This window comes from Oncorhynchus kisutch, linkage group LG14, assembly GCF_002021735.2.
Source record: "Oncorhynchus kisutch isolate 150728-3 linkage group LG14, Okis_V2, whole genome shotgun sequence".
NCBI lineage: Eukaryota > Metazoa > Chordata > Actinopteri > Salmoniformes > Salmonidae > Oncorhynchus > Oncorhynchus kisutch.
In genome coordinates, this window is record NC_034187.2 from 58,848,699 (window position 1) to 58,920,787 (window position 72,089).

General features: G+C 42.9%; 1 protein-coding gene across 1 annotated transcript; it reads right to left on the reverse strand.

Annotated features, from left to right (window-relative positions):
- Positions 1-5,456: 5,456 nt before the first annotated feature.
- LOC109903568 (teashirt homolog 1) lies at positions 5,457-38,434 on the reverse strand. The gene is made up of 2 exons (XM_020500350.2): positions 37,325-38,434; positions 5,457-9,959 (listed from the first exon to the last, which is right to left on the reverse strand). Exons 1-2 carry the CDS (start codon positions 37,362-37,364, stop codon positions 6,571-6,573), a joined length of 3,429 nt encoding a protein of 1,142 aa, XP_020355939.1. The 5' UTR covers positions 37,365-38,434; the 3' UTR covers positions 5,457-6,570.
- Between the last annotated feature and the right edge of the window lie 33,655 nt (positions 38,435-72,089).

Consider the following 72,089-nt stretch of genomic DNA (forward strand, 5'->3'; position numbering starts at 1 on the left):
AATGACTATATCCACGGAACCTTTGCCACAGGAAATGTGTGTGACCGGACCTTCTCAAATGGTAGTTGAGTACCCCTGGGATAGATGATGGAAGTTAGCGACTAATCGTCTGCAGTATGATTGGATCATAGCAGCAATGCAGAGTACAGTTTAGGACATCCCTACTCCCTATGACATACAGTAAGTCCCTACTGAGATATAGGTGAAGTGCATGTCGTTCAAGGATTGTAATTCTTATGTACTTTTACTTGCACTCTTGCAGGTGTCTTGAGTGGAACAGAGAAATATAAGATGAGTGACACGGGGTTGTTTATATTATTTCCACAGTTTCCCTTTGTATTCATTTTGTGAGGAGGAAATTAACGTACAACAATATGTCTGCCACAAGTCGCAAGACTTTACATTCACTGACCATGTTTCCAGCCACAGTTTTTATGCAAGTAAAGGAATGCCATGTAAAGAAAATCAACAGCTGTGATGGAAACCGGATGTTTCAGTACAACTTTATAAATCCCTACAGATCATTTGTTCGTTCGACACATTGGTGGGACCTTTCATGTGTCTGTAAAATTCATAATGCGAGATATTACGGTGGAAATGCCTTTATGCGCAAATATTGATATAATAACCATCATATCGATGACATGGTGTGTGGTCCTCCGACTAGGACCTGGAAAACCATACAGTTTGTGATGGTTTGCAGTTTGATGAGTTTGATGTTCCTTTACAATAAGTATTGAGGGTCTTATTCTGGTGACATAATGATCGATGCTTGACTGCAGTTTGACAAATACAAATATTCTTATCCATAATAATCTCATCATGTAGACTAGCCTACCCGCACAGTCTACCTGCACTGTAGGGTATCTGCGAGCTGTTGGTTAGAGCACATGTACTAAGAACAGAGGAGGCACATTTGCTATTTAAAGCAACAGTTTTTGTGACAAAACTATCGGTAGAGTCGATAATGCAATGGAAACATATTTCACTTTTTATTTTGTATTCGATACATGAAAACTGAAAGGAAAATCTTTCTGTTTTGTGTGCACTACTTCATCATCACACTCTACTGGTGGGAAATTGCGCATATTTTCTTGATGCATATTTTTATTCGCATGAAAATCTGTCACCAATTGGATGGAAACATGGCTACTTTCTCCAATTGTCTGGCCACCAATACATCATGGAATGATATTTTCAAAAATTTGCAGTACACTGCAACACTCTGACTCAGGGCTTTTCCTTTCGATTATTATAAATCGTAAACAAATAGAATTCATCATGAGGCCTTTTGTTGTAAACACCCTTTTGCTTAACATCATATGTATGCCACTGCCTGTGTGTGTGTGTGTTTTGTCAGGTACTATTGGTGACATCTAGCCAATAAATTTTTCTGGTTATCTTTAAAGCAAAGAAAGAGGAATCGCAAGAGAACAAACAAAACATTGGCTGACTGATTGAGGGGCTGTGTTTTTGTGATGACAGCTCCTTTACAAAACGGGCAAATGAAATCCAGAAAAACATATATTCATATTTCCCGTGGTTGAAAGCAATGCTGGTCCATGTTAAAACTTAATTCTGTGATTGGGCTTTTCTATCACGTGTAATGCCTTCAGAAGGTATTCACACCCCTTGACTTTTACCACATTCATTTAAAATGGATTAAATGTAGATTGTGTGTCAATGGCCTACACACAATACCCCTATAAGGTCAATGTGGAATTAGGTTTTCAGAAAATGTTTACAAATGTGCTTAACAAGTCACATAAGTTGCATGGACTCACCCTGTGCAATAAAAGCGTTCAACACTTTTTTTTTAATGACTACCTCATCTCTATACGCCACACATGCAATTATCTTGTAACGTCGGCTTCCAGCTCACACCCTCAAACATGTTGGTCCCAATCATGTCCAGATCCCAATCACCTGAATTCTAATCACCTGTTCACACACCTGTATGTCATTATCACACTATTTAGTTCAATTCTTTGCACCGGCATCACTGTGAGGTATTGTTTGTTTTGTGACACACGTCTTTCTGAGCCCCCCCCCCCCTTGATTTTACTCCTCCCGTGTATGATAGTTTTTGCCTGCCTCGCTAATGATGCCTTTAGCCTATTGGATTTCCGGTTATCTACCCATTGCCTGGACTACGTTACTAGCCTTTTCCCTGCCTGTACTGTTGTCCTTTTGGACCCTCTGTGTATGACCAACTGCCTGCTCCTAGACCCAGCTACCTGCCTCCTCCTGTTGTCCTTTGCAATAAACACCTGCTGCGCCATGCACATGAAACCAGCTCTCTGTCTCCCCTTGTGTTCATTACATATCTGTAAGGTCCCTCAGTCGAACAGTGAATTTAAAACACAGATTTAACCACAAAGACCAGGGAGGTTTTCCAATGTCTTGCAAATAAGGGCACCTATTGGTAGATGGCTAAAAAAAACAAAGCACATATTGAATATCCTTTTGAGCATGGTGAAGTTATTTATTACACTTTGGATGGTGTATCAATACACCCAGTCATCCTACCTAACTCTTTTGCTGGAGAGGAAGGAAACTGCTTTGGGATTTGATGAGGTCAATGGTGTCTTTAAAACAGTTACAGAGTTGAATGGTTGTTATAAGAGAAAACTGAGAATAGATCAACAACATTGTAGTTACTCCACAATACTAACCTAATTGACAGTGTGAAAAGAAGGACGCCTGTACAGAATAAAAATATTCCTAAACATGCAACCTGTTTGTAAAAAGGCACTAAAGTAACTGCAAAAAATGTGGCAAAGAAATTAACTTCATGTTCTGAATACAAAGTGTTATGTTTGTGGCAAATTCAACACAACACATCACTGAGTACTACTATTCATATTTTCAAGCTGGTGGTGGCAGCATCATGTTATGGGCATGCTTGTCATCGGCAAGGACTAGGACGTTTTTTGGGATAAAAATAAACGGAATAGAGCTAAGCACAGGCAACATCCTAGAGGAAATCCTCATTCAGTCGGCTTTCCAGCAGTTACTGGAAGACAAATTCAACTTTCAGCAGAACAATAACCTTAAACACAAGGCCAAATATACACTGTAGTTGTTCCTGAGTGGTCTAGTTAGTTTTGACTTAAATCACCTTGATAATATAGGGCAAGACCTTCAAATGGCTGTTTAGCAATGACCAACCAACTTGACAGAGCTGGAATAGTTAAATAAATAATGTGCGAATATTGTACAACCCAGGTGTGCAAAGCTCTTAGAGACTTACCCAGAAGGACTCACGGCTGTAATCACTGACAATGGTATTAGTTCTAACATGTATTGACTCAGGGGTGTGAATATTTGTGTAAATTAGATATTTCTGCATTTCATTTTCAATACATTTGCTAATATTTCAAAAGACAAAAATCACTTTCTCATTATGGGATATTGTGTGTAGATGGGTGAATCAGTTAATCCATTTTGAATTCAGGCTGTAACACAACAAAACAAAATGTGGAATAAATCAAGGGGTAGTATCTGAAGGAACGGTGCAGCATGTGATACCAGACCATGAGTTCAAATGGCCTTGAGTGTTTGCTGGAGCCAGCCTTTAGTACCAGATGGTTTGCACATTTGGGACTGTTCCATTGTGCCAAGCAAGCTCAATCAAGCCCAGGTAAAGCATTTTTTAATTAAATTCCAGTAGATAGCAGACTATACCACTAAACCAGCAACTTCTTTACACAAAGGGAACTTGGTAAGTGGACCCCACGTCTACCCAATCAGTGACTAAACATAAGCCGATACATAATTTCATAAGATACTGTACCTGAACTTCTCCCAATAAATGTTTTCCATTTAAGAATATTTCCACCTGTTTGTACCAACTGAACAAACCCCATATATTCGTATTTCAAAGCAGTGTTTACCCCCAATGTTTATGTCCCATGTCGACTCAACTTTTCTCTGTGACTTAAATCCCTTAGAATGTGTTTTTTTCCTTTTATGACTTCCAGGTACTGACTTCCCCGGCTCCTTATTGTTTCTCTCTAAAGTGCCTCAGGCGAGTGTAAAAGAGATGTGTTGGGTGGCAGTACTGTGTCATCTTAAATACCTTCCGGAAGAAACCTGCCATGCCCCCTTTATCGAGTTCCCAGGTGCCTCAGAGAAATTGGAGGCTTAATTCTATAATACATCTGAAACTGTTAAGTCCCTCACAAATCCTGATTTTAATGACAATGTCCTTTATTCTCTATATTTTGGCAAGAGAAGTGACTAAGCCTACTGTATATACCCATGTCCCATGGTAACTTAAATTTGAAGCTATTCCTACTGGGATTAAATGTGCTGAGCGTCAATTCTTTGAGTTCTGTTTTTTCTAATAGTCAGATGCCATTGACTACTGATCTTTGAACTTGTGGAGGACAATTGCTCTGGCCTATCTGTGATGGCATAGAAACTCACTGTAATATACAATGTGTATGTTACATTATCTAATGAAATCATTGGATTGGGCAGAGGATATTAGATTTTGCTAGCATCAAAACAATAAATTGAGTTCTCTACCGGTCACACTGGTGTACCTATGATACTATTTAACCAATGATTTATGGCACATGACATATGCAACACTTACGACTATACTATGACACCTGTCATTACCAATCCATGACATTCAAGAGATTCATAATATTATTTGATTGACTGATGTGTACAGTTTTGGGAAACTATTTGTCTGTTCAAGTAAAAGAGAGTTTGAGATTATATATTCTCTCTCATACCCCGTATAGATTTTTTTTCTCTGTGGCCCCCTGTGTCCACAACACATAACCGTCCCGTAATTGAGTTGAAAGGAGTAAACGTTTGATTCCTGAGGTCCAACGAATCCCCCCTGGAATCCAGTGTGTTGTGTTCGAGGCAAAGCTATGCAAATCTGCTTAACTGTGCCTCCCGATGTTGTCGTCTGCTCTGCAGGTAGTTGCATTGTGGCCTTATGATTACAGCGATTGACATAGTCTAAGCGCTAGGGCCGCTCTAAGATCATTAACCAAAGGGGAAGGCCGTCACCAGAAACAAACTGCTATGAGAAGACAGAGAAGCTTAACAGACGCTGTTGTGCCAAACCCACAAGATTCTCCACTACTTTGTCACGTGAATCTCTTCAAAGTGCAGCTTGTTGTTTGTGGGTCCCCGTGACACATTACCTGGTTTCTGTGACTTCATTAATGCTCATTGGTGTGTGTCATCAAGAGGCTGACAGACAAAACACACAATTTGACAGTCAATAGGAGTGTCTCTAAATCAGTGATAGATAAACTACATATGAAAGGTCATGTCTTGACCACTTAAAACAAACATTTTTTCTGAGGGTCAGGTTATCTTGAAGTCGAGAATTTACATATCCACTACGAATAAATAAAAGGTATGTTTTCCTCCATGATGCTACATAGCCTTATTGGAAGAAAAAAATCAAATTTAACAAACCAGAATCCAGGTTTAGAGTTTATTTTACAATTGCAGAAAAAAAACAATACTTTCATGATTTAGAGGATAGAATTCTCAACAGTATTAATGATAAAACATTGAAATGTATAATTTATTGTGCATTGCATGTTTATTGTAACATACAGTACCATGCATCAGAAGAGATGGCCCATGTAGTTATATTTAATCATGTAAACCACAACGAAGGACTTACTTTTCATTGAAAAAGGACATGTTCTGGCTCTACAGTATATATATATACTGTATATATTTATACCTATATACAGTACATAGTTATTTATTTTTTCCATATTTTCTATAAAGTGACAATAGAAAAATGCACACAGTACAAAGAATGTTGAGCGTCTGCAAATAGCAAGATATGATTACATACATTTACACATACTTGCTGATCATTTATATATTTATCAGTTTTAAAACCTCATTTACAAGTTGAAACTGAAGCGGCACACAATAATAAAAATACAACTGGTATCAAAGCAAAAATAATACTTGATTAGTGAAACAAATATGCAGAGAAAAGCTGAACATATTCATGAGTATTCTGTTCTTTCTGCAGTTTGTCATTAGGCCTACATATCATCCTTTAACATGTTCTACCCCATATGCAATTTGGAGGTGATCAGGAGAAGTGAGAATCTAAACGTTGAAATATCAGTGCCATTTGAGTTTATTTTAACAATCCTAATGTGTACCTCTTCATAGTAGCCCAAGTGCAGAAATCCTTCTTACTTTTTCTCTTAAAATGCATTTCCAACATGATTAGTTGAAAACAACAAAAAACCTTCATATCAATCATATATTTTCAGAATTTGTGTGTTTGCGTCAATATTTTGGTTTTGTTTAAACGTTGGTTAAATCTTAATTCACTGAAAAACATGCACAGACAAAAGATCCTCAAGATCATAGAAACGATCCGCTAAATGTGTGTTGAAAAATAAAAAGACAACTGAAATCCAAAAACAGAACATGGCCCAGTTCTATGACAGCAGTTACTTCGGACTGATTCCACAAAGTCTCAGTTGAGATGCAGTGCAGTATTGAGATATAGTGCAACGGTTCAGTAATCAGTCATGCCATCAGCTTCGTCCACCCCATCTAGGCTTTATCAAACTTTTCTAGTTCAGTGACAAAGACGAGGTGGTCCTCCGGCGACTTGCCGTGCGTTTTGCTAAGGTGAAGCTTGACCGCGTGCTTGCTGACAAAGGTCCGATTGCAAAGCGTGCACTGAAATACAGAGCCCGAGTCTTCCTCGGTAAGTCCCAGGGAACTGAAAGTCTTCTCTGTTATCATTCTGGTAACTGCCTGCTGCTCCCTAATGTGATCTATTGAAAGCTTGGAGAGGTCCTTCATGCTAAAGCCTAAGTGGGACTCCAAATGATTTATGTAAGAGGAAGGAGTCCTAAACTGAGAGGCACAGTCACTGCACAGAAACAGGGGCTGGCCCGAGTCAATGTTCTTCAGGAATTTTGTCCCGCCTGTCCGCCTCAGCTGGTACTTGACGTTGGCCAGCCAATGGGAGATAGTGGTCAAGGAGAGACCGGTGAACTTGCAGATGTGGACCCGCTCCTGGGGGCCTAGGTCAGTCATGACGAACTTGCCGTCAGACGTCTCCCGGAGACAGGAGGTAAACTGGGCCTGAAGGATGAGGAGGTGCTGAGGATTCCAGTTGGACTGCCGGCCTTTCCTTTTCTGGACTGCAGAGAGCTCCTCCAAGCCATCCTCGAAGGCGCTGTTGTCCGCATCAGATTTCTCCGAGATGGAGGACGGAGTGGAGGATTTGGGCGTCAGACGGCCAGTCAGGTTCTTGACCATGTCGGAGATGTCCATCAAAGCATTTTGGGACGACAGAGATTCAGACAAGCTTGAGAGGATGGGTCTGTTGCTGTTATTGGTATTACAGTTGGGAGTGCTGTTTAGTGTAGTGAAGGTGCTGTTTGCAGTTAGTCCGTTAGTGACTTTGGATTTCGTCAAGTCCATGGGCTGGTCATTGTTGTCATAGAATGGATTGATTGACTGAACCGGTTTGACCTGAGTGGAGATGTTCATGGGCTTCTCCACCATGTTGTTACTGATCTTGTACAGCTTCGACAGAGGGTCTAGATAGGGGGTGGCCGTCTTTGAGGCCTTTCCCAAGTGATTGTTCATGATGGACTGCAACGCACTGAGGGGGTTGACAAAAGGCTGCTCCGGTGAGTGATCAGTGATGATTCCCAAGCTGTTACAGCTGTTTCCAACTGCCGTTTTTGGCACGTCTGTTCCGTTCTTCGTTGACAAATCTGCTTTGTTGTCTTTTGCCTCTCCCTCTCTGCTTCTAGGCTCACTCTGATCCTCTACAGCAATGTGTTTCACTGGCTTGTTGAGGCTATCCACCTTGGGTGAGCCCCTCCTCTCCTTGGACAGTGGAGAGGGTGACTTGGCAGATCTCGCTTTGAATTTATTTTCGGAAGTCTTTTCCTCCTTCTCCTTCTTCACAGTGACCTTCCCTGTGACTTTTTCCACCAGCTCTTCCATGGCCAACACATTGTTCTTGTGGCTTGGAGGTGGGGAAGGGCTGCTCGGAGAGTGGATCAGATTGCTGGAGTCAGAGGACATCATCTTCAAGCTGCTAGTGCTGAACAAGGGTTGAACCACCTGGACACTCTGCATGGAGGACTTCAAAGACCCATGGAGCTGGTAGGCAGCGTGGATGCTAGGGTAGCCAGCACCACCCCAAGTGGGCGTGCCAGTCTGGGCCTTGCTGATTGCACTTGACACAGTGAACTCTAAGGACTTCAGGATATCCAGACCTCCTTTGGGAGTCTCCTCCAGGTCTTCCTCTGTGAGATACTTGTAATGTCCAGCCTTGCCAGGTTTCTCGCATTTCTCAGTCGGATCCTCTTTCTCCTCTTTGATCTTCTTCTCTGGTTCACTCATCACCATGTTCTCCTCATGCTCCTCCCTTTTCTCTTCAGTGGAGGAGGAGTGCAAGGGAGGAGAATCCGGCTGTGACTTCACATTGGACACCGGGAGTCGTGTAGAGGTCGGAGGGAGAGGAATGGACTGTATATTTTCCTCAACCACGGGGTCAAACACCAACTGCTTCCCCTTTTTGGACGCCGAGTTGGTCACTTTCAGAAAGTGTCCTGTGACCATCATGTGGGCTGTCAGTTGTTGCAGGGTGTCGTGGGAACTCCCGCACTCCATGCATTTGAGGATCTGGGCCTTACGTGCCTCAAACTGCCAGGTGTAACTGGCGCCATTTTGGTAGCCGTAGCGGTTATTTGCTGTGACATAGGGGTTAACGACTTTCTGGTCTTTTGAGGTCTCTCCCAGGTGTACACCAGGTGTGTTGTGGACAGACTCTGGTGAGCATGGGGACATCAAGTCCTGAAATGCTCTTTTTCTGGTAGGGGGCACCAGCTTTGAGACGAGGGCTGACATGGGTTCTTTTAGAGGCACTTTCTGGTAGTGTTTTGTTTTGATCATGTGGACGCTGAGGTCCTGCAGGGATTCAAAGGAGTGTCCGCAGTACATGCACTTGAGCACCTTTTGAGCGTCCTCCTTGCCTTCCATCTCCATGAGGGAGCGCTTACGGGGCTTGGACCACCTCTTTCCCCGCTCCTCCTCCTTGTCTTTGTTGTCATCACGGTAGTGGCCCGACTCACTCATGTGCACCGTGAGCCCCACCAGTGTGTCATAGGCTCCGCTGCAATCCTTGCATCGGAACTTGCTGGCACCGGTGAACACCGGGCCGTAGAGCTTGTTGTTCTGCCGGTACAGCTGCACAGTGCTGAAGAGGCTTGGCTCGGGGAGGAGATTGTATGGTGTATGCTGAAGAGTTTTGGCCAAAGCAGCTTGGTGCCAGTCGTAGGCCACTCCACCGGTGCTGCCAGTGTTGGTAGTATTAGCGGTGCTTGTAGCGCTAGTGTTGCTGGTAGTGTTGGCAGGGGCAGAGGTGCCACTGCTGCTGTTGCTGTTGGTGTGGTTATTATTGTTCACAAGGCTGTTAGCATGACTGTTAAGGATAACGTTGCTCCCCTTGTGGCTGCTTCCATTGCTGTTGCTGATCACACTGCTGACCTTGTTGCTGTTACTTCTCAGCATGTCCATAGTGATGCTGGACCAAGAGGCTTCAGAGATCAGGTTAGCATATACGGCTTTCATCTGAGCCAGGCTGTCCTGCAGAGACAGGCCGTTGGGGACCTTCAGGTGTTCTACTTCGCCTCTGACTGCCTCCTCCTCCTCCTTATCAAGTCCGTCCTTGGAGGGAGTACTCTGGAAGTCAATAAGCTGGTCGCTGGTATCACTGAGTGGAGAGGCATAGCCGGCGTCCGGGTTGGTCCCATTGCTGAGCGGGGAGTTCTGGAAGCTGAATCGGTCCCCGGCGTCGTCATCCTCATTGCAGAGGTACTCGCCGTCATGGCCGTCTAAGGAGAGGCCGTCGTCCTGCAGGTGCTCCTCATCGATCTTGTCATCAGCCTTAAATTCCTCCTCGTCCCCGTAAGCTGAAAAACACAAGATGAGAGGAAAAAGGGACATCAGCCAACTCATCGGGGCAAAACATCCCATCAGATGTGTATAGAGATTCTTGATGTGTTTATCCCGTAATGCGTGTCTGTGTTTAACGTGTGTATACCCTGCATGTCTGTGTCTCGGAGTGTGTAAGAGTGGGTGGGTGCAATGATTCTTAAGATATTTCAGTCAATAGTCCTGGCGGAGGATGCTGCTTTGCAATTATAAAAGTGGCAAACGTCCATATCTTGACGATGATAGATAGTCCCCTACACTGTGCAGCCTAACGAAGGCATCAAACAGTATGGCTCAGCAAGGGTAAAGGAGAACAAAGATGAGCAAGAGGAATATTTCCCCTTGAGTTCAAAAACTAGGGACACAAGCACAATTCTACATGATGGAAAACCGGTTCCCAAAGCAGCAGATGCATATTAATCAACAGCGAGAGTCCACTGCGTTTGACAAAAAAGGTCAGTAGCCTACATTCAGTATGTTAGAACTCTCGTGTTTGTTGCTTTGTCGTGCTTTTACGTTTCAACTGCACGCTGTCATACACTCTATATGGATGTATACTGTTGAATGCAAAGATAAAGGAAAGTTGACTGTCTTAAATCCTATCCATTTCAAATATCCAAATGATTAGACTGCCCAGGAAAAAAAGGTGACCAACAGTCACAAGCCAGTTCATGTACTAAAATGGCTGCCTCTCTTCTAGATGGAGGGCACGGACTCTCTCTGACTTTGAACCAGTCTCTAATGCCACTGTGCCACTCACACCCTGCTCCGTGACGTGTGACATAGCGATAGCGGGTGAGCGTGCCAGGCCCTCGGCTGGGATGGCACAGAGTTGGCATTGGCAGTGGAAGTCCTCACAGTATGACTCGTGGAAATTGCCGGTGGACATGACATGCCATGTTGTCACCGTCCATGCTGTACTAGTTCTCAGGGAGTCAAGTGTGCCGGCTTGCGGGGGAGAAGGGAAACAGTGTTACCCACAGAGGATGGGGGGGGGGGGCGTGAGTTCTGAGTAGGTTTTCTCCACACAGAATGACTGTCAAGGTTATATCAAGGTTCCTCTACATTTAATCATAGTACTTTTTAGTATTTTTTTCAAATCAGAATTGAGGAAAAACTACACATTTGACCTATATGTTTATAAAAAATACATGTTTTCTTCAATACCAAAAAGATGATGTAGTCCTTATGTGGTAGTTCATCAGATAAAGGACGATTAAATGTTTTAATGAGTAACAACAGCATGGCTATGGTATGTGGCTAATGAAATAGCATTTTCCTCTGGGTTTGACACTTTTTAAGTGTTGCCAACCTCGAAAAGAGAATAATGGAACTCTTTGTCGGGGCACAAGATGAGAGAAAAATACTCCATCCATACCATTTACTTAATGACCATTATGGAACAGGACCGAGCACTTGACAAGGCACTGCCTGTGTTGATCAGCTGCCTGAGTGGATATCTTTAATGGCAGACAAACAACATGTGATTCCAACCCCTGTAGCTATGCAGGAATTATGGCAGAAATGTTACTTTGAGAATAAGCCTATAGACAGTGTCAACCGTCTCTCAAGTATAATTACAGGCCCTCTGGACTCCGAGACAATGTCAGACATCAACTTTCTCTAAACTGCACTAAGTAGCAAATTAAGAGTTGTAGAGGAACGTATTTCCAACTGTCAAACCTGTTCGAATTTTGCAATATTATGTCATGTTTCATTCGATATGACAATGTGCTGCATGGTAATCGTGAAGGAGAAATACATCGAGAAAAGGACAGAGAGAGGGAGCGAGAGAGTGAAAGAGAGACAGAGACAGACAGATGGAGACAGAGCTCGGGCAGTTCACCTTATCCTCTCCCATAAGATGCTTGTCCAAGGTGCCAGTATCAGTCTCTAGCGAGGAGGCAGATGTGCTGTCAGCCCCAGAACAGCGTGTTGCTGCTCAGGCCCATAATCAGAGAAGACATAATACCTGATGTTTGTGAGCTGCCATTTACTGCTGCCTGGGAAAAGCTGGAGGGCCATAAGCAACTGTGACTACGGTGTGTGTGTGTGTGTGTGTGTGTGTGTCTCAGTCTCTCTGTGTCTGCGTGCGTGTGCTGATATAAATGTGTATGAACATCCGTCGCTGTGCTAGCGTGTACTGAATGTGTAGACGTACACACAAAAGATAATACTGCACTATTGCTCACATAATACCTGCAATCTATCTGTCCAATATTACAACTATGCCTACCCCAGAGCCCGACATTACACCCTTTCAAAAAGAATCAAATTCAAGCCAATGTCAAAATAATATAAAAATCAACAGTCGGTGAATTGTCAAGAGCATTCCGTATTTCATTTCATTAGAGCGTTTGGTTGAGTACCTCAAAGCACTGAAAACTCCCCCATCACGCTTACTCTCTCGCAGTCTCTAAATAGCTCATCACAGTAAAGAACGCACCCCACCCCCAAAAAATTGCAGTCTCCACTATAGTTACCCGTAGCTCTTAATGAGTGGAATGGGTAAAGAGAGACAGCCTCGACAGAAAAGACAACCTGACATCTCTTAAAAATAAAGTCAGTCTTTTCCTGCACACACCTCAGCCCAGACCCCCCCCCCCCCCCCACCGACACACACACTTCCCCCAACATCCCCAGTCTGCTGCCTCCACCTCGACAGCCATCAAATCAAATCAAATCGGTTTTGTCACATGAGCCGAATAGCGCGAAATGCTTACGTGGAAGCCCTAACCAACGGCGCAGTTCAAGTGTCAAATCATGTATCAGTGTCAGGTGTTCGGGTCAGGGTGGTGGGTGTCAAGTGTCCACAAAACGAGCCTTTGTTTCTAAGCAAAAGAAGAAAAAACAACATAGAAGTCAGACATTTTTTCTTCTTCTCTCCCTCCTTTTTTTTTGCATCTGTGGGGAGAAAGAAAAAGAGCTCCTGGTGCCACCGGCGGCTAATAAGGCAATCAGAGATGGGGAGATGCTGACACTACTCGTTGAGCCGCCTGCTTTCAAGCCTCACTCAGAACAATGGAGAGAGGGGAGAGGGAGGGGGAGGATTAAAAATGGGGCAGGGAAGGAAGGGGGATGCTGTTGTGGTTGTCAGTCAAAAAAAAGAGAGAGAAAATAAAAAAATAAGCCCACTTTGTGCTGTCATGGAGAATGGAAGAGGAAAAGGTTTGTAACAACAAAAAAAGGAGGGAAAAAAGGTGCATTTAGGAGTTAGCTGACAGAGGTGTGAGCAGGAGAGTTGGTCTGTCTATGGGTGGGTCTGAAATGGTAGAGGGGAAAGTATGTGAAATTGACTGTAACCTGAGGCAGCAAGACACAAAGTAGAAGGTGTGCATTTGTATGTGTGTTTGTGCGAGTGAGGGTTAGTTTGTAAGCATTTATTCCTATCTATCCACCTGGTGTGCTAGGGAGATATTCTGTGTGCATCTATCCATCAGGTTTGTCCCTGTGTGTGTGTGTGTGTGTGTGTGTGTGTGTGTGTGTGTGTGTGTGTGTGTTTGTCTCACTACATTCATGTGTTTCTTGTATCTGACAACCCATGTGTGTGTTTGTCACTTAAGTGTTTGTGTCAGTGTCAATGACGTGTGTGTGTGTGTTAGTATGTGTGTGTCAGTGTGTGTGTGTCAAACACAGAGGGGACATGTGACGGCTGTGGAAAGAAGAGGGAGAGCAGGCCATCTGCGTCCAGAGACTAGCCTGTCACTTTGGCCCGGGCTTCCTCCAGACAGGTGACACCTCAGCAGGACACTACCGGGCCTTTGCTGTCACACACACACACACCACCCCTAAGTGTATAGTACATAGATAAAAACAGACGGATATTCTCACAGTCACTCACACGGAAACATGTACAAGCCTTCTCTATGCCAAGCTCCAATCTGCGATACAATACTACATTTATCGGAAAAAATTGTCATCCGTTATAGCTAAGCATAAAAATAACCTTTGTACTTTCACAGTACTGTTTCTGCATTGTGTCTATGGCACAGAGTTTGTGATACTATGCACAATGATTTCCCAACTAGCTGTGCTTTCTCTCACATGCACTACTGCGTTGACATTCTCAAAAATGACATCGGAACAACTTGAGAATCAACTGCTTCAAAACAAATTAGGTGGAAATGAACTTTTGCTTTCCGAGAGAACCGGCAGTTTCTCTCTCCATATAATGTTATATTAGAACGTCTGAAAAATGGAGTCATTTCACATACTGTATATTTCTCCTTGCTCGTTTCTCTTGTGCAAATCTGCCACTTAAACCCATAATGCTATCTGTCATGGGACACTGAGGCTACACCATTTGGCTGGTGTCAAACTTAACCAAAGCCTTCGGGAGAGAAACAACGTGAGACAGGGAGCGAGTGCAGTTGAGCGAGAAGCAGCACCGCCGAATTGCAACTCACACACATGCCACACACACACACACACCCCCCTCTCAACTCTCCTTATTTATTTACTCTGTCTCTGAGAAGAGGACCAATCCCGGCAGTCATTTGTGGTGCTAATGTCCAATTCCGCCTGCTCTCACTCCTCTGATTTAGCCTGTGTCGGGCTCTCTGCTATTCCAGACGGGCAACCGAGTCGCCGTTTAGACGCCCTTCAAAATGGGGGCTGAAACGTTGCGAGTCGTATTCCTTTCTCCCCGCTTCGCTTTGTCACCGGCCCCTCCGCTGTGATAGCTTTGGACAGGCCTGATCAGTGTGTGTCATTTGACCTGCATGGTGTGTGTGTGTGTGTGTGTGAGGGAGAGGGGGACAGTGGGACAGGCTGTAAATAAAATGACATTATTATTTCCTCTGTCCTATCATGTAGAAAAGCCAATTATGGTAATGCAGAGCATGTCAGGGAGAATACAGAACAATCTCATTCTCCCTCTTCTCTTCTCTTTCGTCTTCTTCTTCTCTGGGACAGCCACTGCTGCACATGCCGGGGTGGTGTGATCCTGTCTGTTCCAAGCGCTAGTGGGCCCGATGCTAAAGCAAGCTGGCGTTTAGGCCTAGTGCCTACGTTCCCTAAGACTGAGGAAAAACAGACCTTTTCATTTACGTCTGTGTGTAAAAGGGTCGACAGCGTAGGCTTCATTTCGAGATGATTCTCAGTTGTAAAAATAAAAATAAAACCCACAGGGAATCCTATTTGTTGGGCATTTTATTTAGTGTAATGGTGAGGACATCTTTGTTTTGTTCTTTACTCTCTCATGACTGCTGATGGTATACAATCTCCTTTAAGAAATAATGAAGGTATTATTCAGCAAGCAAAGTTTGAATGCTATTTCGGGTGTCCAAACCTATTTGCCCCTCAATATGCCCAGGCACAACCTATAGCAGGGAAGAGCAATCCCAGAAACCGTCCCTGCATGAAGCCTTTTGCTAGGCCGTCATTGTAATTAAGAATGTGTTCTTAACTGACTTGCCTAGTTAAATAAAGGTTAAACAAATAAATGATCTTTTTCCACCATACCATCCTTGCTTAGGGTGTTACCCTAAGCAGGGGTGGGGGCTTTGAAGTTCTGAGGCTTGTTTTACACAGACTCCACCCACCTCTCTCCAGTATAAACGCCCCCTCCCACCTCTAGAAGGTGACATTGATTTGTGTTGCCGTGGATTCTGTGGAGTGGTTGCTATAAATTAATATATGCTTTTCCCTCAACTTCCCCTTCGAAAAGTCTGTTCACAGTTCCACGCCCCCCAATCCCCGCCGCCCATGTGGAATAATTAACCATATGGCACAATACCTGCGGGGCCTCCAATAGCTGGTGTACTGTTCCAGCAGGACGTGCAAATTCATCTACTCGGCTTTCCAAATCTTCATGAGGTGGAGGACAACAATGTTTGCTACGCAACTGAGTGCCCGCGTTCACTTTTGACAAGACATGTGAAATGTCAGATAAAGATAAACATTAAAGAAAATATACAATAAAAAGATACAAAGTTGTATTAAGGTACTTTGATATGATACACCTTTTATCAAAAGGTATAATATATTTGTGCCTTCTCATCCACCTTTCGAACAGGCCCCAATTCACATCGGCGCGGCTGTAGTGGAGCGGGTCGAGAGTTTCAAGTTCCTTGGTGTCCACATCACCAACAAACTATCATGGTCCAAACACACCAAGACAGGTCGTGAAGAGGGCACGACAACACCTTTTCCTCCCCAGGACACTGAAAAGATTTGGCATGGATCCCCAGATCCTCAAAAAGTTCTAAGGTGGCACCGTAGAGAACATCCTAACCGAGCAGTATGGCAACTGCATCCGACCAGGAGAGAAGGAGAGGCCCAAGTCATAAAAAACTTCTGGAAAATCACTCATTTGAATCCCCTGCTCTTCGCTCCTGCATTGGAGTACATGTCTCTCTCCTTAAGGCGCTACAGAGGGTAGTGCAAACAGCCCAGTGCATCACTGAGGCCAAACTTCCTGCCATCCAGGACTTATATGCTGTCTGTGTCAGAAGAAGGCCCAATTGTCAGACTCCAGTCACCCAAGTCATAGACTGTTCTCTCTGCTATCGCATGGCAAGCTGTACCAGAGTGCCAAATCTAGGACCAAAAGGCTCCTTAAAAGCTTCTAACCCCAAGTGATAAGACTGCTGAACAATTAATTAAATGGCCACCGGACATTGACCCCCCCCTTTGATTTTACACTGCTGCTACTTGCTGTTTATTATCTATGCATAGTCATTTTACAAATTACCTTGACTAACCTGTACCCCCCGCACATTGACTTGGTATCGTTACCCCGTATATAGCCTTGGTATTGTTATTTTATTGGCTTATAAAAAATTTACTCTAGTTTATGGAGTCAATATTTTCTTAACTCTATTTCTATTTTCTGTGGGTTAAGGGCTTGTAAGTAAGTATTTCACGGTAAGGTCTACACCTGTTGTATTCTGCGCATTTCGCGCGCACACACACACACACACACACACACACACACACACACACAATGTAAAGTCCACCCTTATGCAAAGCGTGGCCTACTTCGTCGTAGGTCTTTGTTTAAACCCTAAGGTTGTGCAGCACAATTTCCCTGTCATCTGCGAGTACATTAACTCGCTGGCCACAGCCAAATTATGCTAATGGCCTGCTAAAAATGGGTCATATACTGTAGACCGTGCATTTTACATTAGCTTCAAACAATAGGGTAAGGGGAGGGGAGGTGACAGGACTATTGGGTACCACTGTGACATCCCCATCCAGAAGAGGGAGATAAGTCCGATATGAAGACATTACTAACGGTTTACTCACTGCATGTCTTCCACCACACATTCTTAGTCGTGGGAAAAGTTACCAAACGTGACCAGCCGTTTCCTAATTTATTATTATTTATTCTAATAAATAACACATTTTAGGGGGTAGATTAGCTTTAATATTGTAGCTTCTAACAATGCAATTGTCTACATCACTCCAATCCAATCACCCAATATATATATGCACATACATACAGTACCAGTCAAAGGTTTGGACACACCTACACATTCAAGGGTTTATCTTTATTTGTACTATTTTCTGCATTGTAGAATTATAGTGAAGTCATAACTGAAATAACACATGGAATAATGTAGTAACCAAAAAAAGTGTTAAACAAATCACTCTGCGGTCCAACAGGTGATTGAGGAGGCCAGGTCATTTGGTGCAGTATCACTCTCCTTCTTGATCAAATAGCCTTTATAGGAGGTGTGTTTTGGGTCATTGTCCTGTTGAAAAACTAATAATAGTCCCACTAAGCACAAACCAGATGGGATGGCGTATCGATGCAGAATGCTGTGGTAGCCATGCTGGTTAAGTGTGACTTGAATTTTAAATAAATCACCGACAGTGTCACTAGCAAAGCAACCCCACAACATCACACCTCCTCCTCCATGCTTCACTGTGGGAACCACACATGCAGAGACCATCCGTTCACCTAATCTGCGTCTCACAAAGACATGCCGGTTGGAACCAAAAATCTAACATTTGGACTCATCAGACCAAAGGACAGATTTCCACCAGTCTAATGTCCATTGGACTTGGTCTTTTACCAAATAGGGCTATCTTCTATATACCACCCATATCTTGTCACAACACAACTGATTGGCTCAAACCCATTAAGAATGAAAGAAATTCCCCAAATTCACAAGGAAATTGTTAATTGATATGCATTCCAGGTGACTACTTCATGAAGCTGGTTGAGAGAATGCCAAGAGTGTGGAAACCTGTCATCAAGGCAAAGGGTGGCTACTTTAGTAGTGCACCTTTAAAAACTATTACGAACAAGCAGCATGAAACCTTAAAGTTAACTGATTCAGCAACAAACAAACAAACAAAATAAATGTCACCAAAAAACTTCTGGTAATCACTCATTTTAATCCCCTGCTCTTCGCTCCTGCATTGCAGTACATGTCTCTCTCCTTCCCTGTTCTCATTTTCTCCTTTCTCCCCTCCTCTGTTTGTCCATGTTCTCTGGGAGCCATCTTTGAGCAGCCATAGCGACGGGTGCAGTCTATAAATCACCTTTTCCCTCCACTGTCAACTCCAGGCTGCTCAGAGATGAGACAATGGCCATTATATCATAAGCACTGCAGAGCCAATCCCCATCTAGCTGGCTGCTGTTAAAACCTATGCAACTACAAAGTCCCAACGTTTCACTAAAGCTAGCGGAATGTTACTGAACATAATGGACTAGTATAGCCTCTGTCCCCAATATCACTGCTTCTCTGAAATAATGCAACCAAAAAGGTCCTAACGTTTTGCTAATGTTAGTTGAGCGTTAGTGTAGCCTATGACTCCCACCCGGTAAAGGTTTGGGAGAAACTGACAGCAAGGTTTGGCTATTGTAGTTAGTGAAGCCTCTGCGTCGTCTAGTCATTTCTGAAGAGCTACATTTAAAAACCTATGGATTTGGAAAGGTTAACAAAGTCAATATCGGACTGCTTCTAGAGCCACTAGAAGCGCTCAGGTTTCGCTAAGGGTAGGACTCCGCCAAACATGTTCTAGCATAAGCATTTCCTAAGAGCACCTGTAGTGACATCCTTCCCAATTATCTGTGGCATTGGTAGGGGCAAATTGAATCATGTGGGGACATTATTTGTATCACTATCTACCTATTCCTTCCACAGGTATTCTTTGACCTTAAGGAATTCCAGGGAGCTTGACGAAATCCAGTCCTTAGTGTTTCTTTCCAGTCCTAGTCTTTTCTCTGCATGAACTAACCCTAAAAACACATTAAGACAAACTGAAATCCACATGTACAAGAGTTTTCTCTGGGGAAAAAAAGAAAACAAAAATAGGGCCTGTCTCTTTAAATCTCCCTCTGAAGTCACCTGTGTACAGCCCCCTGACAGTGGACCTTCCCTGGCCCAAACAACAGCTGCTCCCATCTCCTAGCAACAACCAGTTGATGGATGACCCCAAAGATGGATAATTACCATAAATCACTCTTTCTGCGTAGGAGAGAAAATGGCGAGGGAGAGAAAACAAAAGGCTCTCTCAGATACACCTTTCCATGAACCCTGTTGCATCAGTCACACTTTATTTGGTTGAACATTTCCCACGAGTAAGAGAAGTTAGATGGTTACTATCTCCCTGATTGGATAATCACCGGTCGCTGCCCAATCGGCTTGGCCATAACAAAAATTGCAGCAAATCAAAAAGGGACATTGAAACTTGTATTGGACAGATCTTTGCGAGTTTCTCGAAAGTCAGAGGCAGCATTTTTTTTAGGGCCACATCCAGTGAATAGAGGCTGTAAAATGAAACCTGATAAGATGAATCGCGTAACGAAAAACTGTCCACTAGAGGAGGAGAGACAAAAGAAAACAAAGTGGACTGTGAAGGGAGAAAGGCAGCATGGGGGAGTGAATAGTGGTGAGAATGATGAGAGAGGGAGGGGAGGGGGGGGGGGGGGGGGGCAAGAAGAGGCCATGACCTCACCAGTTCTGTCTGGGTCTGGTTGCACAATAACCCATCAATCAACCCTTCCCTGTACCCTCAGCCCTCCCCTATATTCACATGGGCTGTCTGCTTTGTACACCGCTGAGGAACAACATGCACACACACACACACAGGACACACACACACTCTTCCCTGAAACTGACCCTGTGTCTCTATGGGGGGGAAAACCCACACAGCCTGTGGATGAGTCAGATCAGAGACAGCAAAGCTGGATGCACAGGCAAACACATGTACACAGGCAAACACAGTGATTGCCAAATCAAAGTCACTGATCACATGAGAACATGGCCTTGTTTTGTGGAATGAAAACTCCATTCACATAAATGCAAACAACGTGACAGAAAATGTATCTTGTTACAGTATTGCACTGATCTGTGTGGTCAAACAGCCTCATTTATACCTTTTAAGTAAAGCGTAACTGGAAAGTTCCTGCAATGAACAAAAAGGGGACAAGAAAGAGTAACAATTCTGTCAGTCCACACTGGAGTGCGCGTGTGTCTATGTATGTGCGCTTGTGTTTATGTATGTGTGTGCGCGCGCAAAGGAGGTGGGGGGGCGTGAGGCCTTTTCCTGATGGCCGTGACAGTGAACTGACAAAAGAGGGAGGCAGAGGGGGAACGAGAGAGGCCCTGAAGGAGGAGAGACACTAAATCACAAACTGGCCTCTCACAGAAGAAACCACGTCACTGGGGATCAATACCCACATCTCTGATTGTGTGTGTGTGTGTGTGTGTGTGTGTGTGTATGTGTTGTGTGTGTGTGCGCCTGTTCACAGTGGTGTGTGTTGAGATTTCCCAGGGTAGGGACATGACTCTTAGTAAACCATCCATAACAGCTTAGGGGAGAGAGAGAGAGAGAGAGGGGAGGAGAAAGAGGACAGAGACGCAGTAAGTGAAGGAATGTGCATGGTGAGAAATGGACAGAGTGACAGTGAAAGAGTGAGAGAGAGAGCGAAGAGAAGCAGTAAGTGAAGGAGTGAGCATGGTGAGAAATGGACAGAGTGACAGAGTGAAAGAGTGAGAGAGAGCGAAGAGAAGCAGTAAGTGAAGGAATGTGCATGGTGAGAAATGGACAGAGTGACAGAGTGAAAGAGTGAGAGAGAGAGCGAAGAGAAGCAGTAAGTGAAGGAGTGAGCATGGTGAGAAATGGACAGAGTGACAGAGTGAAAGAGTGAGAGAGAGCGAAGAGAGAAGCAGTAAGTGAAGGAGTGAGCATGGTGAGAAATGGACAGAGCGAGAAAGAGTGAGAGAGAGCAAGAGAGCACGTGAGAGAGAGACAGGAAACCATCGCTCAACACAACATAATATCGTACTGAGGGCAGACTATGGAGTGCTAGAACATTCTAGAAATGGAGACGAAAGAGAAGCTTACCTCCCTGGCAATTAAACTTTTGCACAGTCTCTGAAAGTGCCCTCTAACCAAGGGAATGGTGACTGTTGGGTTGATCTCAGAACAGTCGTGAAGAGAAATGTGTGTGTGTGTGTGAGCGCGCAGGGAGAACAGTAGTGAGTGATCCCTGTCAGCTTGCATGTGGCAGCCAAAATAAATTAGGCTTATGAAGACAAATGAAAAAGGGGGCCAGGCGAGTGACTTGGTGGGAGAGATGGAGAAGAGGGGGAGAGTAGGAGAAGGGGGAGGATGGGCGGGGTTAGGGATGGGTGCATGTGAGATAGAGAAAAATAGAGAAAGAAGGAGAAGAGGGGGAGGGATATGTAGAGGACAGAAGGAAGAGACACGGACAGCTAGGAGAGACTCTGCGAGTCCGAATGTATTTCATCTGTGTATCGTACAGACTTTACTTTCTGTGCTCTCCATCTTCCTCGGTCTCTCTCTCTCTCTCACCCTCTCTCTCAGGCAGTGTCATATGCGGTCCAGTCTGTGTAGTTTCCCAAGGCCTGGCCCCTCCATGATAAATGACACGTGTCATTGTGTCAGCCCCTGCCACTGGAGCTGAGAGGCCCCTTAGTGATGTATGACCCGACCAAGCTGGGCTAAAGGAAATCAGGGCCATTTTGGCAGCGAGTACCAAAAGACCACAGCCCTTGTGTGTGTTCCTTTATATGAGACCCTGTGTGTGTTTGTTCAAACTTTGCAAAGAGATATTTGAGAACACACACTATCTGATACACACACCTTGTAGGAACGTATGCGCGCGCCCGCACACACACACACAGTCTAGAAAAGTACACCTCTCACATAATGAATAGTTCCACTCGTTCCATGAAACCCTATCCAATCTCCCTCCGTCCACCCCAGAGACACTGACTTCATATAATATACTGAATACCTCCAAATTGGACTGTGTGTGTGTGTGCGCGCGCGCTCTCTCGAGTGTGTGTGGTGCAATAGAAGCTGTCAGACATACTAGCAGAGGGAGACAAATCATAGTCATGGTCTTTCCAGCTGTTTCCCCAAATGTGGTGTGCAGGGGAGAGTGAAAAGCCTTTACTTTGAGTTTTGTTGCTTGATGCTTCCCAGAGCCACATAGCTGACAAACCAAGCGGAATGGGACACTGTGGCACCACACACACACACACCTGGTCCGTCAACACCCTGCGCAAGCTGGAATAGGAACCGAGCTGATGCTAGCATCACACCAATGCATAGTGCACACACAGACACACGCACACAGACATTGAACAGAAGACTGAACAGAAGTACAAAAAACTACAACAGGGACATTCGATAGAATATCTTATTGCTTAATTCACAATTGTAAACGGTGAAAAAAGTTCCGTATTGCACCATAACATACAATCTGGTGTACCTGACAGATTTAAATGAAATCCTAATGAAGGACCAATGAAAAACAAAATACCTCACTGACAGAAGTCTCATCAACCATCCACGCCTGCCATTTTCTCAGATGTCTGAAAAATCTAGTTGCCAGACAAAACACACACACAACAATGCACGGGTGTTGTGGGGACTGCGGTGGTAGTGGGGGTCGTGAACTTTGGATGACCCTATTTGATTGGGCGCTGGGCTGGGCTGAGACTCCGGGGGAAAAGGGAGAGAGAGAGAGAGAAAAGAGAGTCATTAAGGAGTGAGTGATGAGTGGCAGGCATAGCTGACCTCCTCCAGGCCTTTTCTCTCTCTCACACCCTCCCTCCCTCCCTCCCATTTGCTCTCTCTCTCTTACTGCTTCTCTTTCACTCCTCCTCCTCCTCCTCCTCCTCTCTCCCTACTTATCAGTTGCTTGCCTTTTTTCCATTCTCTCTATCCTGCTCATGCTCTTTCTCGCTCTCTCCTCTATGGCACTCTCCCACCCAACCTCCCCCTCACTGTTTCTCGGTCTCTCCTCTATGGCACTCTCCCACCCAACCTCCCCCTCACTGTTTCTCGCTCTCTCCTCTATGGCACTCTCCCACCCAACCTCCCCCTCACAGTTTCTCGGTCTCTCCTCTATGGCACTCTCCCACCCAACCTCCCCCTCACTGTTTCTCGCTCTCTCCTCTATGGCACTCTCCCACCCAACCTCCCCCTCACTGTTTCTCGCTCTCTCCTCTATGGCACTCTCCCACCCAACCTCCCCCTCACTGTTTCTCGGTCTCTCCTCTATGGCACTCTCCCACCCAACCTCCCCCTCACTGTTTCTCGCTCTCTCCTCTATGGCATTCTCCCACCCAACCTCCCCCTCATTGTTTCTCGCTCTCTCCTCTATGGCACTCTCCCACCCAACCTCCCCCTCACGGTTTCTCGCTCTCTCCTCTATGGCACTCTCCCACCCAACCTCCCCCTCACCGTTTCTCGCTCTCTCCTCTATGGCACTCTCACACCCAACCTCCCCCTCACGGTTTCTCGCTCTCTCCTCTATGGCACTCTCCCACCCAACCTCCCCCTCACCGTTTCTCGCTCTCTCCTCTATGGCACTCTCCCACCCAACCTCCCCCTCACCGTTTCTCGCTCCTCCTCTCTTTAGTCACTCTGTTCAGCCCCTTTCTTTCCTCTTCACCACTCCCCCTCTCACATCACGCCGTCTCCCTCTTTACCTCGTCTATTTGTCCCCTCACTGTCCTCCCCAAGACGTAGACACTCTGTCCCTCTATGCTGTAACGCTCGCACTCACGCAGGGCTAATAGCCCTTCCATTATTGGCAACAAAACAGACAGTGGATATTTCGAATTCTCTATCACCGGATTATCACTGCAACGACCAAGTAAGATTAAACATGATCTGCAGAGCAGTGAAACGTCACACTTGCGTGGTGTGTTTGAGCTCTACTACATTTTAGTTGGGAGTGCGCAGCGTCAACACTCAAAATCACCTTGCGTCACATTGTCTGATCAAATGGATTCCATCAAACTCGCACTAATAATTGGGTAAATTATAATTTGTTTCAATCCAACCAAAAGCATCTGTAGTCAATTAACCTTTTAACGTCTGAGCCGGTGTCCTCACAGGCAGACAGATACTGAAGGCGCCAACAACGAACCGGGGCAATGATTGCCGGATGACCAGAGATATTAAAAACATGGATGTTTGAGTCAGCCACAATAGTTAGCCAATGTTCAACTTAGTTAAATCACTGCCTGACTCTAGCTGTCTCGCTCTCTCAGGTGTCAGACAGACAGAATTCAAATCATTGCAGATGGCTTGATTCGTTTTCCCCGCTGTGGGAGAGATGAACAGACAGCAGGAGTGGAAGACAGAGGGACGTACAGACAGACCACTTGAAAGACAGTCAGACAAATGCACACACAAGTCTTCAAACAGGCTGTATGAGTGATTGAGTGACAAGACAGACATGGGAAAGAGAGACAGACATATAAAGATCCACTGAAAGGGCATACAGACAATTTGAAAGACCGGGTCCGAACAACGCACAGTAAGCCGTACGAACAGACAGAGAAAAGTCTTCAGACAGGCTGTATGACAAACTACGTGACAGGGCAGACATGACACAGACGGAGAGACAGACCGAGACGGGGTCTGGAGGGTCTGGGGGCACCCCGCTGTTCCCTAAGACAGAAGACTTAGAGTCGAGCTTAGAGCCCCCCCCCCCAGTGACTGACACTGTCTGAGTCTGCATTGGATCAAAGAAAGCTTTCGGACCATTTTGTGGCCACGTGTGCCATCGAAGAAACCAGACAAAAAGCAGTAAATTGCTCTCCTCCTTTCCCTCTCCAAAACCTATTGAGATTGTACAATGAGGACGTATGGCGCTTCATGACCATCGACAGTGCTAGACCGAGGAAAGGCACATATAAAAACAGGTTTGCCAGAGTGCTGCAAAGGACACAAGCTCACTGAGCCGAAGAGAGAAGTGCATTACACTCTCTCCTTTTGTCTTCTAGTTCATATTCTTACAACAGGCTCGCTGGCTCTGCACGGTTACACCTGAGGGAGAGAGAGAAGGGGATGAATAAAGAGCGAAAGAATAAGTGAGAGAGTAGATTAAGCCAGAGAGGTAGACAAAATGAGAGAGAATGTGAGAGAGGGGACAGAGGTAGAAACGAGAGAGACAAATAGGGAGAGAGAGAGAGAGCAATAAAGATGAGACCGAGACTGTGACAGAGAGATTGAGGAAGGAGAGAGAAATGGAAAAAGAGAGAGGGAGGTGAGGCTTCAGCAGAAAGCCGTGCAACCTGCCCCGGCGTCTGGTCCAGTCTCAAGGACAAACTGTCATCTGTGGGCAGTATCCATTCCCAGATATCTTATCTACAGGGCCCAGTAAACTGTTGTCCGGGAAAAAATTATATTCATTGCTTTTCTAAGACCCTTATCGGTTAAATAAACACTCTGCGGGGATAGAACCCCCCCCCCCCCCCCCCCCCCCAATCGCAATGTGCTGAGACCAGCTTTTATCCATCAGCTCGCAGCAAAAACAGCACCAATTTTTTATTTGTCTTAAGTCGTGATATACTGCGAACGCAGATATAGAGCCGCGGATTTATATCGAAATGCCCCAAATCACGAGCAAAGGGAGAGAAAGATGAGTAGCGTCGCAATGTAAACATCTCAACCCCAACAAGTAAGGCAGGGAAAACAAAAACGCAAGGGGTTCACACATTTCAAGTGAAAGTTTTACGAGACGAACGATACAACAACGTCTTGTAAAGCAGTACGCTTGACTTTTCTGTCAAAATGTGTTGTTGTTACACATGCTTATGGCTTGTTGATACCCCTGGTGCGTCTGGAAAGCCTTATAGATGTAAGTCTGTGTAACAAGTCACTGATTAGGGGTTCAACATACTATTTTTCACGGGTCCTGGCAACTGAAATGCACTTAGACAAAGTATTTCGGGACTAATCTTCTGGACTAAAGGCAATTTTAAATGTAGATTCTCAATTGAGCATTATTTTTATTTAAGGAATAGGCTTAAATCTGGGTTTGGGGAGAAAAAAAAAGACCTTTGCTGACACAGCAATGTGCTCTGAGTGATAGGAAGAGAATCTGATATTTGATCAATGCTGAAGCCAAATGAATCCAAGGAATGTTCTGCCACAATTTATTTGGAGCACTAAAACGTCAACACCCGTCAATCCTTAGTCTTTGTGCTATCTAAGCATGAGGAAACTGCTGCTAATTTCATGAAACTTCTCAAGTGTCAATTGGCTGTTCATTACACTAGCTAACATGGAACAATGTTGCCACCTTCAAGTAGTCGTGAATACATGCTACACTATCAAAAGCATCCATCCAGAGCACACACACACAGAAATGACTACCTGAAATGGGACTGTATTTCATTCTCCCACTCCCTCTCCTACCCTCAGCTTGCCCAAGGGTGTTAGGGCTCCTCAGCGTAAAATGGGAGGCCTGTGATAAGAGAGAGAGTGTGTGAGAGAAAGAGAGAGATTGTTCTAGACCCCACTGCCTCTAAGGAATCATATATCCACCTAGCAACAGCTATAGGACAATGTGTGTGTATCCATGCGTGTGTGTTGATGTCCAACACATATCCACCTGGCAACAGAGGCAGGATAGAGTGTGCAGGAGTGTGTGTGTGTGTGTACGTGTGTAGCGCAGACACATCTAGTCAAGGGCTAATAACAGCGTGGCGGGAGTCGCTGGCCCTCGTAAATCAATGGGGAGAATAATTGCTAATACACTGGTTATCGATTAGCGAGGCTACCCCGCCGCCCGACGGCTCAATTTCAATGGGGGTCTGTGGCTATGTGCTAGATAGGAAGTGGGAAACAGGCAGTTGAAGAATTAGGGGAGGAGCTACACAAAGTTCCCGGATGTTGATTTCTTCTGAAAGGCAGTTGGATATCAGACAGCTGCTTTTGGTTTCTTGCTAATTGGTCATTCAGATTAAAATATAATACATGCTTAATATGGTCCATAAAAAAACATTGGCTGAAACTCACTGTCCAATATATAAAATAAAACTTTTCGCTTGTGCCAAATGCACTAAACAAGCTCTTCACAGCTTTATCAATCTTTTACTCATAAAATTGTAATGGTTTGTAAAAACAAAAGAAAAATTCATCAAACTCTGTCGCGTACTGGCCGTGTCAGAATACCCAAACTAGCGCACTACATACTAAAAAGGCATAGTATGTACTCATCGTCGCATACTATTTACGTTTTGTAAAAAGTATGCAGTATGCCACGGCTGCAGAGTACTACTTTGCTACGGCTTCACATATATAAAACTGGCTACGGCTTCACATATATAAAACTGGCTAGCTAGTTTCAACATGAAGTTGTCTATCAACAACAGCAAGCTTATTAGGTATAGAGCTAACTTCAACTCCTGCTAAATCACGCAGCTAACATTAGCTACAGTATTTAGCCACAGTAAAGACACATCAGGCTACTTTTTAGAAAACTATAGAATCTCTAAGCCCTCCTTTTATCCGGGTATAATTCATTGTGGGTGTGAATTTCACAAAAAAGTTGACAATTCATTCATACTACATGAGAAGCCGAAATGAGTATGACATCCAGACATTTATAGCATTTTCGAAAAATCACATACTATTTTTCCCCATTCTCAAACGGCCTACTATTTAGGAGGCTAGTATTTGGACACGGCCACTGTAATTCAGTACACAGAGAAATCCTCAGAGTCTGTTTGCTTTAGCTAATCGACACAAACAGAGGACTGCCTAACATCATACACCCTTTCCAAAAACACCATGTGGACTGGCACTTATCAGTTAACACCCAGATGACTCCGACACAGGTGCGCACTCTCCCTCAAGCAACACACACAAACCTTGATGTAAGCTCAGAGAAGACTAGAGTGAGAGCCTATAAACTACCCTTATCCTCTCAAGTCGAAGGAAACATAGGAAAGGAGGAAAAACAATAACACACACACACAAACACACACACAGTGTGATGGAGGCTGTTCAGACAGGGACTCTCCAGAGTACAAATTGACCTCAGAGTGTACTCCGGACTTCCACTCTCCCTCCTCTCCAGGTCATGACTCTTCCCTTCTTCCATTTCATTTTATCGTCTCTGTCTCACTCTCTCTCCGTCTCGGTCTCATGCTGTTAGTAATGAGTGGACAGATGTATATCACACAGTACCAGTCAAAAGTTTGGACAAACCTACTCATTCAATTGTTTTACTATTTAGTAATAGTAATAGTGAAGACATCACAATTATTAAATAACACATATGGAATAATGTAGTAAGCAAAAAATATGTAAACAAATCTAAATATATTTTCTAGCTTAGATTCTTCAAAGTAGCCACTCGTTGCCTTGATGACAGCTTTGCACACTCTTGCCATTCTCTCAAACAGCTTCACCTAGAACGCTTTTCCAACAGTCTTGAAGGAGTTCCCACATATGCTAAGCACTTGTTGGCTTCTTTTTCTTCACTCTGCAATCCAACTCAACCCAAACCATATCAATTGGCTTGAGGTTTGGTGATTGTGGAGGCCAGGTCATCTGATGCAGCACTCCATCACTCTCCTTCTTCAAATAGTCCTTACACAGCCTGGTGGTGCATTGGGTCATTGTTCTGTTGAAAAACAAATGATAGTCCCACTAACACAAACCAGATGGGATGGCGTATCGCTGCAGAATGCTGTGGTAGCCATGCTGGTTAAGTGCGCCTTGAATTCTAAATAAATCACTGACAGTGTCAACAGCAAAGCATCCCCACACCATCACACCTCCTCCATGCTTCACGGTGGGAACTACACATGCAGAGATTATCCATTCACCTACCCTGCGTCTCACAAAGACACAGCGGTTGGAACCAAAAATATCAATTTTGGACTCATCCGACCAAAGGACAGATTATCCATTGCTTGTGTTTCTTAGCCCACGCAAGTCTCTTTCTTATAGGTGTCATTTAGTAGTGTTGATCTGCAGAAATTCAACCATGAAGGCCTGATTCAAGCAGTCTCCTCTGAACAGATGATGTTGAGATGTGTCTGTTACATGAACTCTGTCAAGCATTTATTTGGGCTGCAATTTCTGAGGCTGGTAAGTCTAATGAACTTATCCTCTGCTGCAGAGGTATCTCCTGGTCTTCCTTTTCTGTGGCGGTCCTCATGAGAGCCAGTTTCTTCATAGCGCTTGATGGTTTTTGCGACTGAAACTTTCAAAGTTCTTAATTTTCCGGATTGGCTGACCTTCATGTCTTAAAGTAATGATGGACTGTAATTTCTCTTTACTTATTTGAGCAGTTCTTTCCATAATATGGATTTGGTCTTTTACTAAATAGGACTTCTCTATGCCACCCCTACCTTTGTTTAACACTTTTTTGGTTACTACATGATTCCATTAGTGCTATTTCATAGTTTTGACGTCTTCACTATTATTTTCCAATGTAGAAAATAGTCAAAACAAAGAAAAACCCTGGAATGAGTAGGTGTGCCCAAACATTTTGACTGGTACTGTATATGCGAGAAAGGCAGAATAAAACTCCCTCAGAGTGTGTGGAAACTCAGCTCTCCCCGGTTGCGTAAATGCTTGTTAAACCTAGGGATAGTTTTACCTCGGCGGCGCTTCTGAGGCAGACGCCTTCACATCGTCACTCTCTTAATCCAGGCATATTTTTTTCACCACTCTTTCTTTTCCATAAGAGCAGTCATCGATCTTCATTTGTCACTTAACCTCCATGTAGATGAGGAAGGGGAGTATGTGTATTTGTGTGTGTGTGTGTGTGTATGTGTGTGTGTGTGTGCGCGTGTGCGCGCACAACTCTTTGATTTCCTATAGGCCCCCTGGCTGCAACCCCAGATGCAAATTGAAACTATTTGCGTTGAGGGATAAGGGGGCAAACATGACTATCGACTACAAGAGTCAATATCAACTGTTAATGAAACTTTGCATATCCTACACTATAGCTTGGGTAATGAGACAGTGGCAGCTGCACACAGACTCACACACATACTACAGTTTAGGTTAAGAGATGCAAACACACACACACAGCTTATCATAAAGAGAAGCAATGTCTGATAACCTGCAATGTCTGACAACCTGCAGGGCTGCCAAATGTTTAGTCTGAAAACACAGGAAGAGAAACACCAAAAGGTAAGCAACACATAGCTTACATCCGTTCGTAATGGAACCCCCCCACTATATAAACAAACTGTACAGGCGGAAGACAGGTATCAAGGTGATGCAAGACAATATGCAATGCAACCTATACAATGCACTGACGCCTAAACCATCCCTGTTATAGGACACTTCTACAAGACTCATGGAAACTCAGCTTAGGTCTGAGGCTCACCGCAGCCATTATCTAAGCAGTGTTATTTTGCCTCGGCAACTTCGAATTGATTAGCCAGGTAGTCCATTTGTCTGCTGCCCCCCCACACCCCTTCTAAATAATTGAGTTAATACTGCGACTGGAGGTGTGTGTGTGCGCGACCGAATGTGTCTGTGTGTGGGGACCCGGGCTAATATCAACTTGATTACATCAAGGCAGCTGCGGAACTTGACACTTGCTGAATTTGTCAGCATTAATCGGCGGGGCCCTGTCACTAGATCCGTCAGCATCCCAGATAATTATGGAGTCGGGCTAATGATGCCGCTAGCTGGCTTGACGTCGAGCGAAGGGAGGAAGCTTAACTTTTTTCCCCCCGCGCTCCCTCTCTCATTCGGTTGATAATTAAGAGACTCATCTCCTTTTGACTGGGGAGATCATCACTGGAAAAGGTGTGATTTTATGGAAAAGGCGTGATTTTATGGAAAAGGTGTGTTTGTATTGGTCGCAGTTTCGTGTTTGTCGTTGAGGTGATGAATAAGTTTATCCTGGGTAGGTCGTACAATAAAATGTTTGCGTGTAGAGGTATAGAAGATAATTGTATTGCAAATCAACACTTATCAACACGTACTGTATTGCAAGTGGCAAATGGTACTATTACAACAAGACAAGGCCTCAATATCCTACCACCCTTGGAGAGAATCTCGGCATTGGTGATGACGTGAAATGTGACATTCTGCGCTCTTGTAGTACAGGTTGCATCAAAGTACAAATATCAATATTTTGTTTACATATTTAAGTAGCATTTGCAGACAGTGGCAAACGGTCAGTTTGTGTCACCCATAAGCTCTAGTGTGACAATCCACTAATATATATATATATATATATATATATATATATATATATATATACACACATACACACACACACACACATACATACATACATACATACATACATACATACACACACAAAAGCATGTGGACACCGCTGCAAATGAGTGAATTTGGCTATTTCAGCCAGACCCGTTACTGACAGGTATATAAAATCAGGCACACAGCCATGCAATCTCCATAACCAAACATTGACAGTAGAACGGGCTTCCTGAAGAGCTCTGTGACATTCAACATGGCAACTTCATAGGATGCCACCTTTCCAACAAGTTAGTTCGTCAATATTCTGCCTTGCTAGAGCTGCCCCGGTCAACTGTAAGTGCTGTTATTGTGAAGTGGAAACATCTAGGAGCAACAACAGTTCAGCCACAAAGTGGTAGGCCACACAAGCTCACATACCGCAGAGCGCTGAAGCGCGTCTCATGTAAAAATAGTTTGTCCTCGGTTGCAACACTCACTACCGAGTTCCAAACTGCCTTTGGAAGCAACGTCAGCACAATAACTGTTCGTCCAGGAACTTCATGAAATGGGTTTCCATGGCCGAGCAGCCGCACACACACAAGCCTAAGGTGGAGGAGGAATAATGGTATGGGGCCGTTTTTCATGGTTTGGGCTAGGCCCACCTCCTTAGTTCCAGTAAAGGGAAATCTTAACGCTACAGCATACTAGACGATACTAGACGATTCTGTGCTTCCAACTTTGTGGCAACACTTTGGAGAAGGCACTTTCCTGTTTCAGCATGACAATGCCCACATGCACCAAGCGAGGTCCATACAGAAATGGTTTGTCGAGATCAGTGTGGAAAAACTTGATTGGCCTGCACAGAGCCCTGACCTCAACCTCATCGAACACCTTCGGGATTAATTGGAACGACGAGTGCGAGCCAGGCCTAATCGCCCAACATCAGTGCCTGACCTCACTAATGCTCTTCTGGCTGAATGGAAGCCAGTCCCCGCAGAAATGTTCTAACGTCTAGTGGAAAGCCCTCACAAAGGAGTGGAGGCTGTTATAGCAGTGAAGGGTGGGAAGAGCAGGTGTGCACATACAGTATATCACAAAAGTGAGTACACCCCTCACATTTTTGTAAATATTTGAGTATATCTTTACATGTGACAACACTGAAGTGATGACACTTTGCTACAATGTAAAGTAGTGAGTGTACAGCTTGTATAACAGTGTAAATTTGCTGTCCCCTCAAAATAACTAAACACACAGCCATTAATGTCTAAACTGCTGGCAACAAAAGTGAGTACACCCCTAAGTGAAAATGTCCAAATTGGGCCCAAAGTGTCAATATTTCCCTCCCCGGTGGGGGCCCAGTCTCCAAAGGGAGGGGATCATGCTCTGCTTCAGTATGTCACAGTACATGTTGGCATTCATGGTTCCCTCAATGAACTGTAGCTCCCCAGTGCCGGCAGCACTCACGCAGCCCCAGACCATGACACTCCCACCACCATGCTTCACTGTACGCAAGACACACTTGTCTTTGTACTCCTCACCTGGTTGCCGCCACACACGCTTGACACCATCTGAACCAAATAAGTTTATCTTGGTCTCATCAGACCACAGGACATGGTTCCAGTAATCCATGTCCTTAGTCTGCTTGTCTTCAGCAAACTGTTTGCGGGATTTCTTGTGCATCCTCTTTAGAAGAGGCTTCCTTCTGGGACGACAGCCATGCAGACCAATTTGATGCAGTGTACGGCGTATGGTCTGAGCACTAACAGGCTGACCCCCCACCCCTTCAACCTCTGCAGCAATGCTGGCAGCACGCATACGTCTATTTCCCAAAGACAACCTCTGGATATGACGCTGAGCACGTGCACTCAACTTCTTTGGTCGACCATGGCGAGGCCTGTTCTGAGTGGAACCTGTCCAGTTAAACCGCTGTATGGTCTTGGCCACCATGCTGCAGCTCAGTTTCAGGGTCTTGGTAATCTTCTTATAGCCCAGGCCATCTTTATGTAGAGCAACAATGATTTTGTATCAGATCCTCAGAGAGTTCTTTGCCATGAGGTGCCATGTTGAACTTCCAGGGACCAGTCAGTATGAGGGAGTGAGAGCGATGACCCCAAATTTAACACACCTACTCCCCATTCACACCTGAGACCTTGTAACACTAACGAGTCACATGACACCGGGGAGGGGAAATGGCTAATTGGGCCCAATTTGGACATTTTCACTTAGGGGTGTGCTCACTTTTGTTGCCAGCGGTTTAGACATTAATGGCTGTGTGTGGAGTTATTTTGAGGGGACAGCAAATTTACACTGTTATACAAGTTGTACACTCACTACTTTACATTGTAGCAAAGTGTCATTTCTTCAGGGTTGTCACATGAAAAGATATACTCAAATATTTACAAAAATGTGAGGGGTGTACTCACATATACTGATATACTGTACTTTTGGTCATGTAGTGTAACAAAGCTTCTCTGGACACATTTGTAAAGAAAAGTAGTACTCTCTTATGCAAACGGCACTTGCGTTACATAGGCTACCGATTGTTTATCTCTGGCTTGAAAATGTATGAGGTACAGAAAGCCTACCCTGGACTTGAAAGTCACTCCAAATTAGAGCGTCTTACAAAATAAAAACACACCCAAAATGAGAATGAAGCACCCTCCCGGAGATCAAATGACTGCAGCAAAAATTGCTGCTGCACGTATTGCGCCGCATCAAACGGAACTGCCAAAACTAACAGATGCAGCTATGTTGTTCCAAATGGAGGAGAGCTTGATGTATAGTAACTGGCCATTATAGCTACAAGGTACAGTGCCCTCCGAGGGGCTGGAAATCACCACTAAAGCAGAGACCTCCATTTTAACACAGTGATATTCAATCGCCTTTCAGTAAAATTAGGCTAGTTGTTTTCACATTCGTCTTTCCCTGACTGTGTTGTGTGTTTGTCAAGATTATAATTTCACTTAAAATATGTGTTTTGAGTTGTGTGTGTGTGTGTGTGTATGTAAGAGTGTGTGCGTGGGGGTGCATTTTTCAGTAAGGAAGGAGTCTCTGTCACACAAACACACAAACTAGTTCTTGTCACAGTGTATTGATGGAGACCACCATATGTCACGCACGGGAAATAATGGAAAGACGACGCCTGCCAACTTTTGATTGAGCATTACTGCCAGTGATGCATGTGCCTTTCACTAAACAGACAATTAAATCAATATTCAAAAGCTGGATGGGAGTCGAGCAGGGAGACGATGGTCGGTTAAGTGCACAAGCTGCTGGGTCAGATAATTCAGCAGCCTTTTGCACATTTCAGTGCATGGTAAAACTAGGCTAAAGCATGCAATATATTCCCCTCCTGTTACGTGTACACATTGGATACGTTTAGACTATAATGAAGTGCATTGCAGTTTACCAGTCCCAAATAATGTTTTTGCTCTGGGTAGTTGCATGGGCCAATTTAGTACATCGATTCACGACAGTCTCAAGCCATTGTATATATTAGGAGTTGACTTTAGCTGACATGCGTAGTGACAAAACCCCTTGTGTGACGCCCTTTTCATAGGTTACCATTTTTTTTACTCGTTTATCCATATTACGTACTTATATCAGAATATCCTCACGTTTACATCTCTGCAGTCAAGATGAAATCACAACCCCACAGAGTTCAAAGTCTCTCCTTCCCAACCTGCTTAACTTCACATTTCCAAATACTGTTTAATATTCTAGAACTGTTTTGTTCAGCAGCAGTCGGTAATGCCTGAACTTCAAAGGCAGTTTTCTCATTAGGTGACTGGTGGAAATCCCTGTCAATCATTCACTGTTCTAAGAAAAAAAACACCTCCAAAATGACAAGCTCAACTCTGGTCTTCTTTCATGATACTTCATAAAAATACCTAAGTGTCAAAGAAATCATTGTGCATCTCACCAAAAATATACACTATATAAACAAAAGTATGTGGACAGCCCTTCAAATTAGTTGATTTGGCTATTTCAGCCACACCCGTTGCTGACAGGTGTATAAAATCGAGCACACAGCCATACATTCTCTATACACAAACATTGGCACCGTCATAGGATGCCATCTTTCCAACAAGTCAGTTAGTCAAATATCTAGCCTGCTAGAGCTTCCCCGGTCAACTGTAACTGCTGTTATTGTGAAGTGGAAACGTCTAAGAGCAACAACGGCTCAGCTGTGAAGTGGTAGGCCACACAAGCTCACAGAACGGGACCGCCGAGTGCTGAAGCACATAAAAATAATCTGTACTTGGTTGCAACACTCACAACCGAGTTCCAAACTGCCTCTGGACACAACGTCGGCACAAGTACGGTTCTTTGGGAGCTTCATGAAGTGGGTTTCCATGGCCGAGCAGCCGCGCACAAGCCTAAGATCACCATGCGCAATGCCAATCGTCGGCTGGAGTGACGTAAAGCTCGTCACCATTGGACTCTGGAGCAGTGGAAACACATTCTCTGCAGTGAAGAATCACACTTCACCATCTGGCAGTCCGGCGGACGAATCAGGATTTGGAGGATGCCAGGAGAACGCTACATGCCCCAATGCATAGTGCCAACTGTAAAGTCTGGTGGAGCAGGAATAATAGTCTGGGTCTGTTTTTCATGGTTCGAGCTAGCCCCCCCTCCCCCCCTTCCCTCCCGTTAGTTCCAGTAAAGGGAAATCTTAACACTACAGCATACAATTACATTCTAGACAATTCTCTGCTCCCAACTTTGTGTCAACAGTTTAATTAAGGGAAGGCCCTTTCCTGATTCAGCATGACAATGTCCTGAGCACAAAGAGAGGCCATACAGAAATGGTTTGTCAAGATCGGGGTGGAAGAACTTGACTGGCCTGCCCAGACCTCAACCACATTGAACACCTTTGGAATTAATTGGAACGCCGACTGCGAGACAGGCCTAATCACCCAACATCAATGCTTGACATCACTAATGCTCTTGTGGCTGAATGGAAGCAAGTCCCAGTAATGTTCCAACATCTAGTGGAAAGCCTTCCCAGAAGAGAGGATGCTGTTACAGCAGCAAAGGGGGGACCAACTCCATATTACTGCCCATGATTTTGGAATGAGATGTTCAACACACTATCAAAGCTGAAAACAAAAAGTGTGCACTCTGCATTGGCTACTATAACCTCAAAATATAATCTAGGTGAGTAAATTTTTTAGAGTAGCCTAGTGAATCGGGACAGAGTAGCCTAGAGAGTGTGGAGTAGCCTAGAGAGTCAGAAATATTGTCAACATACTCTTGAGAGTATTGGGGTGTTACTTTCTGATCTTGACACGCCCCAGCAGCCTCCCTCCGCCTCCTTCCCTTGTCCCTCCCCCTTGGTCATTAATCGCAAAGTATTTACCCCTGCTTGGGAACTTTGCTTTCAATTAGTATTTTCTCCTGCTTCTCGACAGGGGCCAAAGTTGTCCTTTGAGTGGCTCAAGCTGTCACGTGCATGCGTGTTTCCATGGTGAATGATTTACTGATTATTATAAGGAATTAATAGATCAAAGGCAGTCGCATGACAGGCGATCAATCAGGCATCAAATCAAGGATGGCAATCCACGAGTGGAATACAGAGACTCAAACACTAGATAAAATGAGCGAACACACGTCCAATTGCATTAGGTCTGTGTGTGAACGTTCAATAGGCCGATGGGGTTTGACAACATATATGTGAATATGAACCTGTGACAGAAAACTGGAAAGTATTTCCATGATCTACAGGCTGGTAAATACTTTTTTTCTGGCCAATTTGAAAAAAGGTGTAACATTTATCTCCTTTTGGTTGTAAGCTAAATATGTATAACACAGAAGGTCCGTTATGAATATGTGTATATTTAGGGTTATTTTAAATAAGGATGGGAAACGGCGAACTTGAGGATTTTACGGGGAACTTGAGGAAATACGACTTTAGCGTTGTGCTTACCTACGGACCGCCTTGGCGCTTGCTGCTTTCTCCTCGGCATGCTGCTGGTAGACTTTCCGCTTGACTTTTCATGCAGAGACCAAAATAAAAGACGACCCAAGAGGAAACCAGTGCAACGAAATTTAAAGCAAATATCTCGTTTTGTCCTTCTCTTCAATAGAATCGGAATAGAAATGTCGATTCCCGTTCTTTGACTGGCAAAGGAAGTCTGAGCGTCGGTGAAAGTATATATTTTTTTATAAAAACCGAATTAATCTTTCCGCAATTGTTTGGCAAATGTCAAGAACCCAATAGCATATCTCTAAACAAAAATATGTTTCTCTATGGATGTTTTGAGTAGAAAGAGTAATAACTCATTGCATGATGATCAAAAATAGCAAGACCTCCGTTTAGGTTTCAGTATAACCGTGGAGAACGTGGACAGCAGCCAAAGCCTCTTCAATCCCGCCGTGCTTCCATGACAAAAAAAAGGATTCCACCCCTAGAACGACACTTTATAACCGATTTTCGCGTAGAAAGTAACAAAAGTCTTTCAATGTATCACAAACTTCCACGGCGATGGATAACGTTCCAAACTGTTTCTGCACAGGTGCTGTTCGGTTGTTCAATCTCTGCAAGTCGACACAAAATGGGAGAGAGAGCTGGGATATGGACATTAGAGGGTTATGTCAATCAGTCCGTGTCAGTCATGATAGCCACGGCAGAAAGCTCAAACGGCTATGCCGCCAATAAAGCTACTTTCTGTCTCTCTTCAAGCGACCGAAACACCCAGAGCTCGATTCGGATAGCCTATTCCGACGATACTCACAAAAATGATGTCCTTTCGGCTTTCATGTGGACAGTTGATGTATTACTGCTCCAAAGACTTTTCATAAACAAGCGAAACGCCAACAGCTACTCCACGAAAGGATACGAGTGTGGACCTATTGCTTATGTTTTACTCCAGATGGCGAAGCGGGGGTCTCGTCTCCGCAGTGAGAAATATGTATCGCACATTGGGGGGATGCGCGACTGATCAGACAGGCTCAACTGATAGACAGACACATCGAGTTGCCTTTCCTGCCTCTCCGTTACTCCACCCCTCTGGAAGCGTCACTCTGACAGTCAGAGCCCACCGTGTCAATCTTTTTAATTGTTCTGTTTTTTTCTCTCCATTATTTTCTATAACAGGATTATAAAACAGCCCCTGTCCAATGCAGTGCTATGCTGAATAAAGTGTCTCCGCGTCCATGCATTATGATGGTAGGTTTTCAAATTCGTTTTTAGCATACGAGACAATAAGCCAACAGCGTAGGCCTATGTCTTAGGTTATTACTGCCTTCGTTTTGCATGGACTGCAAAATAGAAAGAACGATAATAAAAACAGAAAATAACAGTGACAGGATATTCTGTAGGCTATTCTGTTCTTCTTTTCTCTTCAGAAATGCATTCTTTCTTGAACTTTTTAGGCCATATATTAGATTGCAGAGCTTCTGTAAAGGTATTTAGCATTTTTACCTCTTCAGTGACACCCTTAAAAATGGGCATTGAAAGTTGCAGATTGATTCGCTACACCTTGCTAAGAAGTGACTGCTTCGCATGGGAAGGGGAGGGGCGCCGAGTGCACAAGTCCACTGTGACTGCAACCGTGCACTGCACTCCATCCCTATTCATTACTTATTCATCAATTTCTAACATTCACTATGTTATTAACATGCTGATACAACTGATTCTGCCCGACCGCATCGAGGAAGAGTGGCTATTTGTACAATAACTGATAGCCAAGCTGTTGAAAGTATTCTATACCTACGACATCAAGAGAACCCTAATTGACCGTGCAGTTAGTTTTCCTTTTATTTTTTTTATGAGATGCTCTTTGGCTACTGTGTGAGTGCATCTGTTACCTAATGCACTTTTGATGGCGCTAAATAGGCTAGCCTATAACTTGGGTGACATTGAAGCTGTGTTACGTTGCACAGCAGTATATACGCACCTCTCTACCCATCACCCCATGCAGCGGATATTTGGGAGAATTTCCCAGCGCAGCCCAGCTTCCATCACCACCACGGCCTCTGGTTCTTGCAAATGCACCAACTCTATACAAATTCTCGGGCGCATGGATGTGTCTGTGAGAGACGGATTAACTTTCCAACGCCCGGGCGGGCGGCCGGCAGACGAACCTTGCTTAAAACTGACCCTGGGTGAGTTCTCGGAATTTGCACCATATGTTAGCCTCTATCTGTTCAAGTTTCACGCCGCACGACTTCACTCCTTTTTTATGTTAGATATTTTTCTCAAGTCAAAAAGTAACAAATTATTAACCAAGAGACTACTGTCATCGTTTTGCCCACTAAAATAAAATCCTTACTTCTCAGTGTGCGACATTCTTGAGACATTGCCAACGTGTTGTCAAACTGATCATACGTGGTTGTCGAAAGAGGCTAATAATGTGGCAATATTTCCAAGTACCGCCCCAACATCTGTCTATCTACCCATCCCTCCATCCACCTCCGCATGCCTGTCGCGATTGATGTTTCTTACGTCACTAATCTTCAATCAGATAGTGAGTGCATCGGGATGTAGAGCTGACAAGGACAGGCGAGGGTTTTATGCACATTATGGACAGAGCACGGTGTTATAGGAGCTTTTTCATAGTGAATAGGCCTCCTGAGTTTTTAAAGATTATACGACTTCTCAAGCTGCGTTTACAGTTGTAAGTGTTCAGTTTTACTATTGGAACATTTTAATTGTAATTTCATATTCTTAAGCTGCATTATTTTACACAATTGTTATTTTTATTATTGTTGTTGTTATTATTATTTTGACAGTATCATTTGACATACCCATGAGATGTGTTAAGTTAACACTTTTTGGTCAACAGTCAAAAACAATTAATATATGTTTTGTCTTACTTAATATAGATGTTTACCTTATGGAATTCTATACATTTGATCCGATGTTGAACCATGCAACCTTTCACCCTGCCTTAGTTGGACGGGGCGTCCAGTGTGCAGTTTAGCATAACAGCAGCGTCTTATGTTGTCTTTCTTGTTTGTATTCTTTCTTTCTATAAGCTATTGCTTGCATTTTTGTGTGTGTGTGTAATTTAGGTATAGACCAGTTGACAGAATTCAGAAGTTAGACTATTAGAAATATGACAAACTATTCAACCAAAACTGTGTCGCATAGTGTATTACATTTATTGTGTAGAGCTTAATTTGTTACCCGTTATTCACTAGTGAATGCTCTGACGATAACAGAACGCCACGCAAAATGTATTTTTCAAGGGAAAAACCTGTTCAGAAGAACTTTTACCACGGGTTCATAATGGTTCATAGTGAATGAAAACACTTCTAGACAATGCTTTCCTCCTCATGCTCAATAACAATGCAGTTAAACTTTAACTCAAAGTGATTGTCATTTGACATTCCCGAGGAACTTGCACAAAATATGCCTGATAAATAATTTGTTTAATTTAGAGTTCATACTTTTTTGTAAGCTAAAAAGCCCTGAGTGTATGACATTTTCCCAATGCATTGTTCAAAGTAAGATGTCAAATAATTCGGTCCTCCTTGTTCTCCTGTGTTTTTAACTTTCATAATATGCATGGCATTGAAAATGTGTTATAATATTTATGCCACGGTCATATGGACTGAAAGTGAAGCTCTGCAATATTGTAGGCCTATATTTTAATTATGGTGCTATTTCAGATTAGTTTATTATGGAAAATGTATCTAGATACACATATTATATGTTATGTGATATTATCTATATTTGTACACACCAAAGTACACATCGTGCTGTTTGCTTTCTTGTCAGCCCAAAGGAAGGCAGTCACATGCAGCTCACACATACATACATACATACATACATACATACATACATACATACATACATACATACATACATACATACATACATACATACACATTGCAGATGCATGCTTGCAAATGCATGCACTGGTATACAAACACATACCTATGCATGCAAACACACACACACACAAGTGGTGTTGTCAGTGTGTTATGGCCCCATAAACTTACATCATAACTATAATTGTTGCTGAATGACCCTGATGACTCAACACAAACGCCCTATCACATAGGGTTCAACTGGAAAACAAGATGGTGGCTGCTCTGTAAGTCCCTAGGGATTTTTCAATGGAAGATGTGTTTAGGGCAATATATTTAAATAATGTAGAAAAATCTCACGACTAGTGCACAAGCCTAACCTCTGGTAATATGTGAGTCTGTCGGTATGTATTTTCTGTAGTGTCCACCACTATTCACAAGTTGCCATGGTGAGCAATGCTGGTGCATTACTCCTAAATCATTACATGTTACTGTATACTTACAATGTCATTAAATACCGGGTATAACTTATTTGATGTATTTTTACCTTACAATATTATTTACAAGATTATTACAAAGAAGATTCCACAATACCATAGTAATAACATAGCCATGAAATCTACAGGACACAAAAAAGCAGACTTTGGATTCAGCTTTTTTATGAACTTTGAATATAACTAAAAGCAGCCATGCTGATAGAATGAATAGTGTGGTGTAAAGTACTATCATCAACCTTGGAAAGATCAAAATAACTGAATATTTGAGAAAGAATATGGTGATTCTACAAGAGACATGGCTAAATGCAGAGTCAGACGGCACCCTGGTGAGATCATTGCTACCATTGTCAGTAACAACACAGAATGAAAATTGGAGGCCAGACCATAACTCCCTGGAATATTCTTGGAATTGTGTTGCAGTTCCTTGGAAGTCTTGAGGACAAGTACGGCATATCCAGTGACAAGATTGAAGGGATTTTTTAAATATAATATTTTATTTTTGTAGTGCTAGGTGCTAGCACCTTTTGAAGACATTATTTATTTCATTTTACAAAAAAAAAATTATCCCCTTCCTTACAGCCAGTCATAGTGAATCAGTGCATTATGGTCCAAATTGCTTCCAAGCGACACAATCCTAGGACGCCTTCACACATGTCCACACACATGTATGTCAAGATCTTACACATTTGCAAACAATAACATGGCATAGTCCCATTTCCCCCATCACATATCAAGTACCTTTTCATACTGACACAATGACAACGCGATGACGAGTCACCATCGTTTTGTGTCACCGTGGTCTCAGTTTCCTCTATGTTGAGAAACTCCCTTCAGTACCTGTGAACATGTTCATGTAGTTGCAATGTACTGTATATTTGCATACATTCTGTTCTTTTTTCTTTTTTTAGATTGGTTAATGTGAACACCCACGGAGGGTATGGATGATGTACAGTGATACCAGTGAGGATGAAGCTACCATTTCATCCCTGATTGTACATACTACACTGGCTGAAGGCCCAGTGCAAGAAGGTGAGGGAACAATCCTAAAGTAGCCTACTGTTTACTCAAACAAACAGCCTCATCCCAAACATTTGTGATGTACAAACTAAATGTATATGGATTTTATTTTTAAGCTTTTGTTGATAAGGTAAGGATGAGATATTTAGCCAGAGCTAGATTACTCTTTAACCCCTTAATTTTACAGCCCCTAAATGTAAATTGGAAATGGGTAAGATGGCAATGTAATATCCAAGAAAAGTTTCTCAAGCATGTCAAGAGTAGTAATGGAAGTTTTTGTCCAGAAAACTCTTGAAGCTTACAAGGCAGAAAATATGTTTAGCCAATATATTTATTTTTGTCACTAATTGACACTTGATTGACAAATTAACTTTTTTTATTACATGTAAAGTTTAGATACAAAGTGTTATGTCTATATTTATTCATTATTACATTTTTAGCAAAGCTTCTGACAAAATGTTTGTGTGATGCTTCTTTCGACCTGCTATCAGAGAACCTCATTGTCAGTCACACTAAGAAACAGGGGCGGACTGGAGATACAACTCACCACTATAACTGTGCCGCTTCTCTAGCCATTTTGTTTCATTCCCTGCTGTGCTGCCTATCTGTCTCAGCATCTTCTCACTCTGTGCTTCTTCTTGTGCTTCTTCTTGTTCTCTGTCTGTCTGTCTGTCTGCCTGCTTAAGTTTTATAGATATACGTTATAAAAGCCAAGTGAACAACACAGGCTATATTGTAAATTAGTGCCTGTCATATGTGTTCTGCAGCAACACTAACCACAAGTTTTACTTACTATTACAGGGCTCCAGACTAACATTTTCCCCTGGTGTCACTAACTTTAACAGTTGATGGCACCAGCCCAGGATTTGGTTGGACCCAAATCATGAGTAACCGTCTTGTAAAGTCATTCACAGTTCTTTATTATTTATTATACTTCTTAGACTACTGAGGGATTCAAACAATGTTTTATCTAACACTTCCAAGCAGGAATGCATGATTCAAGATATTATGATGTTCAGGCTAATCCAGTGATGGTCATGGAATTTTGGATTGACAATTGGACTGTAGTTTAGAGCTAGGCGATATGGCAAAAAAATCCATATCGCGATAAATGGAAAATGTTTTTGTGATAATGATAAATCAGGGATAAATTAAGAAATATTTTTTGGGGGGATGTGCTAGAGCTGGGTGATATGGGCAAAATGTTATTTTGTGATAAACTATTTTGCTCGATAGCAAAAAATACAACAATGTATTTTTTTTAATGGACGGCTACTTTAAATTAGCAGCAGGTCTTTAGACATTTTTTCCTAGTGCCAAGTAAGATACCTGCTATGGTAGCCTATGATTGAAAAAGTAAGCTATTTCATTTAACATATCCAGGAAATGAATTATTGATATTTTGATATGTAACCTGTCAAAATAGGATCCAGAATGATCCAATTTATTGCAGACTCTTCGGAGAATTTGCCGACATCTTTGTGCATATTGGCCTATTGGCTACATTATTCACCACCTGAGGAAGTGGGAACTCAAAACACTTTGCTGGATTGCTAAATCTAAATATGATATTGTTGCTATACACTGAGGGTACAAAACTGAGTGCTATTTCCATGACATAGACTGACCAGGTGAATCCAGGTGAAAGCTATGATCCCTTATTAATGTCACTTGTTAAATACACTTCAATCAGTGCAGATTAAGGGGATGAGACAGGTTAAAGAAGGACTTTTAAGCCTTGAGACAATTGAGACATGGATTGTGTATGTGTGCCATTCAGAGGGTGAATGGGCAATACATAATATATAAGTGCCTTTGAATGGGGTATGGTAGTAGGTGCCAGGTGCACCGATTTGATTGTGTCAAGAACTGCAACGCAGGTGGGTTTTTCACACTATTAAGAATGGTCCACCATTCAAAGGACATTAAGCCAACTTGACACAACTGCGCGGAGCATTGGAGTCAACCTCGTAGAGTCCATGCCTCAATGAATTGAGGCTGTTCTAAGGGAAAAAGGGGGTGCAACTCGATATTAGGTAGGTGTTCCTAATGTTTTGTACACTCAGTGTATAGCCATGCAGCACAGGATGCTGCTGAGGGCAGGAAGGCTCATAATAATGTCTGAAACGGATGCTCGGTTCCGCCATTATTATGAGCTGTCCTCCTGTATTTGATACCGTTCCCCTGATTCCCGACTCCAATCATAACCACATGCCCGTCCTCCCCAATTAAGATGCCACCAACCTCCTGTGCCATCTAGGCTAATTGATTAATCTATCAGTAAAGGTAGGATAATGTCCTACAAAGACTTTCCAGCGCTAGGCCTAGGCTACTTGATGTTGGCCTATTCACTGCAAATGGCGCGCTCTACTGCCCCCTATGGCGCATCAAAACCACCCTACAGCCTACTCCTAAGGGGTGCCATGAACTCAATATTAAGAAGTGAGAAATAAATCATATACTCACAGAAAGCTGTGACTCTCCTCTCTGTAACTAGAACAACAGTAGTTTCTTTGAAAACTGTATTTTGAGCATTATTGCATTTTGAGCAACGTGATATGCGTGTGCTTCCAGTAGCGGTGTGTGGGTAAAATCACTGGGGAAGCCAGAAAAAAAGCCATAATACAACCTGTGTGCTGTGATAATTGCGTTGTTTGCATTATAACCTGTTAGTTCACATGCCTTGCGACAGTGATATAGTGAATTCGGAAAGTATTCACACCCCTTGATTTTTTTCCACATTTTGTTAAGTCACAGCCTATTTGTAAAATGTATTAAATTGTTTTTTTCCCATCATCAATCTTCACACAACACCCCATAATGACAAAGCATAAGTATTCAGACCCTTTACTCAGTACTTTGTTGAAGTACCTTTGGAAGCGATTACAAACTCGAGTCTTCTGTGGTGTGATGCTACAAGCTTGGCACACCTGTTTCTGCAGATCCTCTCAAGCTCTGTCAGGTTGGATGGGGAGCATTGCTGCACAGCTATTTTCAGGTCTCTCCGGAGATATTCGTTCGGGCCAGTTTGTTTGGATCAGGTTTTCACGGATCGCTCTTTCTTCTGTTTTCAACGATCTCTCTGTCCTTTGCTCCGTTCATCTTTTCCTAGATCCTGACTAGTCTCCCAATCCCTGCTACTGAAAAACATCCCCACAGCATGATGCTGCCACCACCATGCTTCACCGTAGGGATGGCGCCAGGTTTCCTCCTGACATGACGCTTGGCATTCAGGCCAAAGAGTTCATCTTGGTTTCATCAGACCAGAGAATCTTGTTTCTCATGGCCTGAGAGTCTTTAGGTGCCTTTTGGCAAACTCCAAGTGGTTTGTCATGTGCTTTTTACAGAGGAGTGACTTCCGTCTGACCACTCTACCATAAAGGCCTGATTGATGGCTGCAGAGATGGTTGTCCTTCTGGAAAGTTCTCCCATCTCCACAGAGGAACTCTGGTGCTCTGTCAGAGTTACCATTGGGATCTTGGTCACCTCCCTGACCAAGGCCCTTCTCCCCCGATTGCTCACTTTGGCCGGGCTACCAGCTCTAAGAAGAGTCTTGGCGGTTCCAAATTTCTTCCAATTAAGAATGATGGAGGCCACTGTGTTCTTGGGTACCGTCAATCCTTCCCCAGATCTATGCCTCGACACAATCCTGTCTCGGAGCTCTATGGACAATTCCTTCGACCTTATGGCTTGGTTTTTGCTCTGACTGTCAACTATGGGACCTTAGATAGACAGGTGTGCGCCTTTCTAAATCATGTCCAATCAATTGAATTTACCACAGGTGGACTCCAATCCAGTTGCAGGAACATCTCAAGGATGATCAATGGAAACAGGATGCACCTGAGCTCAATTTTGAGTCTCATAGCAAAGGGTCTGAATACCTATGTTTTATTTTTTATACATTTGCAAACACTTAAAATGTTTTTGCTTTGTTGTCATGGGGTATTGTGTGTATATTGCTGAGGGTTTTTATTTATTTAATACATTTCAGAATAAGGCTGTAACGTATCAAAATGCAGAAAAAGTAATGGGGTCTGAAAATCTACTATTCCAGGACCATTTCAACTTCAACATTTCAACATCATCAAATGACCCCTGGTTAGTCTAATACAGTGAGAACTAAAAGATACCAAAAACAATTTAGTCAAGTCAACATAAGCTGGCTGTACATACTTCTGATTTCTGTGTGTGTGTATGCATGTTTGTGCAAGTAGAAAAAACATGTTGACTCACCCTACTTGGCAATGCCATCCTCCTCTCTTTCATGTTGATGAAATGGTCTGTCACTCTACAGTACACACTTGAATTTTTTGGGGTCCTAGGATACCTGGCTAAAATTCTTGCTCGCTAGCCTAACTTCCTTTCATGGGCAATGTTAGCTGGTTAGCATTAGCCTTCTGCATCTAGCTACATATCGAACGTTCATCCTCTCAGGCCAGGGTACAATATATGAATTAATGGTTGGAGCAGAATCTCCATTATAATAAAATTATATCAAATCAAACTTTATTTGTCACATGCGCCGAATACACCAAGTGTAGACTTTACCGTGAAATACTTACTTACAAGCCCTTAACCAACAGTGCAGTTCAAGAAGAAGAAAATATTTACCAAGCAGACTAAAATAAAAAGTAATAATAAAACGCAACACAATAAGAATAACAATAACGAGACTACATACAGGGGTCACCGGTACCGAGGCGGTGTGCGGGGGTACAGGCTAGTTGAGGTAATCTGTACATGTACTGAAGGTGGGGGCGAAGTTACTATGCATAGATAACAAACAAACAGGGAGTAGCAGCAGTGTACAAAAGGGAGGGGGGGTCAATGTAACTTGTCCGGTGGTGATTTTCTGAATTGTTCAGCAATTTTATTGCTTGGGGGTAGAAGCTGTTGAGGAGCCTTTTGGTCCTAGACCTACCGCTTGCCATGTACCAGTCTATAACTTGGGTAACTGGAGTCTCTGACAATTTTATGGGCTTTCCTCTGACACCACCTACTATTTTATTTATTTATTTAACCTTTATTTAACTAGGCAAGTCAGTTAAGTACAAATTCTTATTTACAATAACGGCCTAGGAACAGTGGGTTAACGATCTAGCAACCTTTCGGGTACTGGCCCAACGCCCAAACCACTAGGCTACCTGCCACCCCCGCCCCATCCAGGACCTTTTTATATAGGTCCTGGATGGCAGGAAGCTTGGCCCCAGTGAAGTACTGGGCCGTTCGCACTACCCTCTGTAGTGCCTTACAGTCAGATCCGGAGCAGTTGCCATACCAGGCGGAGATGCAACCGGTCAGGATGCTCTCGATGGTGCAGCTGTAGAACCCTTTGAGGATCTGGGGACTCATACCAAATCTTTCAGTCTCCTGAGGGGGAAAAGGTTTTGGTGTGCCCTCTTCACGACTGTCTTGGTATGTTTTGTACCATGATAGTTCCTTGGTGATGTGGACCCTAGGGAACTTGAAACTCTCGACCCGCTCCACTACAGCCCTGTCGATGTTAATGAGGCCTGTTCAGCCCTTCTATTCCTTCAGTCCATGATCAGCTCCTTTGTCTTGCTCACATTGAGGGAGAGGTTGTTGTCCTGGCAACACACTGCCAGTTCTCTGACCTACTCCTTATAGGCCATCTCATCGTTGTCGGTGGTCAGGCCTACCACTGTTGTGTCATCAGCAAACTTAATGATGGTGTTGGAGTCGTGTTTGGCCACGCAGTCGTGGGTGAACAGGGAATACACTCCATAAGGGGCCCCAGTGTTAAGGATCAGCGTGGCAGACGTGTTGTTGCTTACTCTTACCACCTGGGGGCGGCCCGTCAGGAAGTCCAGGATCCAGTTGCAGAGGGAGGTTTTTAGTCCCATGGTCCTTAGCTTAGTGATGAGCTTCATGGGCGCTATGGTGTTGAACGCTGAGCTGTAGTCAATAAACAGCATTCTCACATAGGTGTTCCTTTTGTCCAGGTGAGAAAGGGCAGTGTGGAGTGCATTTGAGTGCTTTCAAAGCACTTCATGGCTACCGACGTGAGTGCCACGGGGCGGTACTCATTTAGGCAGGTTACCTTCACTTCCTTGGGCACAGGAACTATGGTGGTCTGCTTGAAACATGTAGGTATTACAGACTAGGTCAGGGAGAGGTTGGAAATGTCAGTGAAGACACTTGACAATTGGTCCGCGCATGCTTTGAGTACACATCCTGGTAATCCGTCTGGCCCAGCGGCTTTGTGAATGTTGACCTGTTTAAAGGTTTTGTTCACATCGGCTACCGAGAGCATTATCACACAGATACAGAACAGCTGATTCTCTCATCATGCATGCTTCATTATTGCTTGCCTCGAAGCGAGCATAAAAGGCATTTAGCTCGTCTGGTAGGCTCGCATCACTGGGCAGCTTGCGTCTGGGTTTCACTTTGTAGTCCATAATAGTTTTCAAGCCCGGCCACATCCGACGAGTGTCAGAGCCGGTGTAGTATGATTCAATCTTAATCCTGTATTGACGCTTTGCTTGTTTGATGGTTTGTTTTAGGGCATAGCGGGATTTCTTATAAGTGTCCGGATTATACTTCCGCTCCTTGAAAGCGGCAGCTCTAGCCTTTAGCTCGATGTGGATGTTGCCTGTAATCCATGGCTTCTGGTTGGGTGGACGACTGTGGGGACGACTTCATCGATGCACTTATTAATGAAGCCGATGACTGAGGTGGTGTATTCCGCAATGCCATTGGATGAATCCTGGAACACATTCCAGTCTGTGCAAGCAAAACAGTCCTGTAGTGTAGCATCCACGTTATCTGACCACTTCCGTATTGAGCGAGTCCCTGGTACTTCCTGCTTTAGTTTTTGCTTGTAAGCAGGAATCAGGAGGATAGAATTATGGTCAGGTTTGCACATGTGACATGCTGGTAAAAATTTGGCAAAACCGATTTAAGTTTGCCTGCATTAAAGTCCCCGGCCACTAGGAGCGCCGCTTCTGGGTGAGAATTTTCTTCTTTGCTTATGGCCTTATAGAGTTGGTTGAGAGCGGTCTTAGTGCCAGCTTCATTCTGTGGTGGTAAATAGACGGCTATGAATAATACAGATGAGAAGTCTCTTGGTAGATAGTGTGGTCTACAGTTTATCATAAGGTACTCTACCTCAGGCGAGTAATATCTCGAGACTTCTTTAATATGAGACATCGCCCACCAGCTGTTATTGATAAAAAGACACACAACCCCACCCCTCGTCTTACCAGAGGTAGCGTCTCTGTTCTGAGGGTGCATGGAATATCCCGCTAGCTCCATATTGTCCGTATCTTTGTTCAGCCATGTCTCGGTAAAACATAAGATGTTACAGTTTTTAATGTCCCTTTGGTAGGATAATCTTAATCGTAGGTCATCAATTTTATTTTCCAATGATTGCACGTTAGCAAGAAGAACGGAAGGCAGTGGAAGTTTACTCTCGCCTCCGGATTCTCAGAAGCCTGCCCGATCTGCGGCCCCTTTTCCGCGGTCTTTTCTTCACGCAAAGGCGTGGATCTGTGCCTATTCCAGTGAAAGCAGGATATCCTTCTCGTCGGACTCGTTAAAGGAAAAAGCTTCTTCCAGTCCGCGGTGAGTAATCGCTTTTCTGATGTCCAGAAGGTATTTTCGGTCATAAGAGACGGTAGCAGCAACATTATGTACACAATAGGTTAAAAAAATAAGTTACACAAAATGCAAAAAAAATGACAAAATAGCACAATTGGTTGGGAGAATGTAAAACGTCAGCCATGTTCTTCGGTGCCATCTTTAAAAAAAAGATCATTGGCCAGTACGGAGAATTAAGTAAAACCACAAGTCCAAATCCCCGTCTCCATCCATGGCTAATTTAGGAAAGGGACAATTTTATTAAACTAGCCACCGGAGCACAACAACACAACGAGATGCAACAATTCAAGTTGTTGCTGTCAATTACGTATTCTCTCAATGTGATTTAATAGGAGGGACGCCAAATTCAAACTGGCTTCAGGACCATTCAAAGATGAGCTCACTCAGTTTAGCTCAACACTGATTGGCTATGGTTTTATACTTTTTTTATCAAGGGAGGCCAAATGCCCGCTGGCTTCCCTTTCTTCAATGCTACGGGCGGCAACAATGTCATACTCTTTTGGAACAGACAGCATTATCTAGCCTAAACATACAGAGACAGAGGGGCACTGTTTCGCTCGCTCGGATGCTTTCTCCGGTGAGATACATTCAGCCTCTTGCGAATTGAAGGAAAATGATGAAACACAGAGAGACGAAAGAAAAATAATTGTATATGCGAATGGGGGGGGGGGGGGGGGGGGGGGAGTGGCTCACTCATTACAGCAGTAGGCCCCAGCGAGGGCACTGGTATAACAGAGAAAGTACGCAAAAGTCCCCCCAAAATTTGAGCAGCTCACCCAACAAAATATGAATTTTGTAAAAAAAATTGGGGGGGGGGGGGGAGCTTGGCTTCCCTTGGCATTCATGAATACACACCACTGTGTGCTTCTCAGAATGTATCTCAGTGAGAGTGGCTTGCTCACACAGCAGCCGACAGTGAAACAGGGACAGGCAGATACTTTCATAGCAGGAATCAACATAATGCATAAGCTATTACTGTTGACCAAATAATGGTTTCAGAACAATATACAGGAATGTTGTGTAGCAAAATCACCGAAAATTACAGACATATGCAAAATGTCCGTTGAGAGGAAGGCAATGTCAGTGTTGGTAATTTTCAGTTTATCTTCTGGGTTCTTCTATACAGTAGTTGCTACATTTTAATGTCAAAATATGACTTTTATGTTCAATAAAGATGAATTACATACATCTTTTAAATACACTAAGTAATATAACAGGCTAATTCATTTTGGGTTCAACACCTGAGGAAGTGGAAACTCAAAACAAATTACTTAGATCACTAACTCTAAATATAATACCCACGGCTAGCTTGTTTTCATCCAACCGTAGATTTTATGTCCTAAAAAAAACTTTCCAGTTGTAGGCTACTAACCATGAGGCCTATAGGCCACTCAATATTGGGAGAGTGTCCTTAATGTTTTGTACAGTCAGTGTATATATCTCAAAGCGATATCAAATCGCTTGGTTGAAAAATAGTTGCTATTGAGCTGAATATTGAGTGTTGAGAAATAACAAGGATACCTAAAGAGAGCTGAGACCCTCATTTTGACACGGTCAAGGGAACGAAGCTTTCAAAACTGCATTTTGAGCGAATGGGGTGAGGAGAGTGGCTCACTCATTACAGCAGTAGGCCCCAGCGAGGGCACTGGTATAACAGAGAAAGTGTGCAAAAATCCCCCCCAAAATCTGAGCAGCATCTGGTCTCCCATTCAGGGAGCAACCAGGATCAACCCTGCTTAGCTCCTGAAACAAGCCAGCAGTGGGATGCAGGGTGGTATGCTGCTGGCATTTCTCTTGCTCACAAACAGACAAAATCACTTAGTAGTAGCGAGTCTGCACACATTTGAATTGTGTGTCTGCGCACATCAGTGGCCATTTTGTAAAAGATTATCTTTCTACAGTTGTATGAAATAGTGCCCATATTGTGCTGACTCTGAGTATGACCAGATTTATTTTACAGATTTATTTTACAATTATGTGAAATGTTATATTAAGTCATTTATAATTGGATTTATAATTTTAATTGATCTATATTTAGAAAGCATTTCAGTCATTTCAAGACAAACTTTTGTTAAGTAATATTTATATTTGAGCTTGTGTCCTCAAAGGGGAGTACACCTCAGCAGTTTATTCACTTTTTAGGGGGCCAGAAAGTTGAGATCCAAACCTTTCTAAAACTATTACCAGTTATTGGTTATGTCCATCTCATTAACAATTATTACGTTTGGGTATGTGTATTTAGGTGGGAAATTAAAACGTGGCCCTGTCATTCAACTGTTTTAGAGCCTCACCTAAAGCAAACAGAGACCTTCCAGCCATAAAACACCGGTGCAAGGGTCATTTCTGGGTCGTATGGCTAGTACTTACACAAAGACGCTTTGGCAACCTGGTAGAAGGGGTGATGGGGGCGTGCTGGTGTAGTGATGTGGTTGGCTTTGTGAATCGTATTTTATGAAATATTTTTTTTGTGGCTGATAGAATCAAGGCTTCTAGTGTGGGGGATGAATTCCAAGTCACTTCAACTCCATAATATAAGTGGACATGCCATTCACATGTGGTGATGCTTATAACGTTGCAATGTACTGTAACGTATCCTAACTACGGCCTGACTCACTGGTAACAGTACTACGGGTCCATAGCTACAGTATACTCGTGATTCACCATTGAGACATTTTACATAGAATAGTTACTGAATCAGTCAGTAGTCAAATGGTATGAGTACTATGTACAATTGAAGTACTATTAACTAAGTACGACGTTACGGTGAAATGCCTTTGTGCCTGAGGAAGAACTGCAAGCTGGTCAGCTCAAGATTGAAATGATTCTACGGCCACAAAGTCATTTCACCATAACATACTTCTACTCAACTTCCAATTAAATCGAGCCATTCACTTATTAAGTTTTATTTTTGCTCTCGTTGTCATTCAAGTAGAAAGACATTTAAAATCAGAGAGATTTGTGGCTTTTGATAAACCTCCTCCATATATATATAGTGACTAATCTTCGATCAATGATGGATCAAATGAAATCCCAGACATCCATTGACGGTGTGAATATAAGAATATATGATTAAAAAAAACAAAAAAAAACCAATAAAGAAGTGGCTCTTACTTTGACACAAGGTATATCTCCCCATCTATCAGATAAGAACGCATAATTAAAATGTCACCTACCTTAGAGAACGAGAGCTTCGAGAGAGAGATTTAAAACCCACAACTCAATTACTTCTGTAGTTTTTCAACAAATGTTGATGAGAAAACTGAGCTGAAGTAGAGACGCGAGAGATGACACGCTGTGCCATAATTCTGACAACGCAATTAAAGGTGCATAATATCTGCCCGGGGCCTTTCGATTGCCTCAATTTGGATGCCCCCAATTTGGATGCCCCCAAGATGATAAAGCGTCCCATGGACTGATATTTGAGGATAATAGATGCATAGCAAGTTCATTAGTGATCAGAAAAAGAAGCATTTTTAAAGATATTTGACAATGGACTAAAACGATTAGAAACTATTCTTTGTTATGAAGATGTAAGTCTTAGACTAATGTGAAGCCTAGTTGTTTGAAGGTTAATATTCACACACAGAGAATACAAAACAAAATCAAGTCTCCGGTGATTGCTTGTGTGTCTTCATATTATTGGGCTCATTAAATTGATGGGTTGATTAGGAATAATTACACCACAATAGAAAAACCTTTACTGTGTCATTATTCAATGTCGACATCAAACATGTTCGTGTTTGCCATGTGTTGTGCTATTTTTGCATTTAGCCTGGTTGTAGGCCTAATGTCTCTTGTTTTTGTCATTGTTTAACATTTCTTCTCCATAACCAGTTTTTCAACTTTGTTAGAAAAAGGGAATTGTTCAAAAAAAATCTCCTACTTTTCCTGAAGGGAATTTTTTCAGCTGGGATTTTTAGGCATTGAAAAGAAAAATTAGTCCATCCACATCTGCACTCTGACTTTAGCATCTATGCGGTTATTCTGATAAAACACATTTTGATCAAAACTATATTATCATGCTAAAGAAAATTGTTATTCCTTTCTTCTGTGGTACATACAGAAGCGTGAAACTATTTCAGTAACCGATAGGTAAGAATAACAGAGTCAATATACGAGTTCCGAGATTACCAGTCATTGCATATGTCAAGAGTCGACTTTAATTATGAAGGAGAGAATTTTAAATAACTTAAGATAAAATGAGAGTAATGTGTAACGCACTGTGTAGCCTCACTCAGATACCAATTCAGACAGTGTCTCAACAGAGGTTCTCTCTCTCTCTCTCTCTCTCTCTCTCTCTCTCTCTCTCTCTCTCTCTCTCTCTCTCTTCTCTCTCGCTCTCTCTCTCTCTCTCTCTTCTCTCTCTCTCTCTCTCTCTCTCTCTCTCTCTCTCTCTCTCTCTCTCTCTTCTCTCTCTCTCTCTCTCTCTCTCTCTCTCTCTCTCTCTCTCTCTCTCTCTCTCTCTCTCTCTCTCTCTCTCTCTCTCTCTCTCTCTCTCTCTCTCTCTTCTCTCTCTCTCTCTCTCTCTCTCTCTTCTCCTCTCTCTCTCTCTCTCTCTTCTCTCTCCTCTCTCTCTCTCTTCTCTCTCTCTCTCTCTCTCTCTCTCTCCTCTCTCTCTCTCTCTTCTCTCATCTCTCTCTCTCTCTCTCTCTCTCTCTCTCTCTCTCTCTCTCTCTCTCTCTCTCTCTCTCTCTCTCTCTCTCTCCTCTCTCTCTCTCTCTCTCTCTCTCTCTCTTCTCCTCTCTCTCTTCTCTCTCTCTCTCTCTCTCTCTCTCTCTCTCTCTCTCTCTCCTCTCTCTCTCTCTCTCTCTCTCTCTCTCTCTCTCTCTTCTCTCTCTCTCTCTCTCATATATATTATTCAAAGGGCTTTATTGGCATGGGAAACATAATGCTTACATGCCAAAGCACGTGAAATAGATAATAAACAATAAAACATAACAGTTAACATTTACCCTCACAAAAGGTTATAAAGACATTTAAAATCTCATATTATGGCTATAACATGTGCACATAGTTAAAGTACAAAGGGAAAAGAAATAAACCTGAACATGGGTTGTATTTACAATGGTGTTTGTTCTTCGCTGGTTTCTGTCTCTCTCGACAGACCAGGGCTCTGGGACAACCTTTGGACAACCTTTCTAGCGCCGCTGAATTAAGTGCCATATTTCACATTTCAAATTACCAGCCACTGACATGCACACTACTTCCCTCTATTCCTCCCCTCCTTTTGTTGTCTTTGACAAGTGCACTGCACCGCCAATTAGCATTTTTCTGCCATTAAGCAGAAAATCCAAGCAGTGAAATGTTTGTCTTTCTCAGCACAGCTAGACTGTACTGCAGTTTCTCAAACAGATAAAACAGTGCTCAAAAAACGGTTTATTGCTAATTAGTTTGCAAAGGACATTTTATATTGTAATGAGACAAGTGCAATTTAAAAGCATATATAGAACTTATTTTACAGGTGTTGAGAAAATGAGAACTGCGCGTCCCTCAAACTACATTCTAAAGTGAGCTTGCACTTCTTGCGTAGTGGTTTCCAACCATGTAGCAGCATATTTTGGCATATTTGAAATGGTGAAATTATGGCATTGAGTGTCATTCTATTTCCCATGGACATTTCCTACTGTCAAGTAGGGGTACAAGCCTCCCTATTCCCAGATCCCATGATGAGCTAGGGTGTTGGGAAGGGATTGAGAATTGGCTTAAATCTTGAGCTATGCTTCTGAGGATCGCGGGTTCAAAACCAGTCCTTGTCACACAACTTTTTTCTGTTTTAACCCTATCCCAAATCGGAACCCTAACCACTCAGAATGAATGCCTAACGTTAACCATAATGCCCAAATTTAACCAAAATCTTGAAATAAATTCCTAAATTTAACTAACCATTGAGGTTAGTTTCGGTTTCACTTTTGCACAGTTTGATTGACAGCTAGCATACAAAAAATGTGACATAATTAAAAAGGCAACACACTCCATAATCTACCGACTGCAGCACAGGCGGCCCCACACGCAGTAATTAAAAGGGCTAGCCATGATATATCTCTGTTGCTTTAGTTATGGCAAGGTATGGCGTTTTCTTTGGAGATTGAACATGCTGGTAGTATTGAATGGCCAGTCTTATAAGAATAAGTGACTCGTACCTGATGAAATATTTGACTCTGACTGCAGTTGATAGTATTGATAACATGAATTTAATTGCTTTGGGATTTGGTTGAACAATTATTTCTCGCCACTATTGATGTTCCAAATGGAGAAAATTCTAAAATCACCCTTAACAGATTGTCTTTTACGTAACTAAAATTACTGTATTGGCCGGGCCATGTAGTTTGAGGAATGTATTTATGAATGGGAACCTCTTAATTAGGGCCTCTGTTTCCTCCCTAGTCATATTGAGGGATGGACCTCACAACGTTCATTAATGATAATCAGCAAGAGTGATCACATGGCTACAGAACCTGTCTCCGAGGACCTGATACTTGAAAAGAAGCCTTAAATCACACCGAGGGATTGTTAATTGCAAAAATATACCAGCCACTTCACTAACAACTTCATTGGAAAAACCTTTCAAAAGGCTCCTCAAGGCTGATTCTCAAGGATTTGTTGGAGATCCTCTTTAACTTCAAACCGTTTACTTTATCTTTTCTCATTGTGATTTACACTCAGGTTTTAGGGTAAAATGTGGTTTGGAGTGGATGAGACCTCTTACACCAGATATTATTTTAGAGGTGGAAAGTTGGGGCCTATTACGCAGAGCATTCAGAATGTTGTACATAGAAGGGTTGCTCTCTTCTGAACAGGCCCTGGGGTGTGCTACAGACTTATTGAGGAAAGCAGCCTTCTGTGAAGCTTGAAGCCAAGGGTGTCCTAAAATGTGCACCATACTGTTCTAATGGACTTTCAGTTCCTTTGAAGCTGTTGTTGCTATCTTGGGTGTTATTGTAAAGTCTTTGTGCTGCATTACAACTTGTAAGCCTGATCAAGAGCGATGGTCAGATTTTTGGAGAGACACCGATGGCTTGTGATTCATTGAATGTAACTAAATACAGTACCTGACAGCCGCTGAAATAGCCTGAAACTATTGTTGGCTGAACCTCTGGTGGTATTCTACATTTTCTAAATCTTCAAGCTTCTGAATCACACTAGATTTATAACCTACAAAATAACTCTCTTCTTGCTACATTTCTCTCTCTCTCGTTTGGGTACAGGTCACATGGTGAAGTACTTTTTTCTGTGCTCTCACATGCCCCTGTTAGACACGCAAGCACGCACACACACACGCACACACACACACATACACACACACCTGACCTAATTGCTCAATCTTACTAAACGAGTTAATCACAGTAGCCTAATCACAGTGACAAGGTCTCCCCCTCCCTTACATTTCCATCTCTCTCTTTCTTTCTATGTCTTCTTTCTACTTTTCTTACTTTTGCCTTTTCCTTATCTTTCCGATGAAGGGTCACTTTGAACAAAAATCATTTAAAACATATCTAGAGATGTCGGCTCTTAAATCGACTCTATAAGGTTAATTTGAGGATTCCGCACCGCATAAACATAAATTCACTGAAGACCCACGCTAACAGTCATACGGTTATATTACAGGTTTTATCAATTGCTAACAAGCAACGGTCAATACTAAAGCCCCCTTTTCAAAACCCTTCATAGTCTGCATTAGCAATATGCATCTTTGCCAAACTGTTAATCCCCCCCCCCCCCCAAACTCACTCAAACCACTTCATACATGTCTCTAAATAAGCTTGTTCGACCATAACACTGGCAACAATTCTCACTCGGAAAGCATACTGTACATTGTCACTCATAACACACTGACCTAAAAAAACACTAACAGGGAGCAATACATAAAATATTATCTTTTCTCTTTGATGTTTGATTTTTCACATAAATCAGGATTTCATTATAGAATAAGAATAACACCTTTTCACTTTATTGACTGTACTAAAGTATATGTACAAGAAGGAAACAGAAATGCCTCAATTTGCTTCAATAGCCTTTATTTTTTCTATATCTTTGCATATAGTAATTGACTTGTGAAAAATAAAAAGTTGAAACAAAAAACAACATGTATAGTATAATCATTCACATACTGTACAGTACTGTGCGGGTTCTAGTTCTCATCAACATGTATAGTATAATCACTCATACTGTACAGTACTGTGAGGGTTCTAGTTCTCATCAACATGTATAGTATAATCACTCATACTGTACAGTACTGTGAGGGTTCTAGTTCTCCCTCTCTCCTGCATTGCCCACAAGTTCTCATCAACATCACATCTTATATCTTCTCTGGTGAAGCATCTTGGAAAGTGTCTTCTGGAATGTCTAATCCAACCCTGGCAGTCTTCAGGAGAAGTGTCTCCACACCCTGGCAGTCTTCAGGAGAAGTGTCTCCACACCCTGGCAGTCTTCAGGAGAAGTGTCTCTACACCCTGGCAGTCTTCAGGAGAAGTGTCTCCACACCCTGGCAGTCTTCAGGAGAAGTGTCTCCACACCCTGGCAGTCTTCAGGAGAAGTGTCTCCACACCCTGGCAGTCTTCAGGAGAAGTGTCTCCACACCCTGGCAGTCTTCAGGAGAAGTGTCTCCACACCCTCCATTCATGGCATCCAGTAAGGACATCTGTTCCTGTGGATGGTGGTCATAAACCTTCCACCTCCACGCAGAGAAAACCTCCTCTATGGGGTTTAGGAAGGGGGAGTATGGAGGCAGGAATAGTACTGACATCCTGGGATGTGCAGCAAACCAGTCTGTGACTGCAGCAGAGTGGTGGAATGCCACATTATCCCACGCAACAACGAAGGTAATGGAGTTCCTTGCCCCTCTCTCCTCCGCTGGCATAAGTCGATTATGCTGGTCATCCAGAAAATAAATGAGCCTCGGTATTGTAGGGGCCAATGAGTGGTTTGTGTAACAGCAAACCATCATTGGACAGTGCTGCACACATTTGTGATGTTAGCTCTTCTGGCCTGGGACATCCACGGTTGCTCGCTGTCCAATCACATTTCTTCCCCTTCGGTGTGTTTTTGCCAGGTTGAATCCAGCTTCATCCACAAAGATGAATGTATGTGCAGTTTGCCTGGCTTCCATCTCCATTACTCTGTAAAATGCAGTAAATCCACAGTTTTGGAGTACTTTACATTATGCATAGCTGTGTATGTACCCTGTTGGGTTATTGAACAGACATCTTACCTGGACATATTGATACCAGAGTTTCTTTTCACAAGTTCACCGTTTCTCTCAAAGGTTACAGTGCTTCCTCCTTCCTCCTTATTTGATGTTTCTCTAGAACTCTGGAAATTGTCGTTGTGATGACTGTATTCACATTCCCAAAAGTGATATTGTCTGCCAGCACTATGTCCCGAGTTTCCCGCAGTTTTAATGCACTGTTGCTAATTACTATGTCAACAATGGCAATTTCCTGCGTATCTGATAATATTCTGTCTCTCCCGCCTGTGGGAGGCAACCTTTTTGGATCCTACTGAAAAACGCAAAACAATCAATATATTTCAAAATGTCAGTACATGTAAAAATGTGAACATAGTGTATTATACTGTAATAAGTAGTTCAATTATCATTGAAGGATGCACATCTCACCTGCAGTTTTGCCGGAAAATCCGTACTATTGATGCAACTGTTGGAACGCTGCAGATTTGTTTGCGCCCTTAAAGCGGCCTCAAAGAGAGACCATGGTTTACAACATGGTCAATAATTGTGGCCCTTGTCTCATCAGAGACTACCGCTCTTGGTCTTCCTCTCCTTTGTCCTCCATGCGTTCTCCCTCTCCCTGCCATTCTTCTGCCCCACCAACCTGTCTTCCTTGATCCATGTTTCCAAACTAAATCATTCCGAAGCCGTCCTCTTTTGTCTGTTTGTTAACGAGACTAAAAACAGGAAACTTGGGTAGGCTTTCAGCTGAAATTGTGTTTGTAATGATTAAATATTCTGCTGAGATTTTCTATATATTTTTCAATCTGGTTACTGCAGAAATGCACGCCATTTGCCATCATTCTGTTTTGAATGTGTTTTAACAGTTTTGGAAACGTTTTAGCATTTGGAAACGTGCTGCCTTATATAGTTTTGCAACTGGTGGAGTATGAATTAGAAAAGAGTTCATGGATTTCGGAGAATGTGGTCATTGAATGCATTTTGTGTGAAAGCAATGAAAAATGATTCACAGTTTGGTCCACATACACTTCTGTTTCGCTGACTGTGTGAAGAGTTTTGACAATGTGACTTCAGTTTTGACCAATGCATGTTAGCAATTGAAAAAAAAACTGTTGACAGTATTGCACCTTTTCATGTAGACTACTTTTGGCCAGCTAATAGCCTAACCACGGATCTATCAACATTATGGACTAATATCACCCTTAACAGATTATGGACAAATCACTCTTAGGGCTCCCGAGTGGCGCAGCAGTCTAAGGCACTGCATCTCAGTGCTAGAGGCGTCACTACAGACCCTGGTTTGATTCCAGGCTGTATCACAACCGGCCATGATTGGGAGTCCCGTAGGGCAGTGCACAATTGGCCCAACGTCGTTAGGGTTTGGCCGGGGTAGGTTGTCATTGTAAATAAGAATTTCTTAATCGACTTAACTAGTTAAATAAAGGTTAAATAAAAAATGAAATAGTTCAGATCCGTGTGCTACAGGATTATTTTGATGTGACCATATAGGTCAAAATAAGATCCTACATATATAGGTATACCGTATCACTGTGCTGTACCTGTTTTTGGGAGCTAGTAAACTCACCCCACAGAGGTGAGACTGGGCAAGCTGTGAATTGGGTGTGTGTGTGTGTGTGTGTGTGTGTGTGTGTGTGTGTGTGTGGGCCTGTATGAGTGTGAGGTGGTGGGGAGAGGTTATGGGCGGGGTCAGGCTGCTCCATTAATCAAAAAGAAGGACACCACGTCGTCCCTGACAACACCCACGTCTGTCGTTCACCCATTTGCCTCCTATAGGACTGCTTTACGAGCATCGGGGAGTAGGAGGGGGAGCCAACTTTATTAATCAAGCATTCTGATTAATTGTTATGAAGTGTCACCCATAAATTTCTTCTTTGGATTTAATAATCCTGGAGGAAGATTTAACAATCTCCCCCGCGATTTGGAGTTTTATTGAAGGCTGTGTGAGGAGAGGGAGAGGGAGGCTGCGGTGACACAAATAGCTTCTCAGCGGACCGTCCTTCTCAGCTTGACAGTTATGAAATACAATTATCAGTTAGATCTGCTTAAGAATTCATCAGTGGCGCCCCTGCCTTTCCAAGGAGAGTGGAGGAGGGAAAAATGCCTACATACAAAGGAAGTCTTAACTGATAATACGTTAAGACATCTCCCTCTCCCCACCCCCCACAGTCCTTAAACTAATTGGCGGTGCAGTGCACGTGTCAATATCTTTCCATTTTTTTTGTATCTGGGCTTGTTAAGTTAGTGTTAAGATATGCATTTGTGACTTTGAATGGATTCCCTTGCATTATATTAAAGCATAAATTGTTCGGTAGTCAGCTAAGATGGCAAATGACACGTTGAAAGCAAATCACCAGGATGGGCGCCATTTTGTTTTGAAATGTATTTCTTCTGCTTTCCATTTAAGGTCAATAATAGTTATTAATCTTGCAGTGCGAGGGAAATATACTGTCATCGACTCCTGGAATGCTCTGTCAGGTCTCGAGGTGACAAAATCATGAAACACAAATGCTTTCAATCAATTGCTATGCAATTGCGATTGTGAAATGTGTTTCATAATGCCACTATGTAGGTTGACAGTATGCATGCAATTATCATTCTGTTCATATTATTATACAGTATTGTGTTTTGCATGTTTGGTATGCATACTTTGTGTACATGTATTTGAGGCCCAAAGAACCAGGCGTGACACTCATTGATGAGTTACTGAACAATACGTTCAGATGTATTAGCACCACTGATCAATCTGATTGATTGTTATGAGCCAAGGAGTGGCAAAATATACATTTTGAGTGCCCTGAGAATTAAGTTTTTCCAAGCCTATAGCCCAGTGTAGCCAAAGCCTTATCTGACTAGGGGTGGCGAGGTTTAACTACCATGGGGAAACATGAGGTGGGAATGGTTGAGAACCTTCGCCTTAGCTCAAATCAAAGCATAGCTTAGCCAAAGTCATAAACGATCCTAATCTATGTTCCCCGCTTTACTGCATCTATATATGAAGAGTTTATTTCCAAAACACTATATCCACCAATTTTGCACTTTTTAGTTTTTTTTTCATCAGAAATTGTTTATGGGCAACTTCATGTCTGTGTAAAATATTACTGTATTCTAATTCATAGGTTTGAGATGTGTATGAAAATGTCATTTTTGGGGGGGCAAAACGCTACAAATCCATTGCTTAGCTGGAGTGGAATGTTCGATTCCTGTATATTTGTGATATGTGGTTGTCTAACCTAGCTATCTTAAGACAATGCCATTGGATAAGTGTGTGGTAAATGTAAAGATCTCATTACTGTACTGAATTATTATGAAAAATGTTAACATTGATGACGCATGTATCATTTGTACATTTCTTTATTGAAAATGTAGTTATTGGTTACAGTTGACTGTGTAAAACCTAGCAGTACTACTTATTTATCTGCGAGTGAGAAACATAGCAAATGTGCAACAAAAAAATGACATGATTGTCTCTCAAATGAAATCATCAAGTGATAGATTTTAAACAAATGTCATTAAACAACCCCATACCATGATTAGATGCACACCTATTTGATAATTTCTTTAATAAACAATAGAAGCTAATTTACCAATATTTCTGAAAATGGATATATAGCGTTTTGGAATGAAACTCTTCATATCTCCCCAGTGTTATATATATATATATACACACACACACACACATCATAGCCGTAGCCTAGCTAAATCAAATATCTTATAGGCTAACCCATCCTAGACAGCAATAGTCCGACACCAGACTTGCCTGGCTCTATATCTACAGTGCCTTCGGAAAGTATTCAGACCCCTTGACTTTTCCCACATTTTGTTACAGCCTTATTCTAAAATGCATTAAATAGTTTATTCCCCTCATCTATCTACACACAATACCCCATAATGACAAAGCAAAAACAGGTTTAGTAATTTTTGCAAATGTAATTAAAACAAAACACTGAAATATCATATTTACATAAGTATTCAGACCCTTTACTCAGTACTTTGTTGAAGCAGCTCTGGCAACGATTACAGCATCGAGGCATGATGCTATGAGCTTAGCACATCTGTATTTGGAGAGTTTCTCCCATTCTTCTCTGCAGATCCTCTCAAGCTTTGTCACGTTGAATGGTGAGCGTTGCTGCACAGCTATTTTCAGGTCTCTCCAGAGATGTTCGATCAGGTTCAAGTCCGGGCTCTGGATGGATCACTCAGACATTCAGTCGCTCCTGCGTTGTATTCGCTGTGTGCTTAGGGTCATTGTCCTGTTGGAAGGTGAACCTTCACCCAGTATGAGGTCCTGAGCGCTCTGGAGCTGGTTTTCATCAAGGATATCTCTGTACTTTGCTCTGTTCATCTTTGCCTCGATCCTGACTAGTCTCCCAGTCCCTGCCGCTGAAAAATGTCCCCACAGCATGATGCTGCAACCAACATGCTTCACCGTAGGGATGGTGCCAGGTTTCCCCCTGACGTGATGCATGGCATTCAGGCCAAAGAGTTCAATCAGACCAGAGGATCTTGTTTCATTCTGTTCTGAAACTCCAAACGGGCTGTCATGTGCCTTTTAATGAGGAGTGGCTTCCGTCTGGCCACTCTACCGTAAAGGCCTGATTGGTGGAGTGTTGCTGAGATGGCTGTCCTTCTGGAAGGTTCTCCCATCTCTACAGAGGAACTCTGGAGCTCTTTCAGAGTGATCATCTGTTGGTCACCTCCCTGACCAAGGCCCTTCTGCCCCGATTGCTCAGTTTGGCCGGGCAGCCAACTCTAGGAAGAGTCTTGGTGGTTCCAAACTTCTTCCATTTAAGAATGATGGAGGCCACTGTGTTCTTGGGGACCTTCAATGCTGCAGAAATGTTTTGGTACCCTTCCCCAGAGATGTGCCTCGACACAGTCCTTTCTCGGAGCGCTACAGACAATTCCTTCCACCTCATGGCTTGGTTTTTGCTGTAACATGCACTGTCAATTGTGGGACCTTATATAGACAGGTGTGTGCCTTTCCAAATCATGTCCAATCAATTGAATTTACCACAGGTGGATTCCAATCAAGTTGTAGAAATATCTCAAGGATGATCAATGGAAACAGGATGCACCTGAGCTCAGTATGTAAATTAGGTATTTCTGTATTTGATTTGTAATAAATTAGCAAATATTTCTAAAAACCTGTTTTTGCTTTGTCATTATGGGGTATTGTGTGTAGATTACTGAGTTAAAATTTTTTGAAATCCATTTTAGAATGTGGAATGTGGAAAAAGTCAAGGGGTCTGAATACTTTCCAAAGGCACTGTGTACATATCTCCCCACTGCAAACTATACCTTTTGCCTAGCTAAATAAAAATAACATATCACCCATCTTAGTACCCCCCCACACACACACTATCCCATCCCCCTGTCTTGTCTGCCCCAGTGGTCAAGGACACCCATATCAGCAGGTGTCAAGGGAGGCCCCATCCATCAGAGGGGAGTATGGGTAATGGAAACACCCCGTGACAATGATCATCAGTATTGCAAACAATGGCCCATAAACATCCTCTGACAAGTGGTCAATGCAGAGGGAGGGAGGAGAGAGTACATGTGTCTGTTTGTTTGATAGAGATCAGAGAGAAAGAGAGAGAATGTATGTGTGTGTGTGAGTGGAGACTGCTGATGGGACGACAGTTCATAATAATGTCTGGAATGGAGTCAATGAAATGGCATTATTACATGAAAACCACGTGTGTTGAACCATTCCATTTACTCCATTCCAGACATTATTTGGAGCCATCCTCCCCTCAGCAGCGTCCATTGGTGTGTGAGTTTGTGTGTGAAAGAGAGAGCGAGGGATTGCGTGAGTGTGTTGCTGTGTGTGTGTGTGTGTGTGTGTGTGTTTGAGACAGAGCGACAGAGATGATAGTGAGTAGGGCGTCGCCAGGCAGAGACGGAAAGGGAAATAAATATTGAGGTAGACACCTAGACAGAGTTGGATAGGGTGGGGGATGAATGAATTCCTAATCAAAATAACTACTTTCATTGAAGCACCCAACAAAACAACACGTTTTCTCTCAAAGCTCTCTGTTCTGTTCTCTTTCTTTAGGTTTTATTCAGGAGTATCCAGCACCCCGCTCTTATAATAAAATAAAAAACGAATTTCAGTTTGACAACGTTGTTCGCTATATCTCTAAAAACCTCAAATGCAAAAATCTAGGCAATAGTTGTTTTTGTTCCCCCACTCCCCTAATTGGGCATCAGCAAATGATGCCCAATTAGGAGAAAGCTGAGTATTTCAAAGTAAGAAGGAAGTGTGTTTTTATTCGTTAAGTAGAGCTGTTGTTTTTTCTCCAGTCCAATTTTTTGTCAGCTGTTTTCTAATACCCCCTCCCCCCCCCAACCACCAGAAATTTAATTAGCCAACATTTGTCTCGGCTTTCCTCTGCTCTCTCTGTTTATCCAAAACGTCAGGAGTGACACTGGCCAATTAGTGCAGTGAAATTGTTTAGCCCTCCACTGCGCTCTGCACTGGAAAACCTAAGTGGGATATTTGCTCTGAATACATGAGACACATGGGAAGGATGGCTACAAACAAAAAAAACAATACACGGAGGTGTCATTTTGCCTGAATTTAAATGTTCCTACTTAAAAAAAAACTTACTCTCAGGCTGAATGCAAGCTTGACTGTGAATGCTTTGCATTGTGTTGAACGTTGAGGAACAAGTCCTTTTTACCTTTTCATTGTGATTCTTTATCGTGATTCTTTATCTGTATATAGCAAACTGCCAAAATAGGTTCACTCGTTTTAAAGCTGTATCTAGGAATCCAATAAATAAATTCAAGAAGAGCATTCAGTAATTGGCTTGAATAATGTTTTTGGTGAACAAATGTTTCATTTTTTTGTCATTTTAATAAGGTTGGAAGCAATATATGAAAATCGTTGTGGAAATCTGTTGCCTCTCAAGTCGACTACAAAACCCACAACACAATACTCTCCCTATGAGCTGGCTGGCAAATGTAGCTACACACAATCATAAGTCAATATCATCATGTGAAGTAGCTACTGTGCTGTAGAATTGCTTAAACAAGCTGCACTATCAATTAAGGAGTCTACAATCTCACCATGTTCAACCTGCGGATCGATGTGCCTCAAAGAGTGAAGTCTGACATTCGTAATGGCACAATGCACCCTGGACTGACGAAGCAGACAAATAGGAGAATTGTGTTAGACCCTCTGATAAATTACACATTTCTCGAGGTATGAATATCGGAAGAAATATGATCAATGGCTCATTCGAGAGAAGACAAGCTCTTGCGTTATGACATCAGCCAGTATTTACATCTGACATGTATGATAGACATTTTCACAATATAAAAGTTGTGTTCCTATTGACTTCCAGTGTAGTGACAGCGGCTTTATCATGATGCTATGTCACCCCGGCAGAATTTCTGAATGCTTGAGATACACGTGAAAACATGAAATGACCGACATCGCTCAGAGATGCACAAAAAAACAAAAATGGGTGAATCTTTCATTTATGCCAACAGCATACCACCCTGCATACCACTGCTGGCTTGCTTCTGAAGCTAAGCAGGGTTGGTCCTGGTCAGTCCCTGGATGGGAGACCAGATGCTGCTGGAAGTGGTGTTGGAGGGCCAGTAGGAGGCACTCTTTCCTCGGGTCTAAAAAAATATCCCAATGCCCCAGGGCAGTGATTGGGGACATTGCCCTGTGTAGGGTGCCGTCTTTCGGATGGGACGTTAAACAGGTGTCCTGAATCTCTGAGGTCATTAAAGATCCCATGGCACTTATCGTAAGAGTAGCGGTGTTAACCCCTGTGTCCTGGCTAAATTCCCAATCTGACCCTAAAAACCATCACGGTCACCTAATAACCCCCAGTTTACAATTGGCTCATTCATCCTTCTCCTCTCCCCTGTAACTATTCCCCAGGTCGTTGCTGCAAATGAGAATGTGTTCTCAGTCAACTTACCTGGTAAAATAACAGATCACTACAAATAAAAATAAGCGCCAAGGAAAAAAGCAAACGGCTATTATTTTAATGGTGTATTTTAAATGAACACATCCATTTAAGAGCGTCTTCAAAACATCTTTTGGAGGCTGTTGTTAATGGCAAATGACATCTCCCACATTTTTCGAGTGGCTACGTGATTGATGTGCTGAATGGCGACGTGCGTTTTGATGCTTTGAAAGCTGGAGGTTTTTGAAGTATATGATTGTGAAGTGCCAGCATATGCTTAGCGAGATAAGTCCTTTGACACGTAGACATCACAGCGAGGGGAATCTATCGGAGTTGCTTCCTCGAGTGTCCACGGCGAGTGCTTTTCAAGAACGTTTACTGACTGTCACGGCCGCGTGCCATTTCTTAAAAGCGATACTTACACACACGTGGACATCTCGTTCGCACACAGAAAGAGAGACAGGCGGAGAAAGCTGTCATATAAAAAATAAAAAAAGAACACATGCATAAGAAACTTAATTCAATTGGGAAAAAATCTGATAAGAAAATACTGAATGGGCTGCTCTTTTCAATCAATCAGCATTGGATACTAGACCTCCTCCTAAAGATAATCCATCCGCTACATGAACACATATTTAGATTGACTTAATACATTTAACAATGTTTACTTTGATCTAATGAAACAGTCTCCACGAGTCATGTTTCAAACATATTCCTTATTGCACTGGAAGTACTGTATCTTGTTCTTGTCCAATAGAGGCATTTTAATTGAACAAGGCCCACACCCTGATTGGCTCTCTGACTTGAATGGAAATAATACAGCAACTGAAACAAAGAAGCTTCAACTCTCTGTGCAAGTTTATCCCTGTACGGCCAACCCATGATGTAAACCAATGTACAGCACAACTCACGCACACACACACACACTTTGCCAAAGCCATCTGATTGTGTTGTGTCTACAGTGTGTATTTTTGTTCCTCTGTGGTGGATAGAGGATGGGGAAAAGGTTGGACTCTGGACTGTGCTAGGAGAAAAGTCACGAGACAAAAAAGGGAAAGACAAAAAACGTGACATAGATCCAAACAGAACAGACATAAGGAGATTGTTCCCATATACCTAATTACCTAATCATTCAAACGATGTGGTTGTAACAGGATCTGAACATCACATTCTCCATAAAAAGATGTTAATAATATTAAATAAATAAGTAAATGGGCGAAGTGCTATATCCCTACTGTTGCAATTTCCTGTCAGCCATTTTGTTTTGTTTTAGTGTACGTTTGAACAATGACAACGAGTGGTGAAGTCATGCTGAGAACAAAAAAAGATACAAAAGCTTAGAATAAGAACAGCATGCGACTGCGTCGTCTTTAATATTTTGGCAGAGAACTACACCCCTTGGCGACAGGAGACACCTCCATCAAGCGTTGGAGGCCCCTCGGCTTTTAGCTCTAGGCACAACATTACATTTTCGTCATTTAGCAGACACTCTTATCCAGAGGGACTTACAGTAGTGAGTGCATTCATTTTCATAATGGTCCCCCATGAGAATCAAACCCACAACCATGGTATTGTAAGTGCCATGCGCTACCAACTGAGACACACGGGACCATCACAATCACAGCGACTCATGTCTCGCTGAGGGCTAATACAGGGCACTCATAGTCAACAGGAATAACGTTAGTGTTTATATAAGGGCACGGTGTCTTTTTATATATATATATATATATATATATTTCCCCCATGTATTCTATCATTGTTTCTATTGAGCTATGACTCCTTCACCTATATATATATTAGGTGAAGGAGTCATAGCTCAATAGAAACAATGATAAAATACATGGGGGAAATACCAGAGGTGGGACCAAGTCATTCCTTTACAAGTCACAAGTAAGTCTCAAGTCTTAGCACTCAAGCACCCCCCCCCCCCCAAACACCCCGTGACAATGATCATCAGTATTGCAAACAATGGCCCATAAACATCCTCTGACAAGTGGTCAATGCAGAGGGAGGGAGGAGAGAGTATATGTGTCTGTTTGTTTGATAGAGATCAGAGAGAAAGAGAGAGAATGTATGTGTGTGTGTGAGTGGAGACTGCTGATGGGACGACAGTTCATAATAATGTCTGGAATGGAGTCAATGAAATGGCATTATTACATGAAAACCACGTGTGTTGAACCATTCCATTTACTCCATTCCAGACATTATTTGGAGCCATCCTCCCCTCAGCAGCCTCCATTGGTGTGTGAGTTTGTGTGTGAAAGAGAGAGCGAGGGATTGCGTGAGTGTGTTGCTGTGTGTGTGTGTGTGTGTGTGTGTTTGAGACAGAGCGACAGAGATGATAGTGAGTAGGGCGATTGTACACAATCGCCCAACCTTAACACACACACAGTAGGCTAACATATTTCAATGGCTTTAGGAACAGCAGTAACATCAGGCAGGATTTAGGCTACCAACTGCCTAGCCAGTTGTAGCTCAATCTTGGGTGCAATGATCACATTCCCGCACTGACTGACTGTGTGGAGGCTCATTGATTTAACGTTACGTTGCCTGTATGCTACACTAGTAAAGTTTTTAATTATAAAGCTTTCAGCTATATGAGCCACGACTTACCGTTCTTTCTGCAGCTTCAAATGTCGAACAAAGTTGGAAATTGTTGAGCCTCCGTCTGTAATTTTCTTCCCGCATGTTTTGCAAGTTGCAATCCATTTTTTGTTGATACAGCATTGTCTTTATATCCGAAAATAATAATTTGGGGTAACATCTTTCCAAGGGCTCCATCTGAATTCATCCGCCTTCCTCTGCACTGCCAAGCACAACTTTTTATCAGCTGGCACAATTTGATTGGCTGCTGTCCGATACAAACTGTAATCCTTTAAATGAAGAGTTGATGCGTTGCACACTTTTTTTAATAGCATTTTTAATATTTGGGCTTGGGGAGGGTATCAAGACAGGTCGAGTCAAAAGGCTCAAGTCCAAGTCAAGTCACGAGTCATTGGTGTTAAAGTAAAAGTCGAGTTGCAGGTCATTTTTTGTGACTCGAGACTGACTCGAGTTCAAGTCATGTGACTCGAGTCCACAACTCTGGGAAATACTCAGATAACAGCTGTAGGGTTTTCTGTTGGCAAATCTATTAATTAATCCTCTTCCAACTGAACTGAAGCCCACTGAGCTAAAGCCTAGGCATTAGCTTGAGGAGCTAACTCAAATTCTAAGGTCTCACGCAAGATTATTCCTCACGCAAGCCTGGTTCACTAATCCAACACAGTTACACCAATAGCAGCACCAGGGATATTCATTGACTGCGAATTGAAGTTGAACATAAAGAATCACATCGACTTTGAAATGAATTCTGGTCACAATGGAAAACGACTAACCCAAAAAGAAATTGAAGGCAGGTGGTGGTTGGGCTATGACATGCATACACACACGAACCAACACACACAAACACCGAAGGGTTAAGCATGTGACCAGCTCGCTCCGGTCCGAGACTCGTACCACCGTAGCAGAGTGTTGACTGTTGACACTGACGCAAGGAGAAAACAAAAAATGTCTGAGGGTAAAAAATGAAGGCTGCTAAAAAACCACATCATCCACCTCTCTGACATTCTGTAGGGCTTGACCTTACCAGACTGCTGGCTTGTCAGAGGTAGTGTGGAGGGACAGTGGCCTAATCAGGCAGAAGGTCGGTCTGGCAGGTGTTAGTCTGCATCAGCCTGTGAGTATATGCTTGGCCTGAACCTGAGCCAGACATTGTAGGGGAAACCTTTATGGCCTAATGCAAACTGTATTGAAGCACATGACTAACATTAAAGGAACGTTTCATTTGCTGGATCTCTACCACCCTTCCTAAATGACTATGTCCCTTATATACAGTGCCTTCAGAAACCTTTCACACCCCTTGACTTTTTCCACATTTAGTTGTGTTAGAAATTGGAATAAAAATGTAATTATCTTTTTTTTCCCAACAATCTACACAAAATACTCTAGGGATTTTTTTTATTTTTGTATTTTTATTTTTTTGAGATGAATGAAAAATAAAACACTAATTTATCTTGATTCGATAAATATTCAACCCGCTGAGTCAATACATATACAGCGAGTCTTTTTTAGGTAAGTGTCTTTAGGTAAGTCTCACGTTGGTTGTCATTGCTAGACAGACATTTTTAAGACTTGACATAGATTTTCATGCTGATTTCAGTCAAAACTGTAACTGGGCCACTCAGGAACATTCAATGTCGTCCTAGTAAGAAGCTCCAGCGTAGCTGTGGCCTTGAGGTTTAGGTTATTATCCTGCTGAAAGGTGAATTTGTCTCCCAGTGTCTGTTGGGAAGCAGACTGAACCAGGTTTTCGTCTAGGATTTTGCCTGTGCTTAGCTCCATTCAGTTTATTTTTTATCCCCCCCAAAAATATCCATAAAATGATGCAGCCAACACCAAGCTTTAAAGTATTGGTGCTCGGTGATGTGTTGTGTTGGATTTGCCCCAAACATAGTGCTTTTTATTCAGGACAAAAAGTACATTTCTTTGCCACATTTTTTTGCAGTATTACTTTAGTGCCTTATTTGCAAAAGGAATGCATGTTTTCGAATATTTGAAATTCACTGCTTCACTAAGGGACCTTACAGATATTTTCTAAGTGTGGGAGAGATGAGGTAGGTAGTCATT

What these genes read in the sequence shown, in the direction of transcription:
- LOC109903568 (XM_020500350.2), bottom strand. Translation starts at nt 37,364, where the DNA reads ATGCCGAGGAGAAAGCAGCAAGCGCCAAGGCGGTCCGTAG. An exon ending in AGCGCCAAGGCGGTCCGTAG is followed by an intron (nt 9,960 to 37,324) that starts GTAAGCACAACG and finishes TGTGTTTTTCAG; the next exon opens with CTTACGGGGACGAGGAGGAA.